Raw genomic sequence first — 65918 nt, forward strand, 5'->3', positions numbered from 1 at the left:
TGAAAGATTATTAATTTTAGTTGTACATATTCTTTGAGAATGATACATATTAAAATTAAAATGTGATTTCGTTTAAGGAGTTCGATTCTCAGTATCAAAATAATTCACTATCAAAAACTTGTTTATATTGATAGAGGATTAATAAAGGAATTAAAAGAGTAAACAAAAAATACAGGTGAATGTGCTTCTTTACGAGATATAAGCCATTAAAATTTTGGCGGAAAATTATTCTCTCTTAATTTTCCATAGCTTTATCATTGACAAGTTTAAGTTCTCAAAAAGTATAAGAATAATTTATAATTTATAATTAAAATTTGAAAACACTTTTATAGATGGCTTATAACTATACATATAAAAGATGTATAAAAATAAAAATGAGGGTCAACGGGCAAACTTTTTGAAGGCATTCAAATGAATAAATTACTCTGTCATTACATTTTCTAATCTGACTTGACCAAGGTCTGATAAGTGAAAGATAATAGTATTTCATATTAACTAAAGTTATAATAGTGGGTTTTTTCTTCTAATTTTAAAGGCCCATGTCAGGTGACAATGAACCAACACACTAGTTGACTTTCTATGTATACAAATAAACGAATGTTCATGAAGAGAATATCAGATTTATATAAAACTGCTATCCACACTTATATAAACCTTATTATCATAATATAATTACAAAACAGCTATTGCTGTATATACTTTATAAAACAGTAACTCAGAGACAAAAAAAAAACCAAATCAACACGGTTGTTAAATAAACGTTAATGAAACAGCAACGCAAAGACATTAAACAAACGAAACCAAGACGACAACAGACAGGTGTGAAAGCAATACGTCGAGATATAAGAGTTGGAATTGCTGTCCTGATATGCTGTACATCTATTATAAATTATACGCTCTGACTGTGTACTCCTTTTATCGTATTTGTCATTTTCTATTGTGTACAATGTATTTGTATCATTTTATTCAACCATGCAACTTTTTTGTACGTGACTATTTTGCGGTAGTACCTTATTACCTTCACTTACTCAAAAAGTGAAATTGTGTTCCAGTTTCAAATCGAGCGATACTGCTAAACCTTAAGCAACGTCGTAACTACAATCCCCGTCATGAATGTGACATACCGAATTGAACTATTTCCCGGGTTTGTAATAACATGAGCAACCCGACGGTTGTCACTATGGAAGTAGGATCTGCTTACCCTTCCGGAGCACATTAAATCACCCCATTTGTTTTGGGGGTGGGGTGTCGTATTGCTTAGTCTCTAGATTTACATACCTCTTCCACATGTTTCATTCGTCGTGTTGCTAATATAAGTTCACACCTGCCGATAAGTCAAATTCGTATACCAAATTTTTGATGGAGGTGGGGGTAGCTACAACGGCGTAGCAACCCTCTATCATTGAATTCATAATAGAAAATACATGGCATGGAACATAGTTTCAATTTTGAGTTGTATAAAGCGCAAGCACACTTTGCTGGAATGTTGCTTTATAGAAATAGAAAGTTCAAAATGGAGAGCTTATATTACATCTATTGTCATAGCGGGTTTTTTCAACCGACCCTCCATATCAAGTTATATGTAAGACAAAGTTATTACCCAGACTAAACTGCATCTGTTGTATCCGTCATCTAAATATTATTGAGAGAGATGATTTCGACATACATATATTCACCTCATTTTGAATTATTTAGGGAGAGGATATAATCTTTAAAGCAGAAAGTGAACTAAAATATGCAATCTGCTCAAGTCATTCTATTGTTCAACACAATTGATGATGATTGCATTGGAATAATTCCCTCCGTCAAAAACAGTTAAACATTGACGTTGAAAAACTTCGTTTCTGTATCTTTAAGCCGATAAATTAACCCGAAATAATACTTCTTCGATTTTGTGGTCATAAAAAATAGTCTCCCACATCATTACACAACATATATCCCAACTTTCCACTTCTTGGTAAGACGAGGAAGCGAAAATTTCATTACTGCACCGTTAGATACAAATCATTCTATCCCTTTTCTGCAGCAGATGTAAGTGTGTATAGCGCCTTCAAAACTGCTCCAAATATGGCATCCTAAGTCTGAGGCCATTTTGTGGAGGTTGATTGTGGACTGTGTATCACCTGAATTTTCGCTATCCTGGTATTGTGGCTAGAGTCAACGGGTCGATTCAGTACACGGAACACGATGATATAGCAATCATTTCCACTCATCGGGCGGTAATTATTTATGACAGTCTGTTAGTATCTCATTCACTGTCTTGCACTTGTGCAGTATCTAACGTTACGATGAATTAACTTTTCAAACTGGGCCCTTCGTTTGCCATAATTTATTAGTTGAATTAATTTCATGAAATAATGCTAGCAACAGAGAGCTTAATCAAATGATAGGCTTTGAAAGTATGAAGTTTATCTATAAAACATATAATTTGAATTGAAATTTGGAATTGAGTTTTTTTCTTTTCATGTATCAAAGCTTCTTATAATATTGGGCAGGTCTGGGACACGCTGCGGTAAATCAACAGACAAAATACATACCTGAACATTCATTTCGTAAATTATTTTGCCGCTTCTAGAAAATCTGATCTTAATAAAGTCAACATTCTCTGTGTCCAAAACAACCTTCATTATCGGATTAACGGGACTCGTGAGTAGCTCTAGTAACATTTCCTTGTCGTCAACTGATGGTGTCCATCCAACTGTTTCCAAAGCATTATCAGCTTCTTCTTGATTAGATGAAGACCTGACTTCTTCAAAACGCAATTCACTTATTACCGCATCAATCGGACATTCTTCAGACGCTATGAATAAAAATAGATACTGAGTAAGTACAGATTTCAAATAAATGATATTACTCAATATAAACATCCTCTGTCATGATCTCTGCCTATTGCATTAAAACATGACGAAGAGGACCGTTGATTTCATTACATTTTGCCAGTCGAATACATATGCTTTGTAAAAATTGATGTTGTAAAAAACTCAGAAAAAATTCCATTTTGAATCTGTATATACTTTGATATGAATTTTTGGTACAATTCATTGATTTCAATTTAAAGAAACATAATAAATCCAGTAATCGGTTTTCAAAAAAAATAATATTTATTTGGTCATTTCACAACATATTTGACTTGTGAAACATCAGTTCAAATTTAAACAAATAAATATAACGTTGGTTTAAAACAAATTCCCTACCAGGAAATAATATTTATATTTGAGCCAACTTTAAAAATCAAAACTGTACAAAAAACGTCAGGAAATTGTTTTGTTGATAATTAATTTTAGATTTTCTGACTATTGATATACCTGTTGTTGTAGAAGCGGGTTCTGTGGTTATTGGAATCAAAGGTGGACTTGTTCCTGGGGCTACAGCTTGAGTGCCATTAGTTGGGGCTGACGCAGTAGAAGATGTTCTAGAGGTAGACACAGGAGACGATATAGCTGTTGTGGCCGGTTGTCCTGTGGTCACCGCTACATAAAAAAAACAGGCTTAGTACATATATTTTAACACATGCATATATAACTAAAAACAAATTTGAGTTCATCCTTAATACAGATGTCGATTTGTCCAACACTAATGAAGCTGAAATATTATATATGTAAAAGGGAAACATCTGGTATTTTCCGGCACTGTCATAATTCCAAATGACACGGAAGTTGTATTATTAGTAATATAAGTTTAATCACATTGGATCAATTTGAAACAACCGAGTTCTTTTTATTTCAGTAGCCTTCATCATAACAGCTCAAACCTGAACATTGTCAATCCATGTTGACAAACAATCACAAATTAAGACAATATGTAAATTGGTATAGTTAAAATATAAAAGATTGAAGGATTAATTATATCAATATCTTTCATTAATACATACGAATGAATGAAATATGGAATTTATAAGATTGAATGCATTTGTATCTAGTGGTTATAATTTTATCGGGTTTACCAGAGCAGTTTATCAAACTTAGTTGTGTTGATTTTATTGTAATAAAAGCACAACAACAGTAGTTACCTTTAATACAAGCCTCCACGACAACATTTTTAACAACCGGAGTTTCATTAGGATTTTTGTTTGGTGTGATAGCCAATTTTATTTCGTCAGCCAACACAGGTTTTTCAAATTCCACTTCTGCTACACCATTTGCTTTTACCTATTGAAATACATAGCCAAATAAAATGTATTAATGATCCGTTTATGAAATACTATATTGAATAGTCTAGTGTTATTTATTGGTACATGCCCCATAAATGATTGAAATAACATATACAGTGTTGATTGTTGACAGATCACTTAAGGCTAAATGCAACTTTTTATTCAAACATATAATTGTTTCTGGGATGATTGGAAAGTTTTATGAATTTTCCTAATTGTTGACCTTGTGCATTATTGATTGACTTCATCGTCTAGAATAAATGTTTAAAAAAACATGAAATCGTTTTTATGTCATTTTTACCTTTAGTCGATTTTACTAGCCAAAATTTTACAATAATCCTTCTTTAACAACAAATTTCGTAAATTCTTTTAATGCATGTTTTACTTCTAATTGTAAACAACGTACGAACAAAAAATCCAAGAAAACAACATCACCTAGAAGGTAAAAGAGGGACGAACGATACCAAAGGGACAGTCAAACTCATAAATCTAAAACAAACTGACAACGCCATAACTTTTTCCAGTTCAATTTGATCAAATATTGAACCATTAATACGATGAAAATACAGTGCTAGTTATTTAGAAAGTCCATACACAAAAATCAAACACTTATGTATATGTTCTTACACTAAGAAGACTAATGGTCTAACCAACGACACCAGAGTATGATGTAACGTAATTTGTCAACATTAATTGGTTGTACTAGAATATCAGAACTGCTTTTCGTGCTCTTTTTAGATAATGAATTGGAGTTGTCTTCTTTTTCATTTTTCATTGATATTACAATAATATGATAATTATTTATGTTCATACCTTTACAGTTTTCTCCGCAACTAAAACGCCGTCTTTATAAAGTTTGAAAACAACACTGTCAACAAATTCTGTTTCAACAGCAATATTCATTATCGGAGAACTGTCAGTTGGTTTTAACTCTAAAACAGGATTATCGTCACCAGGTGACGGTGTCCACCCTGTAGGTTTCAAAGCGTCTTCAGCACCATCTGGAGACGTTGGTGAAGTCACACTATCCAAAGTTATTGGGCCCTTTGTCGAATCATCCGGACAAATTTCCAACCCTAAAAAAACACATAGCATTAGTATAAATCCGAATATGAGGAATTCATATGATGGATGACTGTTTGTTACTATTAATATTGACATATTCCTTTCGTGTCAACAGCAAGATAGTGATCATCTTGTAATCTTTATCTAGCTTCCTGCACTATCATAAGGGCTTTTCGTTCAAAAGTTTGACCTGTTAGCAAACGAAAGGTTTGACAGACCACTAGTGGTATTGGAATGTTGAGACCCTGAATATTTGCCCAATTGAGGAGATGTGGATCATTGAAGTTAATGAGAAATATATACTCCTTATGAAAGCGCTACCAGAATTTACACCAAAATAAAACGACGATGTTTAGGGCTTAAAGAGCGAGGGAAACAAAATACTTGTCATCTGAAACAACTTTTCAAATTTCATTCAATATATCAAACGCTGTTTCACGAAACGAAAAAGTTGTACCAGGACATAATTAATGAAGAGATATGAGCGAACTTTTAAACTCATACCTGTACAAATAAAGTCTGGAAATTGTTTTGTTGATAATTGATTTCAGATTTTCTGACTACTAATATACCTGTAGTTGTAGAAGCGGGTCCTGTGGTTGTTAGAATCAAAGGTGGACTTGTTCCTGGGGCTCCAGCTTGAGTGCCAGTAGTTGGGGCTGACGCTGTAGAAGGTGTTACAGAGGTAAACACAGTAGACGATGTAGGTGTTGTGGCCGGTTGTCCTGTGGTCACAGCTAAAGAAAAAAATCACAGGCTTAGTACATATATTTTAACACATGCATATATAACTAAAAACAAATTTGAGTTCATCCTTAATACAGATGTCGATTTGTCCAACACTAATGAAGCTGAAATATTATATATGTAAAAGGGAAACATCTGGTATTTTCCGGCACTGTCATAATTCCAAATGACACGGAAGTTGTATTATTAGTAATATAAGTTTAATCACATTGGATCAATTTGAAACAACCGAGTTCTTTTTATTTCAGTAGCCTTCATCATAACAGCTCAAACCTGAACATTGTCAATCCATGTTGACAAACAATCACAAATTAAGACAATATGTAAATTGGTATAGTTAAAATATAAAAGATTGAAGGATTAATTATATCAATATCTTTCATTAATACATACGAATGAATGAAATATGGAATTTATAAGATTGAATGCATTTGTATCTAGTGGTTATAATTTTATCGGGTTTACCAGAGCAGTTTATCAAACTTAGTTGTGTTGATTTTATTGTAATAAAAGCACAACAACAGTAGTTACCTTTAATACAAGCCTCCACGACAACATTTTTAACAACCGGAGTTTCATTAGGATTTTTGTTTGGTGTGATAGCCAATTTTATTTCGTCAGCCAACACAGGTTTTTCAAATTCCACTTCTGCTACACCATTTGCTTTTACCTATTGAAATACATAGCCAAATAAAATGTATTAATGATCCGTTTATGAAATACTATATTGAATAGTCTAGTGTCATTTATTGGTACATGCCCCATAAATGATTGAAATAACATATACAGTGTTGATTGTTGACAGATCACTTAAGGCTAAATGCAACTTTTTATTCAAACATATAATTGTTTCTGGGATGATTGGAAAGTTTTATGAATTTTCCTAATTGTTGACCTTGTGCATTATTGATTGACTTCATCGTCTAGAATAAATGTTTAAAAAAACATGAAATCGTTTTTATGTCATTTTTACCTTTAGTCGATTTTACTAGCCAAAATTTTACATTAATCCTTCTTTAACAACAAATTTCGTAAATTCTTTTAATGCATGTTTTACTTCTAATTGTAAACAACGTACGAACAAAAAATCCAAGAAAACAACATCACCTAGAAGGTAAAAGAGGGACGAACGATACCAAAGGGACAGTCAAACTCATAAATCTAAAACAAACTGACAACGCCATAACTTTTTCCAGTTCAATTTGATCAAATATTGAACCATTAATACGATGAAAATACAGTGCTAGTTATTTAGAAAGTCCATACACAAAAATCAAACACTTATGTATATGTTCTTACACTAAGAAGACTAATGGTCTAACCAACGACACCAGAGTATGATGTAACGTAATTTGTCAACATTAATTGGTTGTACTAGAATATCAGAACTGCTTTTCGTGCTCTTTTTAGATAATGAATTGGAGTTGTCTTCTTTTTCATTTTTCATTGATATTACAATAATATGATAATTATTTATGTTCATACCTTTACAGTTTTCTCCGCAACTAAAACGCCGTCTTTATAAAGTTTGAAAACAACACTGTCAACAAATTCTGTTTCAACAGCAATATTCATTATCGGAGAACTGTCAGTTGGTTTTAACTCTAAAACAGGATTATCGTCACCAGGTGACGGTGTCCACCCTGTAGGTTTCAAAGCGTCTTCAGCACCATCTGGAGACGTTGGTGAAGTCACACTATCCAAAGTTATTGGGCCTTTTGTCGAATCATCCGGACAAATTTCCAACCCTAAAAAAACACATAGCATTAGTATAAATCCGAATATGAGGAATTCATATGATGGATGACTGTTTGTTACTATTAATATTGACATATTCCTTTCGTGTCAACAGCAAGATAGTGATCATCTTGTAATCTTTATCTAGCTTCCTGCAATATCATAAGGGCTTTTCGTTCAAAAGTTTGACCTGTTAGCAAACGAAAGGTTTGACAGACCACTAGTGGTATTGGAATGTTGAGACCCTGAATATTTGCCCAATTGAGGAGATGTGGATCATTGAAGTTAATGAGAAATATATACTCCTTATGAAAGCGCTACCAGAATTTACACCAAAATAAAACGACGATGTTTAGGGCTTAAAGAGCGAGGGAAACAAAATACTTGTCATCTGAAACAACTTTTCAAATTTCATTCAATATATCAAACGCTGTTTCACGAAACGAAAAAGTTGTACCAGGACATAATTAATGAAGAGATATGAGCGAACTTTTAAACTCATACCTGTACAAATAAAGTCAGGAAATTGTTTTGTTGATAATTGATTTCAGATTTTCTGACTACTAATATACCTGTAGTTGTAGAAGCGGGTCCTGTGGTTGTTGGAATCAAAGGTGGACTTGTTCCTGGGGCTCCAGCTTGAGTGCCAGTAGTTGGGGCTGACGCTGTAGAAGGTGTTACAGAGGTAAACACAGTAGACGATGTAGGTGTTGTGGCCGGTTGTCCTGTGGTCACAGCTAAAGAAAAAAATCACAGGCTTAGTACATATATTTTAACACATGCATATATAACTAAAAACAAATTTGAGTTCATCCTTAATACAGATGTCGATTTGTCCAACACTAATGAAGCTGAAATATTATATATGTAAAAGGGAAACATCTGGTATTTTCCGGCACTGTCATAATTCCAAATGACACGGAAGTTGTATTATTAGTAATATAAGTTTAATCACATTGGATCAATTTGAAACAACCGAGTTCTTTTTATTTCAGTAGCCTTCATCATAACAGCTCAAACCTGAACATTGTCAATCCATGTTGACAAACAATCACAAATTAAGACAATATGTAAATTGGTATAGTTAAAATATAAAAGATTGAAGGATTAATTATATCAATATCTTTCATTAATACATACGAATGAATGAAATATGGAATTTATAAGATTGAATGCATTTGTATGTAGTGGTTATAATTTTATCGGGTTTACCAGAGCAGTTTATCAAACTTAGTTGTGTTGATTTTATTGTAATAAAAGCACAACAACAGTAGTTACCTTTAATACAAGCCTCCACGACAACATTTTTAACAACCGGAGTTTCATTAGGATTTTTGTTTGGTGTGATAGCCAATTTTATTTCGTCAGCCAACACAGGTTTTTCAAATTCCACTTCTGCTACACCATTTGCTTTTACCTATTGAAATACATAGCCAAATAAAATGTATTAATGATCCGTTTATGAAATACTATATTGAATAGTCTAGTGTCATTTATTGGTACATGCCCCATAAATGATTGAAATAACATATACAGTGTTGATTGTTGACAGATCACTTAAGGCTAAATGCAACTTTTTATTCAAACATATAATTGTTTCTGGGATGATTGGAAAGTTTTATGAATTTTCCTAATTGTTGACCTTGTGCATTATTGATTGACTTCATCGTCTAGAATAAATGTTTAAAAAAACATGAAATCGTTTTTATGTCATTTTTACCTTTAGTCGATTTTATTAGCCAAAATTTTACAATAATCCTTCTTTAACAACAAATTTCGTAAATTCTTTTAATGCATGTTTTACTTCTAATTGTAAACAACGTACGAACAAAAAATCCAAGAAAACAACATCACCTAGAAGGTAAAAGAGGGACGAACGATACCAAAGGGACAGTCAAACTCATAAATCTAAAACAAACTGACAACGCCATAACTTTTTCCAGTTCAATTTGATCAAATATTGAACCATTAATACGATGAAAATACAGTGCTAGTTATTTAGAAAGTCCATACACAAAAATCAAACACTTATGTATATGTTCTTACACTAAGAAGACTAATGGTCTAACCAACGACACCAGAGTATGATGTAACGTAATTTGTCAACATTAATTGGTTGTACTAGAATATCAGAACTGCTTTTCGTGCTCTTTTTAGATAATGAATTGGAGTTGTCTTCTTTTTCATTTTTCATTGATATTACAATAATATGATAATTATTTATGTTCATACCTTTACAGTTTTCTCCGCAACTAAAACGCCGTCTTTATAAAGTTTGAAAACAACACTGTCAACAAATTCTGTTTCAACAGCAATATTCATTATCGGAGAACTGTCAGTTGGTTTTAACTCTAAAACAGGATTATCGTCACCAGGTGACGGTGTCCACCCTGTAGGTTTCAAAGCGTCTTCAGCACCATCTGGAGACGTTGGTGAAGTCACACTATCCAAAGTTATTGGGCCCTTTGTCGAATCATCCGGACAAATTTCCAACCCTAAAAAAACACATAGCATTAGTATAAATCCGAATATGAGGAATTCATATGATGGATGACTGTTTGTTACTATTAATATTGACATATTCCTTTCGTGTCAACAGCAAGATAGTGATCATCTTGTAATCTTTATCTAGCTTCCTGCAATATCATAAGGGCTTTTCGTTCAAAAGTTTGACCTGTTAGCAAACGAAAGGTTTGACAGACCAATAGTGGTATTGGAATGTTGAGACCCTGAATATTTGCCCAATTGAGGAGATGTGGATCATTGAAGTTAATGAGAAATATATACTCCTTATGAAAGCGCTACCAGAATTTACACCAAAATAAAACGACGATGTTTAGGGCTTAAAGAGCGAGGGAAACAAAATACTTGTCATCTGAAACAACTTTTCAAATTTCATTCAATATATCAAACGCTGTTTCACGAAACGAAAAAGTTGTACCAGGACATAATTAATGAAGAGATATGAGCGAACTTTTAAACTCATACCTGTACAAATAAAGTCTGGAAATTGTTTTGTTGATAATTGATTTCAGATTTTCTGACTACTAATATACCTGTAGTTGTAGAAGCGGGTCCTGTGGTTGTTGGAATCAAAGGTGGACTTGTTCCTGGGGCTCCAGCTTGAGTGCCAGTAGTTGGGGCTGACGCTGTAGAAGGTGTTACAGAGGTAAACACAGTAGACGATGTAGGTGTTGTGGCCGGTTGTCCTGTGGTCACAGCTAAAGAAAAAAATCACAGGCTTAGTACATATATTTTAACACATGCATATATAACTAAAAACAAATTTGAGTTCATCCTTAATACAGATGTCGATTTGTCCAACACTAATGAAGCTGAAATATTATATATGTAAAAGGGAAACATCTGGTATTTTCCGGCACTGTCATAATTCCAAATGACACGGAAGTTGTATTATAAGTAATATAAGTTTAATCACATTGGATCAATTTGAAACAACCGAGTTTTTTTTATTTCAGTAGCCTTCATCATAACAGCTCAAACCTGAACATTGTCAATCCATGTTGACAAACAATCACAAATTAAGACAATATGTAAATTGGTATAGTTAAAATATAAAAGATTGAAGGATTAATTATATCAATATCTTTCATTAATACATACGAATGAATGAAATATGGAATTTATAAGATTGAATGCATTTGTATCTAGTGGTTATAATTTTATCGGGTTTACCAGAGCAGTTTATCAAACTTAGTTGTGTTGATTTTATTGTAATAAAAGCACAACAACAGTAGTTACCTTTAATACAAGCCTCCACGACAACATTTTTAACAACCGGAGTTTCATTAGGATTTTTGTTTGGTGTGATAGCCAATTTTATTTCGTCAGCCAACACAGGTTTTTCAAATTCCACTTCTGCTACACCATTTGCTTTTACCTATTGAAATACATAGCCAAATAAAATGTATTAATGATCCGTTTATGAAATACTATATTGAATAGTCTAGTGTCATTTATTGGTACATGCCCCATAAATGATTGAAATAACATATACAGTGTTGATTGTTGACAGATCACTTAAGGCTAAATGCAACTTTTTATTCAAACATATAATTGTTTCTGGGATGATTGGAAAGTTTTATGAATTTTCCTAATTGTTGACCTTGTGCATTATTGATTGACTTCATCGTCTAGAATAAATGTTTAAAAAAACATGAAATCGTTTTTATGTCATTTTTACCTTTAGTCGATTTTACTAGCCAAAATTTTACAATAATCCTTCTTTAACAACAAATTTCGTAAATTCTTTTAATGCATGTTTTACTTCTAATTGTAAACAACGTACGAACAAAAAATCCAAGAAAACAACATCACCTAGAAGGTAAAAGAGGGACGAACGATACCAAAGGGACAGTCAAACTCATAAATCTAAAACAAACTGACAACGCCATAACTTTTTCCAGTTCAATTTGATCAAATATTGAACCATTAATACGATGAAAATACAGTGCTAGTTATTTAGAAAGTCCATACACAAAAATCAAACACTTATGTATATGTTCTTACACTAAGAAGACTAATGGTCTAACCAACGACACCAGAGTATGATGTAACGTAATTTGTCAACATTAATTGGTTGTACTAGAATATCAGAACTGCTTTTCGTGCTCTTTTTAGATAATGAATTGGAGTTGTCTTCTTTTTCATTTTTCATTGATATTACAATAATATGATAATTATTTATGTTCATACCTTTACAGTTTTCTCCGCAACTAAAACGCCGTCTTTATAAAGTTTGAAAACAACACTGTCAACAAATTCTGTTTCAACAGCAATATTCATTATCGGAGAACTGTCAGTTGGTTTTAACTCTAAAACAGGATTATCGTCACCAGGTGACGGTGTCCACCCTGTAGGTTTCAAAGCGTCTTCAGCACCATCTGGAGACGTTGGTGAAGTCACACTATCCAAAGTTATTGGGCCCTTTGTCGAATCATCCGGACAAATTTCCAACCCTAAAAAACACATAGCATTAGTATAAATCCGAATATGAGGAATTCATATGATGGATGACTGTTTGTTACTATTAATATTGACATATTCCTTTCGTGTCAACAGCAAGATAGTGATCATCTTGTAATCTTTATCTAGCTTCCTGCACTATCATAAGGGCTTTTCGTTCAAAAGTTTGACCTGTTAGCAAAAAAAAGGTTTGACAGACCACTAGTGGTATTGGAATGTTGAGACCCTGAATATTTGCCCAATTGAGGAGATGTGGATCATTGAAGTTAATGAGAAATATATACTCCTTATGAAAGCGCTACCAGAATTTACACCAAAATAAAACGACGATGTTTAGGGCTTAAAGAGCGAGGGAAACAAAATACTTGTCATCTGAAACAACTTTTCAAATTTCATTCAATATATCAAACGCTGTTTCACGAAACGAAAAAGTTGTACCAGGACATAATTAATGAAGAGATATGAGCGAACTTTTAAACTCATACCTGTACAAATAAAGTCTGGAAATTGTTTTGTTGATAATTGATTTCAGATTTTCTGACTACTAATATACCTGTAGTTGTAGAAGCGGGTCCTGTGGTTGTTGGAATCAAAGGTGGACTTGTTCCTGGGGCTCCAGCTTGAGTGCCAGTAGTTGGGGCTGACGCTGTAGAAGGTGTTACAGAGGTAAACACAGTAGACGATGTAGGTGTTGTGGCCGGTTGTCCTGTGGTCACAGCTAAAGAAAAAAATCACAGGCTTAGTACATATATTTTAACACATGCATATATAACTAAAAACAAATTTGAGTTCATCCTTAATACAGATGTCGATTTGTCCAACACTAATGAAGCTGAAATATTATATATGTAAAAGGGAAACATCTGGTATTTTCCGGCACTGTCATAATTCCAAATGACACGGAAGTTGTATTATAAGTAATATAAGTTTAATCACATTGGATCAATTTGAAACAACCGAGTTCTTTTTATTTCAGTAGCCTTCATCATAACAGCTCAAACCTGAACATTGTCAATCCATGTTGACAAACAATCACAAATTAAGACAATATGTAAATTGGTATAGTTAAAATATAAAAGATTGAAGGATTAATTATATCAATATCTTTCATTAATACATACGAATGAATGAAATATGGAATTTATAAGATTGAATGCATTTGTATCTAGTGGTTATAATTTTATCGGGTTTACCAGAGCAGTTTATCAAACTTAGTTGTGTTGATTTTATTGTAATAAAAGCACAACAACAGTAGTTACCTTTAATACAAGCCTCCACGACAACATTTTTAACAACCGGAGTTTCATTAGGATTTTTGTTTGGTGTGATAGCCAATTTTATTTCGTCAGCCAACACAGGTTTTTCAAATTCCACTTCTGCTACACCATTTGCTTTTACCTATTGAAATACATAGCCAAATAAAATGTATTAATGATCCGTTTATGAAATACTATATTGAATAGTCTAGTGTCATTTATTGGTACATGCCCCATAAATGATTGAAATAACATATACAGTGTTGATTGTTGACAGATCACTTAAGGCTAAATGCAACTTTTTATTCAAACATATAATTGTTTCTGGGATGATTGGAAAGTTTTATGAATTTTCCTAATTGTTGACCTTGTGCATTATTGATTGACTTCATCGTCTAGAATAAATGTTTAAAAAAACATGAAATCGTTTTTATGTCATTTTTACCTTTAGTCGATTTTACTAGCCAAAATTTTACAATAATCCTTCTTTAACAACAAATTTCGTAAATTCTTTTAATGCATGTTTTACTTCTAATTGTAAACAACGTACGAACAAAAAATCCAAGAAAACAACATCACCTAGAAGGTAAAAGAGGGACGAACGATACCAAAGGGACAGTCAAACTCATAAATCTAAAACAAACTGACAACGCCATAACTTTTTCCAGTTCAATTTGATCAAATATTGAACCATTAATACGATGAAAATACAGTGCTAGTTATTTAGAAAGTCCATACACAAAAATCAAACACTTATGTATATGTTCTTACACTAAGAAGACTAATGGTCTAACCAACGACACCAGAGTATGATGTAACGTAATTTGTCAACATTAATTGGTTGTACTAGAATATCAGAACTGCTTTTCGTGCTCTTTTTAGATAATGAATTGGAGTTGTCTTCTTTTTCATTTTTCATTGATATTACAATAATATGATAATTATTTATGTTCATACCTTTACAGTTTTCTCCGCAACTAAAACGCCGTCTTTATAAAGTTTGAAAACAACACTGTCAACAAATTCTGTTTCAACAGCAATATTCATTATCGGAGAACTGTCATTTGGTTTTAACTCTAAAACAGGATTATCGTCACCAGGTGACGGTGTCCACCCTGTAGGTTTCAAAGCGTCTTCAGCACCATCTGGAGACGTTGGTGAAGTCACACTATCCAAAGTTATTGGGCCCTTTGTCGAATCATCCGGACAAATTTCCAACCCTAAAAAAACACATAGCATTAGTATAAATCCGAATATGAGGAATTCATATGATGGATGACTGTTTGTTACTATTAATATTGACATATTCCTTTCGTGTCAACAGCAAGATAGTGATCATCTTGTAATCTTTATCTAGCTTCCTGCACTATCATAAGGGCTTTTCGTTCAAAAGTTTGACCTGTTAGCAAACGAAAGGTTTGACAGACCACTAGTGGTATTGGAATGTTGAGACCCTGAATATTTGCCCAATTGAGGAGATGTGGATCATTGAAGTTAATGAGAAATATATACTCCTTATGAAAGCGCTACCAGAATTTACACCAAAATAAAACGACGATGTTTAGGGCTTAAAGAGCGAGGGAAACAAAATACTTGTCATCTGAAACAACTTTTCAAATTTCATTCAATATATCAAACGCTGTTTCACGAAACGAAAAAGTTGTACCAGGACATAATTAATGAAGAGATATGAGCGAACTTTTAAACTCATACCTGTACAAATAAAGTCTGGAAATTGTTTTGTTGATAATTGATTTCAGATTTTCTGACTACTAATATACCTGTAGTTGTAGAAGCGGGTCCTGTGGTTGTTGGAATCAAAGGTGGACTTGTTCCTGGGGCTCCAGCTTGAGAGCCAGTAGTTGGGGCTGACGCTGTAGAAGGTGTTACAGAGGTAAACACAGTAGACGATGTAGGTGTTGTGGCCGGTTGTCCTGTGGTCACAGCTAAAGAAAAAAATCACAGGCTTAGTACATATATTTTAACACATGCATATATAACTAAAAACAAATTTGAGTTCATCCTTAATACAGATGTCGATTTGTCCAACACTAATGAAGCTGAAATATTATATATGTAAAAGGGAAACATCTGGTATTTTCCGGCACTGTCATAATTCCAAATGACACGGAAGTTGTATTATTAGTAATATAAGTTTAATCACATTGGATCAATTTGAAACAACCGAGTTCTTTTTATTTCAGTAGCCTTCATCATAACAGCTCAAACCTGAACATTGTCAATCCATGTTGACAAACAATCACAAATTAAGACAATATGTAAATTGGTATAGTTAAAATATAAAAGATTGAAGGATTAATTATATCAATATCTTTCATTAATACATACGAATGAATGAAATATGGAATTTATAAGATTGAATGCATTTGTATCTAGTGGTTATAATTTTATCGGGTTTACCAGAGCAGTTTATCAAACTTAGTTGTGTTGATTTTATTGTAATAAAAGCACAACAACAGTAGTTACCTTTAATACAAGCCTCCACGACAACATTTTTAACAACCGGAGTTTCATTAGGATTTTTGTTTGGTGTGATAGCCAATTTTATTTCGTCAGCCAACACAGGTTTTTCAAATTCCACTTCTGCTACACCATTTGCTTTTACCTATTGAAATACATAGCCAAATAAAATGTATTAATGATCCGTTTATGAAATACTATATTGAATAGTCTAGTGTCATTTATTGGTACATGCCCCATAAATGATTGAAATAACATATACAGTGTTGATTGTTGACAGATCACTTAAGGCTAAATGCAACTTTTTATTCAAACATATAATTGTTTCTGGGATGATTGGAAAGTTTTATGAATTTTCCTAATTGTTGACCTTGTGCATTATTGATTGACTTCATCGTCTAGAATAAATGTTTAAAAAAACATGAAATCGTTTTTATGTCATTTTTACCTTTAGTCGATTTTACTAGCCAAAATTTTACAATAATCCTTCTTTAACAACAAATTTCGTAAATTCTTTTAATGCATGTTTTACTTCTAATTGTAAACAACGTAGGAACAAAAAATCCAAGAAAACAACATCACCTAGAAGGTAAAAGAGGGACGAACGATACCAAAGGGACAGTCAAACTCATAAATCTAAAACAAACTGACAACGCCATAACTTTTTCCAGTTCAATTTGATCAAATATTGAACCATTAATACGATGAAAATACAGTGCTAGTTATTTAGAAAGTCCATACACAAAAATCAAACACTTATGTATATGTTCTTACACTAAGAAGACTAATGGTCTAACCAACGACACCAGAGTATGATGTAACGTAATTTGTCAACATTAATTGGTTGTCCTAGAATATCAGAACTGCTTTTCGTGCTCTTTTTAGATAATGAATTGGAGTTGTCTTCTTTTTCATTTTTCATTGATATTACAATAATATGATAATTATTTATGTTCATACCTTTACAGTTTTCTCCGCAACTAAAACGCCGTCTTTATAAAGTTTGAAAACAACACTGTCAACAAATTCTGTTTCAACAGCAATATTCATTATCGGAGAACTGTCATTTGGTTTTAACTCTAAAACAGGATTATCGTCACCAGGTGACGGTGTCCACCCTGTAGGTTTCAAAGCGTCTTCAGCACCATCTGGAGACGTTGGTGAAGTCACACTATCCAAAGTTATTGGGCCCTTTGTCGAATCATCCGGACAAATTTCCAACCCTAAAAAAACACATAGCATTAGTATAAATCCGAATATGAGGAATTCATATGATGGATGACTGTTTGTTACTATTAATATTGACATATTCCTTTCGTGTCAACAGCAAGATAGTGATCATCTTGTAATCTTTATCTAGCTTCCTGCACTATCATAAGGGCTTTTCGTTCAAAAGTTTGACCTGTTAGCAAACGAAAGGTTTGACAGACCACTAGTGGTATTGGAATGTTGAGACCCTGAATATTTGCCCAATTGAGGAGATGTGGATCATTGAAGTTAATGAGAAATATATACTCCTTATGAAAGCGCTACCAGAATTTACACCAAAATAAAACGACGATGTTTAGGGCTTAAAGAGCGAGGGAAACAAAATACTTGTCATCTGAAACAACTTTTCAAATTTCATTCAATATATCAAACGCTGTTTCACGAAACGAAAAAGTTGTACCAGGACATAATTAATGAAGAGATATGAGCGAACTTTTAAACTCATACCTGTACAAATAAAGTCTGGAAATTGTTTTGTTGATAATTGATTTCAGATTTTCTGACTACTAATATACCTGTAGTTGTAGAAGCGGGTCCTGTGGTTGTTGGAATCAAAGGTGGACTTGTTCCTGGGGCTCCAGCTTGAGAGCCAGTAGTTGGGGCTGACGCTGTAGAAGGTGTTACAGAGGTAAACACAGTAGACGATGTAGGTGTTGTGGCCGGTTGTCCTGTGGTCACAGCTAAAGAAAAAAATCACAGGCTTAGTACATATATTTTAACACATGCATATATAACTAAAAACAAATTTGAGTTCATCCTTAATACAGATGTCGATTTGTCCAACACTAATGAAGCTGAAATATTATATATGTAAAAGGGAAACATCTGGTATTTTCCGGCACTGTCATAATTCCAAATGACACGGAAGTTGTATTATTAGTAATATAAGTTTAATCACATTGGATCAATTTGAAACAACCGAGTTCTTTTTATTTCAGTAGCCTTCATCATAACAGCTCAAACCTGAACATTGTCAATCCATGTTGACAAACAATCACAAATTAAGACAATATGTAAATTGGTATAGTTAAAATATAAAAGATTGAAGGATTAATTATATCAATATCTTTCATTAATACATACGAATGAATGAAATATGGAATTTATAAGATTGAATGCATTTGTATCTAGTGGTTATAATTTTATCGGGTTTACCAGAGCAGTTTATCAAACTTAGTTGTGTTGATTTTATTGTAATAAAAGCACAACAACAGTAGTTACCTTTAATACAAGCCTCCACGACAACATTTTTAACAACCGGAGTTTCATTAGGATTTTTGTTTGGTGTGATAGCCAATTTTATTTCGTCAGCCAACACAGGTTTTTCAAATTCCACTTCTGCTACACCATTTGCTTTTACCTATTGAAATACATAGCCAAATAAAATGTATTAATGATCCGTTTATGAAATACTATATTGAATAGTCTAGTGTCATTTATTGGTACATGCCCCATAAATGATTGAAATAACATATACAGTGTTGATTGTTGACAGATCACTTAAGGCTAAATGCAACTTTTTATTCAAACATATAATTGTTTCTGGGATGATTGGAAAGTTTTATGAATTTTCCTAATTGTTGACCTTGTGCATTATTGATTGACTTCATCGTCTAGAATAAATGTTTAAAAAAACATGAAATCGTTTTTATGTCATTTTTACCTTTAGTCGATTTTACTAGCCAAAATTTTACAATAATCCTTCTTTAACAACAAATTTCGTAAATTCTTTTAATGCATGTTTTACTTCTAATTGTAAACAACGTAGGAACAAAAAATCCAAGAAAACAACATCACCTAGAAGGTAAAAGAGGGACGAACGATACCAAAGGGACAGTCAAACTCATAAATCTAAAACAAACTGACAACGCCATAACTTTTTCCAGTTCAATTTGATCAAATATTGAACCATTAATACGATGAAAATACAGTGCTAGTTATTTAGAAAGTCCATACACAAAAATCAAACACTTATGTATATGTTCTTACACTAAGAAGACTAATGGTCTAACCAACGACACCAGAGTATGATGTAACGTAATTTGTCAACATTAATTGGTTGTCCTAGAATATCAGAACTGCTTTTCGTGCTCTTTTTAGATAATGAATTGGAGTTGTCTTCTTTTTCATTTTTCATTGATATTACAATAATATGATAATTATTTATGTTCATACCTTTACAGTTTTCTCCGCAACTAAAACGCCGTCTTTATAAAGTTTGAAAACAACACTGTCAACAAATTCTGTTTCAACAGCAATATTCATTATCGGAGAACTGTCATTTGGTTTTAACTCTAAAACAGGATTATCGTCACCAGGTGACGGTGTCCACCCTGTAGGTTTCAAAGCGTCTTCAGCACCATCTGGAGACGTTGGTGAAGTCACACTATCCAAAGTTATTGGGCCCTTTGTCGAATCATCCGGACAAATTTCCAACCCTAAAAAAACACATAGCATTAGTATAAATCCGAATATGAGGAATTCATATGATGGATGACTGTTTGTTACTATTAATATTGACATATTCCTTTCGTGTCAACAGCAAGATAGTGATCATCTTGTAATCTTTATCTAGCTTCCTGCAATATCATAAGGGCTTTTCGTTCAAAAGTTTGACCTGTTAGCAAACGAAAGGTTTGACAGACCACTAGTGGTATTGGAATGTTGAGACCCTGAATATTTGCCCAATTGAGGAGATGTGGATCATTGAAGTTAATGAGAAATATATACTCCTTATGAAAGCGCTACCAGAATTTACACCAAAATAAAACGACGATGTTTAGGGCTTAAAGAGCGAGGGAAACAAAATACTTGTCATCTGAAACAACTTTTCAAATTTCATTCAATATATCAAACGCTGTTTCACGAAACGAAAAAGTTGTACCAGGACATAATTAATGAAGAGATATGAGCGAACTTTTAAACTCATACCTGTACAAATAAAGTCTGGAAATTGTTTTGTTGATAATTGATTTCAGATTTTCTGACTACTAATATACCTGTAGTTGTAAAAGCGGGTCCTGTGGTTGTTGGAATCAAAGGTGGACTTGTTCCTGGGGCTCCAGCTTGAGTGCCAGTAGTTGGGGCTGACGCTGTAGAAGGTGTTACAGAGGTAAACACAGTAGACGATGTAGGTGTTGTGGCCGGTTGTCCTGTGGTCACAGCTAAAGAAAAAAATCACAGGCTTAGTACATATATTTTAACACATGCATATATAACTAAAAACAAATTTGAGTTCATCCTTAATACAGATGTCGATTTGTCCAACACTAATGAAGCTGAAATATTATATATGTAAAAGGGAAACATCTGGTATTTTCCGGCACTGTCATAATTCCAAATGACACGGAAGTTGTATTATTAGTAATATAAGTTTAATCACATTGGATCAATTTGAAACAACCGAGTTCTTTTTATTTCAGTAGCCTTCATCATAACAGCTCAAACCTGAACATTGTCAATCCATGTTGACAAACAATCACAAATTAAGACAATATGTAAATTGGTATAGTTAAAATATAAAAGATTGAAGGATTAATTATATCAATATCTTTCATTAATACATACGAATGAATGAAATATGGAATTTATAAGATTGAATGCATTTGTATGTAGTGGTTATAATTTTATCGGGTTTACCAGAGCAGTTTATCAAACTTAGTTGTGTTGATTTTATTGTAATAAAAGCACAACAACAGTAGTTACCTTTAATACAAGCCTCCACGACAACATTTTTAACAACCGGAGTTTCATTAGGATTTTTGTTTGGTGTGATAGCCAATTTTATTTCGTCAGCCAACACAGGTTTTTCAAATTCCACTTCTGCTACACCATTTGCTTTTACCTATTGAAATACATAGCCAAATAAAATGTATTAATGATCCGTTTATGAAATACTATATTGAATAGTCTAGTGTCATTTATTGGTACATGCCCCATAAATGATTGAAATAACATATACAGTGTTGATTGTTGACAGATCACTTAAGGCTAAATGCAACTTTTTATTCAAACATATAATTGTTTCTGGGATGATTGGAAAGTTTTATGAATTTTCCTAATTGTTGACCTTGTGCATTATTGATTGACTTCATCGTCTAGAATAAATGTTTAAAAAAACATGAAATCGTTTTTATGTCATTTTTACCTTTAGTCGATTTTATTAGCCAAAATTTTACAATAATCCTTCTTTAACAACAAATTTCGTAAATTCTTTTAATGCATGTTTTACTTCTAATTGTAAACAACGTACGAACAAAAAATCCAAGAAAACAACATCACCTAGAAGGTAAAAGAGGGACGAACGATACCAAAGGGACAGTCAAACTCATAAATCTAAAACAAACTGACAACGCCATAACTTTTTCCAGTTCAATTTGATCAAATATTGAACCATTAATACGATGAAAATACAGTGCTAGTTATTTAGAAAGTCCATACACAAAAATCAAACACTTATGTATATGTTCTTACACTAAGAAGACTAATGGTCTAACCAACGACACCAGAGTATGATGTAACGTAATTTGTCAACATTAATTGGTTGTACTAGAATATCAGAACTGCTTTTCGTGCTCTTTTTAGATAATGAATTGGAGTTGTCTTCTTTTTCATTTTTCATTGATATTACAATAATATGATAATTATTTATGTTCATACCTTTACAGTTTTCTCCGCAACTAAAACGCCGTCTTTATAAAGTTTGAAAACAACACTGTCAACAAATTCTGTTTCAACAGCAATATTCATTATCGGAGAACTGTCAGTTGGTTTTAACTCTAAAACAGGATTATCGTCACCAGGTGACGGTGTCCACCCTGTAGGTTTCAAAGCGTCTTCAGCACCATCTGGAGACGTTGGTGAAGTCACACTATCCAAAGTTATTGGGCCCTTTGTCGAATCATCCGGACAAATTTCCAACCCTAAAAAAACACATAGCATTAGTATAAATCCGAATATGAGGAATTCATATGATGGATGACTGTTTGTTACTATTAATATTGACATATTCCTTTCGTGTCAACAGCAAGATAGTGATCATCTTGTAATCTTTATCTAGCTTCCTGCAATATCATAAGGGCTTTTCGTTCAAAAGTTTGACCTGTTAGCAAACGAAAGGTTTGACAGACCACTAGTGGTATTGGAATGTTGAGACCCTGAATATTTGCCCAATTGAGGAGATGTGGATCATTGAAGTTAATGAGAAATATATACTCCTTATGAAAGCGCTACCAGAATTTACACCAAAATAAAACGACGATGTTTAGGGCTTAAAGAGCGAGGGAAACAAAATACTTGTCATCTGAAACAACTTTTCAAATTTCATTCAATATATCAAACGCTGTTTCACGAAACGAAAAAGTTGTACCAGGACATAATTAATGAAGAGATATGAGCGAACTTTTAAACTCATACCTGTACAAATAAAGTCAGGAAATTGTTTTGTTGATAATTGATTTCAGATTTTCTGACTACTAATATACCTGTAGTTGTAGAAGCGGGTCCTGTGGTTGTTGGAATCAAAGGTGGACTTGTTCCTGGGGCTCCAGCTTGAGTGCCAGTAGTTGGGGCTGACGCTGTAGAAGGTGTTACAGAGGTAAACACAGTAGACGATGTAGGTGTTGTGGCCGGTTGTCCTGTGGTCACAGCTAAAGAAAAAAATCACAGGCTTAGTACATATATTTTAACACATGCATATATAACTAAAAACAAATTTGAGTTCATCCTTAATACAGATGTCGATTTGTCCAACACTAATGAAGCTGAAATATTATATATGTAAAAGGGAAACATCTGGTATTTTCCGGCACTGTCATAATTCCAAATGACACGGAAGTTGTATTATTAGTAATATAAGTTTAATCACATTGGATCAATTTGAAACAACCGAGTTCTTTTTATTTCAGTAGCCTTCATCATAACAGCTCAAACCTGAACATTGTCAATCCATGTTGACAAACAGTCACAAATTAAGACAATATGTAAATTGGTATAGTTAAAATATAAAAGATTGAAGGATTAATTATATCAATATCTTTCATTAATACATACGAATGAATGAAATATGGAATTTATAAGATTGAATGCATTTGTATCTAGTGGTTATAATTTTATCGGGTTTACCAGAGCAGTTTATCAAACTTAGTTGTGTTGATTTTATTGTAATAAAAGCACAACAACAGTAGTTACCTTTAATACAAGCCTCCACGACAACATTTTTAACAACCGGAGTTTCATTAGGATTTTTGTTTGGTGTGATAGCCAATTTTATTTCGTCAGCCAACACAGGTTTTTCAAATTCCACTTCTGCTACACCATTTGCTTTTACCTATTGAAATACATAGCCAAATAAAATGTATTAATGATCCGTTTATGAAATACTATATTGAATAGTCTAGTGTCATTTATTGGTACATGCCCCATAAATGATTGAAATAACATATACAGTGTTGATTGTTGACAGATCACTTAAGGCTAAATGCAACTTTTTATTCAAACATATAATTGTTTCTGGGATGATTGGAAAGTTTTATGAATTTTCCTAATTGTTGACCTTGTGCATTATTGATTGACTTCATCGTCTAGAATAAATGTTTAAAAAAACATGAAATCGTTTTTATGTCATTTTTACCTTTAGTCGATTTTACTAGCCAAAATTTTACAATAATCCTTCTTTAACAACAAATTTCGTAAATTCTTTTAATGCATGTTTTACTTCTAATTGTAAACAACGTACGAACAAAAAATCCAAGAAAACAACATCACCTAGAAGGTAAAAGAGGGACGAACGATACCAAAGGGACAGTCAAACTCATAAATCTAAAACAAACTGACAACGCCATAACTTTTTCCAGTTCAATTTGATCAAATATTGAACCATTAATACGATGAAAATACAGTGCTAGTTATTTAGAAAGTCCATACACAAAAATCAAACACTTATGTATATGTTCTTACACTAAGAAGACTAATGGTCTAACCAACGACACCAGAGTATGATGTAACGTAATTTGTCAACATTAATTGGTTGTACTAGAATATCAGAACTGCTTTTCGTGCTCTTTTTATAGATAATGAATTGGAGTTGTCTTCTTTTTCATTTTTCATTGATATTACAATAATATGATAATTATTTATGTTCATACCTTTACAGTTTTCTCCGCAACTAAAACGCCGTCTTTATAAAGTTTGAAAACAACACTGTCAACAAATTCTGTTTCAACAGCAATATTCATTATCGGAGAACTTTCATTTGGTTTTAACTCTAAAACAGGATTATCGTCACCAGGTGACGGTGTCCACCCTGTAGGTTTCAAAGCGTCTTCAGCACCATCTGGAGACGTTGGTGAAGTCACACTATCCAAAGTTATTGGGCCCTTTGTCGAATCATCCGGACAAATTTCCAACCCTAAAAAAACACATAGCATTAGTATAAATCCGAATATGAGGAATTCATATGATGGATGACTGTTTGTTACTATTAATATTGACATATTCCTTTCGTGTCAACAGCAAGATAGTGATCATCTTGTAATCTTTATCTAGCTTCCTGCAATATCATAAGGGCTTTTCGTTCAAAAGTTTGACCTGTTAGCAAACGAAAGGTTTGACAGACCACTAGTGGTATTGGAATGTTGAGACCCTGAATATTTGCCCAATTGAGGAGATGTGGATCATTGAAGTTAATGAGAAATATATACTCCTTATGAAAGCGCTACCAGAATTTACACCAAAATAAAACGACGATGTTTAGGGCTTAAAGAGCGAGGGAAACAAAATACTTGTCATCTGAAACAACTTTTCAAATTTCATTCAATATATCAAACGCTGTTTCACGAAACGAAAAAGTTGTACCAGGACATAATTAATGAAGAGATATGAGCGAACTTTTAAACTCATACCTGTACAAATAAAGTCTGGAAATTGTTTTGTTGATAATTGATTTCAGATTTTCTGACTACTAATATACCTGTAGTTGTAGAAGCGGGTCCTGTGGTTGTTGGAATCAAAGGTGGACTTGTTCCTGGGGCTCCAGCTTGAGTGCCAGTAGTTGGGGCTGACGCTGTAGAAGGTGTTACAGAGGTAAACACAGTAGACGATGTAGGTGTTGTGGCCGGTTGTCCTGTGGTCACAGCTAAAGAAAAAAATCACAGGCTTAGTACATATATTTTAACACATGCATATATAACTAAAAACAAATTTGAGTTCATCCTTAATACAGATGTCGATTTGTCCAACACTAATGAAGCTGAAATATTATATATGTAAAAGGGAAACATCTGGTATTTTCCGGCACTGTCATAATTCCAAATGACACGGAAGTTGTATTATTAGTAATATAAGTTTAATCACATTGGATCAATTTGAAACAACCGAGTTCTTTTTATTTCAGTAGCCTTCATCATAACAGCTCAAACCTGAACATTGTCAATCCATGTTGACAAACAATCACAAATTAAGACAATATGTAAATTGGTATAGTTAAAATATAAAAGATTGAAGGATTAATTATATCAATATCTTTCATTAATACATACGAATGAATGAAATATGGAATTTATAAGATTGAATGCATTTGTATGTAGTGGTTATAATTTTATCGGGTTTACCAGAGCAGTTTATCAAACTTAGTTGTGTTGATTTTATTGTAATAAAAGCACAACAACAGTAGTTACCTTTAATACAAGCCTCCACGACAACATTTTTAACAACCGGAGTTTCATTAGGATTTTTGTTTGGTGTGATAGCCAATTTTATTTCGTCAGCCAACACAGGTTTTTCAAATTCCACTTCTGCTACACCATTTGCTTTTACCTATTGAAATACATAGCCAAATAAAATGTATTAATGATCCGTTTATGAAATACTATATTGAATAGTCTAGTGTCATTTATTGGTACATGCCCCATAAATGATTGAAATAACATATACAGTGTTGATTGTTGACAGATCACTTAAGGCTAAATGCAACTTTTTATTCAAACATATAATTGTTTCTGGGATGATTGGAAAGTTTTATGAATTTTCCTAATTGTTGACCTTGTGCATTATTGATTGACTTCATCGTCTAGAATAAATGTTTAAAAAAACATGAAATCGTTTTTATGTCATTTTTACCTTTAGTCGATTTTACTAGCCAAAATTTTACAATAATCCTTCTTTAACAACAAATTTCGTAAATTCTTTTAATGCATGTTTTACTTCTAATTGTAAACAACGTAGGAACAAAAAATCCAAGAAAACAACATCACCTAGAAGGTAAAAGAGGGACGAACGATACCAAAGGGACAGTCAAACTCATAAATCTAAAACAAACTGACAACGCCATAACTTTTTCCAGTTCAATTTGATCAAATATTGAACCATTAATACGATGAAAATACAGTGCTAGTTATTTAGAAAGTCCATACACAAAAATCAAACACTTATGTATATGTTCTTACACTAAGAAGACTAATGGTCTAACCAACGACACCAGAGTATGATGTAACGTAATTTGTCAACATTAATTGGTTGTACTAGAATATCAGAACTGCTTTTCGTGCTCTTTTTAGATAATGAATTGGAGTTGTCTTCTTTTTCATTTTTCATTGATATTACAATAATATGATAATTATTTATGTTCATACCTTTACAGTTTTCTCCGCAACTAAAACGCCGTCTTTATAAAGTTTGAAAACAACACTGTCAACAAATTCTGTTTCAACAGCAATATTCATTATCGGAGAACTGTCAGTTGGTTTTAACTCTAAAACAGGATTATCGTCACCAGGTGACGGTGTCCACCCTGTAGGTTTCAAAGCGTCTTCAGCACCATCTGGAGACGTTGGTGAAGTCACACTATCCAAAGTTATTGGGCCCTTTGTCGAATCATCCGGACAAATTTCCAACCCTAAAAAAACACATAGCATTAGTATAAATCCGAATATGAGGAATTCATATGATGGATGACTGTTTGTTACTATTAATATTGACATATTCCTTTCGTGTCAACAGCAAGATAGTGATCATCTTGTAATCTTTATCTAGCTTCCTGCAATATCATAAGGGCTTTTCGTTCAAAAGTTTGACCTGTTAGCAAACGAAAGGTTTGACAGACCACTAGTGGTATTGGAATGTTGAGACCCTGAATATTTGCCCAATTGAGGAGATGTGGATCATTGAAGTTAATGAGAAATATATACTCCTTATGAAAGCGCTACCAGAATTTACACCAAAATAAAACGACGATGTTTAGGGCTTAAAGAGCGAGGGAAACAAAATACTTGTCATCTGAAACAACTTTTCAAATTTCATTCAATATATCAAACGCTGTTTCACGAAACGAAAAAGTTGTACCAGGACATAATTAATGAAGAGATATGAGCGAACTTTTAAACTCATACCTGTACAAATAAAGTCTGGAAATTGTTTTGTTGATAATTGATTTCAGATTTTCTGACTACTAATATACCTGTAGTTGTAGAAGCGGGTCCTGTGGTTGTTGGAATCAAAGGTGGACTTGTTCCTGGGGCTCCAGCTTGAGTGCCAGTAGTTGGGGCTGACGCTGTAGAAGGTGTTACAGAGGTAAACACAGTAGACGATGTAGGTGTTGTGGCCGGTTGTCCTGTGGTCACAGCTAAAGAAAAAAATCACAGGCTTAGTACATATATTTTAACACATGCATATATAACTAAAAACAAATTTGAGTTCATCCTTAATACAGATGTCGATTTGTCCAACACTAATGAAGCTGAAATATTATATATGTAAAAGGGAAACATCTGGTATTTTCCGGCACTGTCATAATTCCAAATGACACGGAAGTTGTATTATTAGTAATATAAGTTTAATCACATTGGATCAATTTGAAACAACCGAGTTCTTTTTATTTCAGTAGCCTTCATCATAACAGCTCAAACCTGAACATTGTCAATCCATGTTGACAAACAATCACAAATTAAGACAATATGTAAATTGGTATAGTTAAAATATAAAAGATTGAAGGATTAATTATATCAATATCTTTCATTAATACATACGAATGAATGAAATATGGAATTTATAAGATTGAATGCATTTGTATGTAGTGGTTATAATTTTATCGGGTTTACCAGAGCAGTTTATCAAACTTAGTTGTGTTGATTTTATTGTAATAAAAGCACAACAACAGTAGTTACCTTTAATACAAGCCTCCACGACAACATTTTTAACAACCGGAGTTTCATTAGGATTTTTGTTTGGTGTGATAGCCAATTTTATTTCGTCAGCCAACACAGGTTTTTCAAATTCCACTTCTGCTACACCATTTGCTTTTACCTATTGAAATACATAGCCAAATAAAATGTATTAATGATCCGTTTATGAAATACTATATTGAATAGTCTAGTGTCATTTATTGGTACATGCCCCATAAATGATTGAAATAACATATACAGTGTTGATTGTTGACAGATCACTTAAGGCTAAATGCAACTTTTTATTCAAACATATAATTGTTTCTGGGATGATTGGAAAGTTTTATGAATTTTCCTAATTGTTGACCTTGTGCATTATTGATTGACTTCATCGTCTAGAATAAATGTTTAAAAAAACATGAAATCGTTTTTATGTCATTTTTACCTTTAGTCGATTTTACTAGCCAAAATTTTACAATAATCCTTCTTTAACAACAAATTTCGTAAATTCTTTTAATGCATGTTTTACTTCTAATTGTAAACAACGTACGAACAAAAAATCCAAGAAAACAACATCACCTAGAAGGTAAAAGAGGGACGAACGATACCAAAGGGACAGTCAAACTCATAAATCTAAAACAAACTGACAACGCCATAACTTTTTCCAGTTCAATTTGATCAAATATTGAACCATTAATACGATGAAAATACAGTGCTAGTTATTTAGAAAGTCCATACACAAAAATCAATCACTTATGTATATGTTCTTACACTAAGAAGACTAATGGTCTAACCAACGACACCAGAGTATGATGTAACGTAATTTGTCAACATTAATTGGTTGTACTAGAATATCAGAACTGCTTTTCGTGCTCTTTTTAGATAATGAATTGGAGTTGTCTTCTTTTTCATTTTTCATTGATATTTCAATAATATGATAATTATTTATGTTCATACCTTTACAGTTTTCTCCGCAACTAAAACGCCGTCTTTATAAAGTTTGAAAACAACACTGTCAACAAATTCTGTTTCAACAGCAATATTCATTATCGGAGAACTGTCAGTTGGTTTTAACTCTAAAACAGGATTATCGTCACCAGGTGACGGTGTCCACCCTGTAGGTTTCAAAGCGTCTTCAGCACCATCTGGAGACGTTGGTGAAGTCACACTATCCAAAGTTATTGGGCCCTTTGTCGAATCATCCGGACAAATTTCCAACCCTAAAAAAACACATAGCATTAGTATAAATCCGAATATGAGGAATTCATATGATGGATGACTGTTTGTTACTATTAATATTGACATATTCCTTTCGTGTCAACAGCAAGATAGTGATCATCTTGTAATCTTTATCTAGCTTCCTGCAATATCATAAGGGCTTTTCGTTCAAAAGTTTGACCTGTTAGCAAACGAAAGGTTTGACAGACCACTAGTGGTATTGGAATGTTGAGACCCTGAATATTTGCCCAATTGAGGAGATGTGGATCATTGAAGTTAATGAGAAATATATACTCCTTATGAAAGCGCTACCAGAATTTACACCAAAATAAAACGACGATGTTTAGGGCTTAAAGAGCGAGGGAAACAAAATACTTGTCATCTGAAACAACTTTTCAAATTTCATTCAATATATCAAACGCTGTTTCACGAAACGAAAAAGTTGTACCAGGACATAATTAATGAAGAGATATGAGCGAACTTTTAAACTCATACCTGTACAAATAAAGTCTGGAAATTGTTTTGTTGATAATTGATTTCAGATTTTCTGACTACTAATATACCTGTAGTTGTAGAAGCGGGTCCTGTGGTTGTTGGAATCAAAGGTGGACTTGTTCCTGGGGCTCCAGCTTGAGTGCCAGTAGTTGGGGCTGACGCTGTAGAAGGTGTTACAGAGGTAAACACAGTAGACGATGTAGGTGTTGTGGCCGGTTGTCCTGTGGTCACAGCTAAAGAAAAAAATCACAGGCTTAGTACATATATTTTAACACATGCATATATAACTAAAAACAAATTTGAGTTCATCCTTAATACAGATGTCGATTTGTCCAACACTAATGAAGCTGAAATATTATATATGTAAAAGGGAAACATCTGGTATTTTCCGGCACTGTCATAATTCCAAATGACACGGAAGTTGTATTATTAGTAATATAAGTTTAATCACATTGGATCAATTTGAAACAACCGAGTTCTTTTTATTTCAGTAGCCTTCATCATAACAGCTCAAACCTGAACATTGTCAATCCATGTTGACAAACAATCACAAATTAAGACAATATGTAAATTGGTATAGTTAAAATATAAAAGATTGAAGGATTAATTATATCAATATCTTTCATTAATACATACGAATGAATGAAATATGGAATTTATAAGATTGAATGCATTTGTATGTAGTGGTTATAATTTTATCGGGTTTACCAGAGCAGTTTATCAAACTTAGTTGTGTTGATTTTATTGTAATAAAAGCACAACAACAGTAGTTACCTTTAATACAAGCCTCCACGACAACATTTTTAACAACCGGAGTTTCATTAGGATTTTTGTTTGGTGTGATAGCCAATTTTATTTCGTCAGCCAACACAGGTTTTTCAAATTCCACTTCTGCTACACCATTTGCTTTTACCTATTGAAATACATAGCCAAATAAAATGTATTAATGATCCGTTTATGAAATACTATATTGAATAGTCTAGTGTCATTTATTGGTACATGCCCCATAAATGATTGAAATAACATATACAGTGTTGATTGTTGACAGATCACTTAAGGCTAAATGCAACTTTTTATTCAAACATATAATTGTTTCTGGGATGATTGGAAAGTTTTATGAATTTTCCTAATTGTTGACCTTGTGCATTATTGATTGACTTCATCGTCTAGAATAAATGTTTAAAAAAACATGAAATCGTTCTTATGTCATTTTTACCTTTAGTCGATTTTACTAGCCAAAATTTTACAATAATCCTTCTTTAACAACAAATTTCGTAAATTCCTTTAATGCATGTTTTACTTCTAATTGTAAACAACGTACGAACAAAAAATCCAAGAAAACAACATCACCTAGAAGGTAAAAGAGGGACAAACGATACCAAAGGGACAGTCAAACTCATAAATCTAAAACAAACTGACAACGCCATAACTTTTTCCAGTTCAATTTGATCAAATATTGAACCATTAATACGATGAAAATACAGTGCTAGTTATTTAGAAAGTCCATACACAAAAATCAAACACTTATGTATATGTTCTTACACTAAGAAGACTAATGGTCTAACCAACGACACCAGAGTATGATGTAACGTAATTTGTCAACATTAATTGGTTGTACTAGAATATCAGAACTGCTTTTCGTGCTCTTTTTAGATAATGAATTGGAGTTGTCTTCTTTTTCATTTTTCATTGATATTACAATAATATGATAATTATTTATGTTCATACCTTTACAGTTTTCTCCGCAACTAAAACGCCGTCTTTATAAAGTTTGAAAACAACACTGTCAACAAATTCTGTTTCAACAGCAATATTCATTATCGGAGAACTGTCAGTTGGTTTTAACTCTAAAACAGGATTATCGTCACCAGGTGACGGTGTCCACCCTGTAGGTTTCAAAGCGTCTTCAGCACCATCTGGAGACGTTGGTGAAGTCACACTATCCAAAGTTATTGGGCCCTTTGTCGAATCATCCGGACAAATTTCCAACCCTAAAAAAACACATAGCATTAGTATAAATCCGAATATGAGGAATTCATATGATGGATGACTGTTTGTTACTATTAATATTGACATATTCCTTTCGTGTCAACAGCAAGATAGTGATCATCTTGTAATCTTTATCTAGCTTCCTGCAATATCATAAGGGCTTTTCGTTCAAAAGTTTGACCTGTTAGCAAACGAAAGGTTTGACAGACCACTAGTGGTATTGGAATGTTGAGACCCTGAATATTTGCCCAATTGAGGAGATGTGGATCATTGAAGTTAATGAGAAATATATACTCCTTATGAAAGCGCTACCAGAATTTACACCAAAATAAAACGACGATGTTTAGGGCTTAAAGAGCGAGGGAAACAAAATACTTGTCATCTGAAACAACTTTTCAAATTTCATTCAATATATCAAACGCTGTTTCACGAAACGAAAAAGTTGTACCAGGACATAATTAATGAAGAGATATGAGCGAACTTTTAAACTCATACCTGTACAAATAAAGTCTGGAAATTGTTTTGTTGATAATTGATTTCAGATTTTCTGACTACTAATATACCTGTAGTTGTCGAAGCGGGTCCTGTGGTTGTTGGAATCAAAGGTGGACTTGTTCCTGGGGCTCCAGCTTGAGTGCCAGTAGTTGGGGCTGACGCTGTAGAAGGTGTTACAGAGGTAAACACAGTAGACGATGTAGGTGTTGTGGCCGGTTGTCCTGTGGTCACAGCTAAAGAAAAAAATCACAGGCTTAGTACATATATTTTAACACATGCATATATAACTAAAAACAAATTTGAGTTCATCCTTAATACAGATGTCGATTTGTCCAACACTAATGAAGCTGAAATATTATATATGTAAAAGGGAAACATCTGGTATTTTCCGGCACTGTCATAATTCCAAATGACACGGAAGTTGTATTATTAGTAATATAAGTTTAATCACATTGGATCAATTTGAAACAACCGAGTTCTTTTTATTTCAGTAGCCTTCATCATAACAGCTCAAACCTGAACATTGTCAATCCATGTTGACAAACAATCACAAATTAAGACAATATGTAAATTGGTATAGTTAAAATATAAAAGATTGAAGGATTAATTATATCAATATCTTTCATTAATACATACGAATGAATGAAATATGGAATTTATAAGATTGAATGCATTTGTATGTAGTGGTTATAATTTTATCGGGTTTACCAGAGCAGTTTATCAAACTTAGTTGTGTTGATTTTATTGTAATAAAAGCACAACAACAGTAGTTACCTTTAATACAAGCCTCCACGACAACATTTTTAACAACCGGAGTTTCATTAGGATTTTTGTTTGGTGTGATAGCCAATTTTATTTCGTCAGCCAACACAGGTTTTTCAAATTCCACTTCTGCTACACCATTTGCTTTTACCTATTGAAATACATTGCCAAATAAAATGTATTAATGATCCGTTTATGAAATTCTATATTGAATAGTCTAGTGTCATTTATTGGTACATGCCCCATAAATGATTGAAATAACATATACAGTGTTGATTGTTGACAGATCACTTAAGGCTAAATGCAACTTTTTATTCAAACATATAATTGTTTCTGGGATGATTGGAAAGTTTTATGAATTTTCCTAATTGTTGACCTTGTGCATTATTGATTGACTTCATCGTCTAGAATAAATGTTTAAAAAAACATGAAATCGTTTTTATGTCATTTTTACCTTTAGTCGATTTTACTAGCCAAAATTTTACAATAATCCTTCTTTAACAACAAATTTCGTAAATTCTTTTAATGCATGTTTTACTTCTAATTGTAAACAACGTACGAACAAAAAATCCAAGAAAACAACATCACCTAGAAGGTAAAAGAGGGACGAACGATACCAAAGGGACAGTCAAACTCATAAATCTAAAACAAACTGACAACGCCATAACTTTTTCCAGTTCAATTTGATCAAATATTGAACCATTAATACGATGAAAATACAGTGCTAGTTATTTAGAAAGTCCATACACAAAAATCAAACACTTATGTATATGTTCTTACACTAAGAAGACTAATGGTCTAACCAACGACACCAGAGTATGATGTAACGTAATTTGTCAACATTAATTGGTTGTACTAGAATATCAGAACTGCTTTTCGTGCTCTTTTTAGATAATGAATTGGAGTTGTCTTCTTTTTCATTTTTCATTGATATTACAATAATATGATAATTATTTATGTTCATACCTTTACAGTTTTCTCCGCAACTAAAACGCCGTCTTTATAAAGTTTGAAAACAACACTGTCAACAAATTCTGTTTCAACAGCAATATTCATTATCGGAGAACTGTCAGTTGGTTTTAACTCTAAAACAGGATTATCGTCACCAGGTGACGGTGTCCACCCTGTAGGTTTCAAAGCGTCTTCAGCACCATCTGGAGACGTTGGTGAAGTCACACTATCCAAAGTTATTGGGCCCTTTGTCGAATCATCCGGACAAATTTCCAACCCTAAAAAAACACATAGCATTAGTATAAATCCGAATATGAGGAATTCATATGATGGATGACTGTTTGTTACTATTAATATTGACATATTCCTTTCGTGTCAACAGCAAGATAGTGATCATCTTGTAATCTTTATCTAGCTTCCTGCAATATCATAAGGGCTTTTCGTTCAAAAGTTTGACCTGTTAGCAAACGAAAGGTTTGACAGACCACTAGTGGTATTGGAATGTTGAGACCCTGAATATTTGCCCAATTGAGGAGATGTGGATCATTGAAGTTAATGAGAAATATATACTCCTTATGAAAGCGCTACCAGAATTTACACCAAAATAAAACGACGATGTTTAGAGCTTAAAGAGCGAGGGAAACAAAATACTTGTCATCTGAAACAACTTTTCAAATTTCATTCAATATATCAAACGCTGTTTCACGAAACGAAAAAGTTGTACCAGGACATAATTAATGAAGAGATATGAGCGAACTTTTAAACTCATACCTGTACAAATAAAGTCAGGAAATTGTTTTGTTGATAATTGATTTCAGATTTTCTGACTACTAATATACCTGTAGTTGTAGAAGCGGGTCCTGTGGTTGTTGGAATCAAAGGTGGACTTGTTCCTGGGGCTCCAGCTTGAGTGCCAGTAGTTGGGGCTGACGCTGTAGAAGGTGTTACAGAGGTAAACACAGTAGACGATGTAGGTGTTGTGGCCGGTTGTCCTGTGGTCACAGCTAAAGAAAAAAATCACAGGCTTAGTACATATATTTTAACACATGCATATATAACTAAAAACAAATTTGAGTTCATCCTTAATACAGATGTCGATTTGTCCAACACTAATGAAGCTGAAATATTATATATGTAAAAGGGAAACATCTGGTATTTTCCGGCACTGTCATAATTCCAAATGACACGGAAGTTGTATTATTAGTAATATAAGTTTAATCACATTGGATCAATTTGAAACAACCGAGTTCTTTTTATTTCAGTAGCCTTCATCATAACAGCTCAAACCTGAACATTGTCAATCCATGTTGACAAACAATCACAAATTAAGACAATATGTAAATTGGTATAGTTAAAATATAAAAGATTGAAGGATTAATTATATCAATATCTTTCATTAATACATATGAATGAATGAAATATGGAATTTATAAGATTGAATGCATTTGTATGTAGTGGTTATAATTTTATCGGGTTTACCAGAGCAGTTTATCAAACTTAGTTGTGTTGATTTTATTGTAATAAAAGCACAACAACAGTAGTTACCTTTAATACAAGCCTCCACGACAACATTTTTAACAACCGGAGTTTCATTAGGATTTTTGTTTGGTGTGATAGCCAATTTTATTTCGTCAGCCAACACAGGTTTTTCAAATTCCACTTCTGCTACACCATTTGCTTTTACCTATTGAAATACATAGCCAAATAAAATGTATTAATGATCCGTTTATGAAATACTATATTGAATAGTCTAGTGTCATTTATTGGTACATGCCCCATAAATGATTGAAATAACATATACAGTGTTGATTGTTGACAGATCAGTTAAGGCTAAATGCAACTTTTTATTCAAACATATAATTGTTTCTGGGATGATTGGAAAGTTTTATGAATTTTCCTAATTGTTGACCTTGTGCATTATTGATTGACTTCATCGTCTAGAATAAATGTTTAAAAAAACATGAAATCGTTTTTATGTCATTTTTACCTTTAGTCGATTTTACTAGCCAAAATTTTACAATAATCCTTCTTTAACAACAAATTTCGTAAATTCCTTTAATGCATGTTTTACTTCTAATTGTAAACAACGTACGAACAAAAAATCCAAGAAAACAACATCACCTAGAAGGTAAAAGAGGGACGAACGATACCAAAGGGACAGTCAAACTCATAAATCTAAAACAAACTGACAACGCCATAACTTTTTCCAGTTCAATTTGATCAAATATTGAACCATTAATACGATGAAAATACAGTGCTAGTTATTTAGAAAGTCCATACACAAAAATCAAACACTTATGTATATGTTCTTACACTAAGAAGACTAATGGTCTAACCAACGACACCAGAGTATGATGTAACGTAATTTGTCAACATTAATTGGTTGTACTAGAATATCAGAACTGCTTTTCGTGCTCTTTTTAGATAATGAATTGGAGTTGTCTTCTTTTTCATTTTTCATTGATATTACAATAATATGATAATTATTTATGTTCATACCTTTACAGTTTTCTCCGCAACTAAAACGCCGTCTTTATAAAGTTTGAAAACAACACTGTCAACAAATTCTGTTTCAACAGCAATATTCATTATCGGAGAACTGTCATTTGGTTTTAACTCTAAAACAGGATTATCGTCACCAGGTGACGGTGTCCACCCTGTAGGTTTCAAAGCGTCTTCAGCACCATCTGGAGACGTTGGTGAAGTCACACTATCCAAAGTTATTGGGCCCTTTGTCGAATCATCCGGACAAATTTCCAACCCTAAAAAAACACATAGCATTAGTATAAATCCGAATATGAGGAATTCATATGATGGATGACTGTTTGTTACTATTAATATTGACATATTCCTTTCGTGTCAACAGCAAGATAGTGATCATCTTGTAATCTTTATCTAGCTTCCTGCAATATCATAAGGGCTTTTCGTTCAAAAGTTTGACCTGTTAGCAAACGAAAGGTTTGACAGACCACTAGTGGTATTGGAATGTTGAGACCCTGAATATTTGCCCAATTGAGGAGATGTGGATCATTGAAGTTAATGAGAAATATATACTCCTTATGAAAGCGCTACCAGAATTTACACCAAAATAAAACGACGATGTTTAGGGCTTAAAGAGCGAGGGAAACAAAATACTTGTCATCTGAAACAACTTTTCAAATTTCATTCAATATATCAAACGCTGTTTCACGAAACGAAAAAGTTGTACCAGGACATAATTAATGAAGAGATATGAGCGAACTTTTAAACTCATACCTGTACAAATAAAGTCTGGAAATTGTTTTGTTGATAATTGATTTCAGATTTTCTGACTACTAATATACCTGTAGTTGTAGAAGCGGGTCCTATGGTTGTTGGAATCAAAGGTGGACTTGTTCCTGGGGCTCCAGCTTGAGTGCCAGTAGTTGGGGCTGACGCTGTAGAAGGTGTTACAGAGGTAAACACAGTAGACGATGTAGGTGTTGTGGCCGGTTGTCCTGTGGTCACAGCTAAAGAAAAAAATCACAGGCTTAGTACATATATTTTAACACATGCATATATAACTAAAAACAAATTTGAGTTCATCCTTAATACAGATGTCGATTTGTCCAACACTAATGAAGCTGAAATATTATATATGTAAAAGGGAAACATCTGGTATTTTCCGGCACTGTCATAATTCCAAATGACACGGAAGTTGTATTATTAGTAATATAAGTTTAATCACATTGGATCAATTTGAAACAACCGAGTTCTTTTCATTTCAGTAGCCTTCATCATAACAGCTCAAACCTGAACATTGTCAATCCATGTTGACAAACAATCACAAATTAAGACAATATGTAAATTGGTATAGTTAAAATATAAAAGATTGAAGGATTAATTATATCAATATCTTTCATTAATACATACGAATGAATGAAATATGGAATTTATAAGATTGAATGCATTTGTATGTAGTGGTTATAATTTTATCGGGTTTACCAGAGCAGTTTATCCAACTTAGTTGTGTTGATTTTATTGTTATAAAAGCACAACAACAGTAGTTACCTTTAATACAAGCCTCCACGACAACATTTTTAACAACCGGAGTTTCATTAGGATTTTTGTTTGGTGTGATAGCCAATTTTATTTCGTCAGCCAACACAGGTTTTTCAAATTCCACTTCTGCTACACCATTTGCTTTTACCTATTGAAATACATAGCCAAATAAAATGTATTAATGATCCGTTTATGAAATACTATATTGAATAGTCTAGTGTCATTTATTGGTACATGCCCCATAAATGATTGAAATAACATATACAGTGTTGATTGTTGACAGATCACTTAAGGCTAAATGCAACTTTTTATTCAAACATATAATTGTTTCTGGGATGATTGGAAAGTTTTATGAATTTTCCTAATTGTTGACCTTGTGCATTATTGATTGACTTCATCGTCTAGAATAAATGTTTAAAAAAACATGAAATCGTTTTTATGTCATTTTTACCTTTAGTCGATTTTACTAGCCAAAATTTTACAATAATCCTTCTTTAACAACAAATTTCGTAAATTCTTTTAATGCATGTTTTACTTCTAATTGTAAACAACGTACGAACAAAAAATCCAAGAAAACAACATCACCTAGAAGGTAAAAGAGGGACGAACGATACCAAAGGGACAGTCAAACTCATAAATCTAAAACAAACTGACAACGCCATAACTTTTTCCAGTTCAATTTGATCAAATATTGAACCATTAATACGATGAAAATACAGTGCTAGTTATTTAGAAAGTCCATACACAAAAATCAAACACTTATGTATATGTTCTTACACTAAGAAGACTAATGGTCTAACCAACGACACCAGAGTATGATGTAACGTAATTTGTCAACATTAATTGGTTGTACTAGAATATCAGAACTGCTTTTCGTGCTCTTTTTAGATAATGAATTGGAGTTGTCTTCTTTTTCATTTTTCATTGATATTACAATAATATGATAATTATTTATGTTCATACCTTTACAGTTTTCTCCGCAACTAAAACGCCGTCTTTATAAAGTTTGAAAACAACACTGTCAACAAATTCTGTTTCAACAGCAATATTCATTATCGGAGAACTGTCAGTTGGTTTTAACTCTAAAACAGGATTATCGTCACCAGGTGACGGTGTCCACCCTGTAGGTTTCAAAGCGTCTTTAGCACCATCTGGAGACGTTGGTGAAGTCACACTATCCAAAGTTATTGGGCCCTTTGTCGAATCATCCGGACAAATTTCCAACCCTAAAAAAAACACATAGCATTAGTATAAATCCGAATATGAGGAATTCATATGATGGATGACTGTTTGTTACTATTAATATTGACATATTCCTTTCGTGTCAACAGCAAGATAGTGATCATCTTGTAATCTTTATCTAGCTTCCTGCAATATCATAAGGGCTTTTCGTTCAAAAGTTTGACCTGTTAGCAAACGAAAGGTTTGACAGACCACTAGTGGTATTGGAATGTTGAGACCCTGAATATTTGCCCAATTGAGGAGATGTGGATCATTGAAGTTAATGAGAAATATATACTCCTTATGAAAGCGCTACCAGAATTTACACCAAAATAAAACGACGATGTTTAGGGCTTAAAGAGCGAGGGAAACAAAATACTTGTCATCTGAAACAACTTTTCAAATTTCATTCAATATATCAAACGCTGTTTCACGAAACGAAAAAGTTGTACCAGGACATAATTAATGAAGAGATATGAGCGAACTTTTAAACTCATACCTGTACAAATAAAGTCTGGAAATTGTTTTGTTGATAATTGATTTCAGATTTTCTGACTACTAATATACCTGTAGTTGTAGAAGCGGGTCCTGTGGTTGTTGGAATCAAAGGTGGACTTGTTCCTGGGGCTCCAGCTTGAGTGCCAGTAGTTGGGGCTGACGCTGTAGAAGGTGTTACAGAGGTAAACACAGTAGACGATGTAGGTGTTGTGGCCGGTTGTCCTGTGGTCACAGCTAAAGAAAAAAATCACAGGCTTAGTACATATATTTTAACACATGCATATATAACAAAAAACAAATTTGAGTTCATCCTTAATACAGATGTCGATTTGTCCAACACTAATGAAGCTGAAATATTATATATGTAAAAGGGAAACATCTGGTATTTTCCGGCACTGTCATAATTCCAAATGACACGGAAGTTGTATTATTAGTAATATAAGTTTAATCACATTGGATCAATTTGAAACAACCGAGTTCTTTTCATTTCAGTAGCCTTCATCATAACAGCTCAAACCTGAACATTGTCAATCCATGTTGACAAACAATCACAAATTAAGACAATATGTAAATTGGTATAGTTAAAATATAAAAGATTGAAGGATTAATTATATCAATATCTTTCATTAATACATACGAATGAATGAAATATGGAATTTATAAGATTGAATGCATTTGTATGTAGTGGTTATAATTTTATCGGGTTTACCAGAGCAGTTTATCAAACTTAGTTGTGTTGATTTTATTGTAATAAAAGCACAACAACAGTAGTTACCTTTAATACAAGCCTCCACGACAACATTTTTAACAACCGGAGTTTCACTAGGATTTTTGTTTGGTGTGATAGCCAATTTTATTTCGTCAGCCAACACAGGTTTTTCAAATTCCACTTCTGCTACACCATTTGCTTTTACCTATTGAAATACATAGCCAAATAAAATGTATTAATGATCCGTTTATGAAATACTATATTGAATAGTCTAGTGTCATTTATTGGTACATGCCCCATAAATGATTGAAATAACATATACAGTGTTGATTGTTGACAGATCACTTAAGGCTAAATGCAACTTTTTTTCAAACATATAATTGTTTCTGGGATGATTGGAAAGTTTTATGAATTTTCCTAATTGTTGACCTTGTGCATTATTGATTGACTTCATCGTCTAGAATAAATGTTTAAAAAAACATGAAATCGTTTTTATGTCATTTTTACCTTTAGTCGATTTTACTAGCCAAAATTTTACAATAATCCTTCTTTAACAACAAATTTCGTAAATTCCTTTAATGCATGTTTTACTTCTAATTGTAAACAACGTACGAACAAAAAATCCAAGAAAACAACATCACCTAGAAGGTAAAAGAGGGACGAACGATACCAAAGGGACAGTCAAACTCATAAATCTAAAACAAACTGACAACGCCATAACTTTTTCCAGTTCAATTTGATCAAATATTGAACCATTAATACGATGAAAATACAGTGCTAGTTATTTAGAAAGTCCATACACAAAAATCAAACACTTATGTATATGTTCTTACACTAAGAAGACTAATGGTCTAACCAACGACACCAGAGTATGATGTAACGTAATTTGTCAACATTAATTGGTTGTACTAGAATATCAGAACTGCTTTTCGTGCTCTTTTTAGATAATAAATTGGAGTTGTCTTCTTTTTCATTTTTCATTGATATTACAATAATATGATAATTATTTATGTTCATACCTTTACAGTTTTCTCCGCAACTAAAACGCCGTCTTTATAAAGTTTGAAAACAACACTGTCAACAAATTCTGTTTCAACAGCAATATTCATTATCGGAGAACTGTCAGTTGGTTTTAACTCTAAAACAGGATTATCGTCACCAGGTGACGGTGTCCACCCTGTAGGTTTCAAAGCGTCTTCAGCACCATCTGGAGACGTTGGTGAAGTCACACTATCCAAAGTTATTGGGCCCTTTGTCGAATCATCCGGACAAATTTCCAACCCTAAAAAAACACATAGCATTAGTATAAATCCGAATATGAGGAATTCATATGATGGATGACTGTTTGTTACTATTAATATTGACATATTCCTTTCGTGTCAACAGCAAGATAGTGATCATCTTGTAATCTTTATCTAGCTTCCTGCAATATCATAAGGGCTTTTCGTTCAAAAGTTTGACCTGTTAGCAAACGAAAGGTTTGACAGACCACTAGTGGTATTGGAATGTTGAGACCCTGAATATTTGCCCAATTGAGGAGATGTGGATCATTGAAGTTAATGAGAAATATATACTCCTTATGAAAGCGCTACCAGAATTTACACCAAAATAAAACGACGATGTTTAGGGCTTAAAGAGCGAGGGAAACAAAATACTTGTCATCTGAAACAACTTTTGAAATTTCATTCAATATATCAAACGCTGTTTCACGAAACGAAAAAGTTGTACCAGGACATAATTAATGAAGAGATATGAGCGAACTTTTAAACTCATACCTGTACAAATAAAGTCTGGAAATTGTTTTGTTGATAATTGATTTCAGATTTTCTGACTACTAATATACCTGTAGTTGTAGAAGCGGGTCCTGTGGTTGTTGGAATCAAAGGTGGACTTGTTCCTGGGGCTCCAGCTTGAGTGCCAGTAGTTGGGGCTGACGCTGTAGAAGGTGTTACAGAGGTAAACACAGTAGACGATGTAGGTGTTGTGGCCGGTTGTCCTGTGGTCAAAGCTAAAGAAAAAAATCACAGGCTTAGTACATATATTTTAACACATGCATATATAACTAAAAACAAATTTGAGTTCATCCTTAATACAGATGTCGATTTGTCCAACACTAATAAAGCTGAAATATTATATATGTAAAAGGGAAACATCTGGTATTTTCCGGCACTGTCATAATTGATCATAATTCCAAATGACACGGAAGTTGTATTATTAGTAATATAAGTTTAATCACATTTGATCAATTTGAAACAACCGAGTTCTTTTTATTTCAGTAGCCTTCATCATAACAGCTCAAACCTGAACATTGTCAATCCATGTTGACAAACAATCACAAATTAAGACAATATGTAAATTGGTATAGTTAAAATATAAAAGAATGAAGGATTAATTATATCAATATCTTTCATTAATACATATGAATAAATGAAATATGGAATTTATAAGATTGAATGCATTTGTATATAGTGGTTATAATTTTATCGGGTTTACCAGAGCAATTTTTCAAACTTAGTTGTGTTGAAGCACAACAACAGTAGTTACCTTTAATACAAGCCTCCACGACAACATTTTTAACAACCGGAGTTTCATTAGGATTTTTGTTTGGTATGATAGCCAATTTTATTTCGTCAGCCAACACAGGTTTTTCAAATTCCACTTCTGCTACACCAGTTGATTTTACCTATTGAAATACATAGCCAAATAAAATGTATTAATGATCCGTTTATGAAATACTATATTGAATAGTCTAGTGTCATTTATTCGTACATGCCCCATAAATGATTGAAATAACATATACAGTGTTGATTGTTGACAGATCACTTAAGGCTAAATGCAACTTTTTATTCAAACATATAATTGTTTCTGGGATGATTGGAAAGGTTTATGAATTTTCCTAATTGTTGACCTTGTGCATTATTGATTGACTTCATCGTCTAGAATAAATGTTTAAAAAAACATGAAATCGTTTTTATGTCATTTTTACCTTTAGTCGATTTTACTAGCCAAAATTTTACAATAATCCTTCTTTAACAACAAATTTCGTAAATTCTTTTAATGCATGTTTTACTTCTAATTGTAAACAACGTACGAACAAAAAATCCAAGAAAACAACATCACCTAGAAGGTAAAAGAGGGACGAACGATACCAAAGGGACAGTCAAACTCATAAATCTAAAACAAACTGACAACGCCATAACTTTTTCCAGTTCAATTTGATCAAATATTGAACCATTAATACGATGAAAATACAGTGCTAGTTATTTAGAAAGTCCATACACAAAAATCAAACACTTATGTATATGTTCTTACACTAAGAAGACTAATGGTCTAACCAACGACACCAGAGTATGATGTAACGTAATTTGTCAACATTAATTGGTTGTACTAGAATATCAGAACTGCTTTTCGTGCTCTTTTTAGATAATGAATTGGAGTTGTCTTCTTTTTCATTTTTCATTGATATTACAATAATATGATAATTATTTATGTTCATACCTTTACAGTTTTCTCCGCAACTAAAACGCCGTCTTTATAAAGTTTGAAAACAACACTGTCAACAAATTCTGTTTCAACAGCAATATTCATTATCGGAGAACTGTCAGTTGGTTTTAACTCTAAAACAGGATTATCGTCACCAGGTGACGGTGTCCACCCTGTAGGTTTCAAAGCGTCTTCAGCACCATCTGGAGACGTTGGTGAAGTCACACTATCCAAAGTTATTGGGCCCTTTGTCGAATCATCCGGACAAATTTCCAACCCTAAAAAAACACATAGCATTAGTATAAATCCGAATATGAGGAATTCATATGATGGATGACTGTTTGTTACTATTAATATTGACATATTCCTTTCGTGTCAACAGCAAGATAGTGATCATCTTGTAATCTTTATCTAGCTTCCTGCAATATCATAAGGGATTTTCGTTCAAAAGTTTGACCTGTTAGCAAACGAAAGGTTTGACAGACCACTAGTGGTATTGGAATGTTGAGACCCTGAATATTTGCCCAATTGAGGAGATGTGGATCATTGAAGTTAATGAGAAATATATACTCCTTATGAAAGCGCTACCAGAATTTACACCAAAATAAAACGACGATGTTTAGGGCTTAAAGAGCGAGGGAAACAAAATACTTGTCATCTGAAACAACTTTTCAAATTTCATTCAATATATCAAACGCTGTTTCACGAAACGAAAAAGTTGTACCAGGACATAATTAATGAAGAGATATGAGCGAACTTTTAAACTCATACCTGTACAAATAAAGTCTGGAAATTGTTTTGTTGATAATTGATTTCAGATTTTCTGACTACTAATATACCTGTAGTTGTAGAAGCGGGTCCTGTGGTTGTTGGAATCAAAGGTGGACTTGTTCCTGGGGCTCCAGCTTGAGTGCCAGTAGTTGGGGCTGACGCTGTAGAAGTTGTTACAGAGGTAAACACAGTAGACGATGTAGGTGTTGTGGCCGGTTGTCCTGTGGTCACAGCTAAAGAAAAAAATCACAGGCTTAGTACATATATTTTAACACATGCATATATAACTAAAAACAAATTTGAGTTCATCCTTAATACAGATGTCGATTTGTCCAACACTAATGAAGCTGAAATATTATATATGTAAAAGGGCAACATCTGGTATTTTCCGGCACTGTCATAATTGATCATAATTCCAAATGACACGGAAGTTGTATTATTAGTAATATAAGTTTAATCACATTTGATCAATTTGAAACAACCGAGTTCTTTTTATTTCAGTAGCCTTCATCATAACAGCTCAAACCTGAACATTGTCAATCCATGTTGACAAACAATCACAAATTAAGACAATATGTAAATTGTTATAGTTAAAATATAAAAGATTGAAGGATTAATTATATCAATATCTTTCATTAATACATATGAATGAATGAAATATGGAATTTATAAGATTGAATGCATTTGTATATAGTGGTTATAATTTTATCGGGTTTACCAGAGCAATTTTTCAAACTTAGTTGTGTTGAAGCACAACAACAGTAGTTACCTTTAATACAAGCCTCCACGACAACATTTTTAACAACCGGAGTTTCATTAGGATTTTTGTTTGGTATGATAGCCAATTTTATTTCGTCAGCCAACACAGGTTTTACAAATTCCACTTCTGCTACACCAGTTGATTTTACCTATTGAAATACATAGCCAAATAAAATGTATTAATGATCCGTTTATGAAATACTATATTGAATAGTCTAGTGTCATTTATTGGTACATGCCCCATAAATGATTGAAATAACATATACAGTGTTGATTGTTGACAGATCAGTTAAGGCTAAATGCAACTTTTTATTTAAACATATAATTGTTTCTGGGATGATTGGAAAGTTTTATGAATTTTCCTAATTGTTGACCTTGTGCATTATTGATTGACTTCATCGTGTAGAATAAATGTTTAAAAAAACATGAAATCGTTTTATGTCATTTTTACCTTTAGTCGATTTTACTAGCCAAAATTTTACAATAATCCTTCTTTAACAACAAATTTCGTAAATTCTTTTTATGCATGTTTTACTTCTAATTGTAAACAACGTACGAACAAAAAATCCAAGAAAACAACATCACCTAGAAGGTAAAAGAGGGACGAAAGATATCAAAGGGACAGTCAAACTCATAAATCTAAAACAAACTGACAAAGCCATAACTTTTCCCAGTTCGATTTGATCAAATATTGAACCATTAATACGATGAAAATACAGTGCTAGTTATTTAGAAAGTCCATACACAAAAATCAAACACTTATGTATATGTTCTTACTCTAAGAAGACTAATGGTCTAACCAACGACACCAGAGTATGATGTAACGTAATTTGTCAACATTAATTGGTTGTACTAGAATATCAGAACTGCTTTTCGTGCTCTTTTTAGATAATGAATTGGAGTTGTCTTCTTTTTCATTGTTTCATTGATATTACCATAATATAATAATTATTTATGTTCATACCTTTACAGTTTTCTCCGCAACTAAAACGCCTTCTTTATAAAGTTTGAAAACAACACTGTCAACAAATTCTGTTTCAACAGCAATATTCATTATCGGAGTACTGTCAGTTGGTTTTAACTCTAAAACAGGATTATCGTCACCAGGTGACGGTGTCCACCCTGTAGGTTTCAAAGCGTTTTCAGCACCATCTGGAGACTTTGGTGAAGTCACACTATTCAAAGTTAATGGGCCCTTTGGCGAATCATCCGGACAAGTTTCTAAACCTACAAGTTCAAATAGCAATAGCATAAATAGGAATACAAGGAATATAGTCCAGTCAATCCAGTATAAATTTGACCCGAACCTTGAAGTAATTGCAAAAGAAGATTTTAAAGTTTTAATCTTAAGCATTATACCCAAAATGTACACAGAAAAAGTCCCATAAATTTTAAGTCAATTAAAAAATCCTATGAAGATTTGCATTGTAAAGGGAGATAACTTTGCTAAAAGGCAGAAAGTAATAAAAATTGAAAGAAAATTATAACTTCACCTCTTCTATTCATCAGAATTTATTTAAGAATTGAATGCTCCTCTTTGTAAATTTATTGGGGTGTAAAAGCGTTGACCGAAGTACATTTTGTAAGAAGCGCGAAAGCGCTTCATTCTAAAAATGTACGCACGGTCAACGCTTTTAGAACCCTATAAAGTTACAAAAAGAAGCATTCAATACTTATAATAACATTGTTTAGCTAGGATTATAAAAACACGATTTTCATGAAGTTTTAAATTTTTAAATTCACCTGTTCGAAATGCGCATCTGGTGCAAGAAAACTGGTACTGTTAATTGTATTACTACCACTGGGTCGATGCCTCTGCTGGTGGACTATTAGTCCCCGAGGGTATCACCAGCCCAGTAGCCAGTACTTCGGTACTGGCATGAAAATACGGATTTGTTGTGTTATTAAAATTTGCTGTTACAAAATATTAGAAATTATTATAAATTAAGGAATGTATCTCCCTCATGCAAAGCTCTGATTCCTTTCACGGATTTGGCTATACTTTTTTGACCTTTTGGATTATAGCTCTTCATCTTTTATATAAGCTTTGGATTTGAAACATTTTGGCCACGAGCATCACTGAAGAGACATGTATTGTCGAAATGCGCATCTGGTGCAAGAAAACTGGTACCGTTAATTTTATTATTGTGGGACCTCGTGTCATCAGGAATGAAATGTTATTGTCTCATGAATCAGAATAACGTATTATAATGAAACATACATCTAATGTAATTATTGATTCTTGATACTTAAGCAGTCTTTAGAGTATAAAAGACGACTCTCAATGTGTTTTCATATGTTTTATCAATCTACAAATCTTTATTTCATAATTCATTAATCGACCATTAATTGAATTTTACAACATGACAAGGTATAGAATCTCAAATTAAATAAAAAATAATTAAACATTATGTTCAATTTTGTGGTTTAATGTTTCTTTAAAGACGTAAGATGCTGAAAAAATATAGTTAATAAATTTAAACAAAAGTACATTTTCCCATTATCTTTTCAAAATGGTTACAAAGCCACAAATTTGCAATTTTTGTAATGAAAAATTCACACAAAAAATAAAAAATACACAGAACACTTCTGTTTTGTACATTTCATAAGCAGAAGATTGTAAAGTTTAGTCAAATACGAACTTACAACCCAATCAAAGTATCATACTTTACATAAAAGAGGGACGAACGATACCAAGAGGACAGTCAAACTCATAAATCTAAAACAAACTGACAACGTCATGACTGAAAATGAAAACAACAAACAGACAAACAATAGTACATATGACACAACGTAGAAAACTAAAGAATAAACAACACGAACCCCACCAAAAACTAGGGGTAATCTCAGGTGCTCCTGAAGGGTAACAACTTTTAAGAAAATCAAAATAAACTCATTTTTGCGGAGTTATCTCCCCTTCCAATGTTAATTTCTGTAGGAAGTTAAAAATGCTGATTTTGAGTTTTCCTCAAGTTAGATTTAATGTGTATATAAAGTTCTATATGCAATAATAAAAACATTATCTGTTGCAATTTGTTTGGGGGTAAATCTTAGTTACACTGGATTAATACATACGATGAATGGATGTGTGTTACCATTTATAATGAAATCTTAATTCCCTTCCAACAGTAAGGAAGTGTTCGTTTTGTTACTCTTATACATCTCACTGCAAGATTAGAAGGGCTATTCGTTCAAAAGTTTGACTTGTTAGCAAACAAAACATGTGAAAAACACTAGTGGCATTCGGATGTTGAGTACCTTCTTATTTGTCCGATGGAGATGAGTGATGTCAAAAGTTTAACCCAAACAATTTAAATGATGGAAAAGATACTACTTTAACTTTTTATTCGGTCGATTTTTGTATTCAACGATTTTATTTTAAAGTATAGTACAATGTAAAAAGTCTTCATTTCTATTCAATCAATCAATCGTCCAGTTTAAAAAAGAAATCAAACTTTCAAAATAAATTAGCCTATAACAGTTTACATTTCAATCAATATCTAGAAATGTGATATCTAAACTATATTTGAGGAATTGAATATAATATCTTGTCAATTCAGAAATCAAACATCTCGATAATACCTTTTTTTAGAGAATCTCTTGTTTGTAGCAGGGTAATTGGTTGGTACACATACGATGCCCTCCTTACATCAAGACATTTGAATTAACAATTATTTCTTATGAAACAAAAGAGGGACGAAAGATACCAAAGGGACAGTCAAACTCGTAAATCTAAAACAAACTGACAACGCCATGGCTAAAAATGAAAAAGACAAACAGAAAAACAATTTGTTTGGAATGCAAACAAGTATAGAAAAGTTAAATATGTGAATAATATTGCAAGACGAAATAGTCTTAGATTAAAATTGAGAATGGAAATTAGATTGAATGTACTCTAAATGATCTTTGGATTGTGTCAGTATTCCCATCTGATTAACAACTACTCTATTAAAGTTAGTTCTACAATAAATTCCGGCTTTGATTGCTCAATAAATAAAAGTTAATTATTAAGAATGAAGTTTCGGGAAATACTTAGGAGACCTAGTCCTATAACGTTTTGTGTTAGAACACGCAAGCAAATTAGGTATCCAAAACAGCGAAGGAAGATTACGTTACTCATCTTATAATTATACAGTGTGTACAACCTCTACATTCCTGACCGTTATCAATCATGATAAAGAAGGAATGAAAATACATTGTTTCTACAATTAATAGAGAATTTTTAAAAAGTTGACAACTGTCATAATGCAACCAATCTATCTTTCACTGTTTCTCAACACGAGAATACCTAGACATAATATAATGCAATGTTTATAACGAATCTTCTAACTCAAAACTGTACTTATAACGTGAGTAATTTGCTGATATTCTGACACTATTAATATACCTGTAGTTGTAGAAGCGGGTCCTGTGGTTGTTGGAATCAAAGGTGGGCTTGTTCCTGGGGCACCAGCTTGAGTGCCTGTAGTTTGGGTTGACGCTGTTGAAGTTTTTTCAGAGGTAATACTTGGAGATTGTGTAGGTGTTGTGGCTGGTTGGCCAGCTACAAAAACACCCCAAGCTTTATAAATTCATAACAGCAAACATATAGCAAGATAAAACATTTCTTTTTGTACATAAAAGCGAAAATTATGTAACGCCACATCTGTCTTATGTTGAATTTTAATATTACGCTATGTTGTTTTATTATCACTTGATAATATAATGTACTTACATAATATGGTTTTAATTTAACTCAATAAAGAATAGTCATATTAAACTTCAGATTAAAAATGCATATGTTTTTTTTTAAACTAAATGGCTGGGTTTTATTATAAAACTTATATAAACTTTATTCTCCAGATAATTCTATAATTTGTTTTAATTTGAAAGTACTTATTTTTTTATTGCTTGCTACCAGCAATCAATTCGCCGACCTCTTTTCCGTTTGCCGCGTGACCTTTCCCGTAAAAATCCGGTGATCGCAATACGCAAGTGCAAATTATAAAACTTATGTATATAACTTTTTTCTCAAGAAAAATTCTATATTTTATTTAAATTTACAAGTTCACTTTTTTTTAATTGATTGCTACCAGCAAACGATTCGCCGACATGTTTACCGTATTCCGCGTGACCGTAAAAATCCGGTGATCGCAATACGCAAGTGTGAATGGAAAACCAAACGTAAACATCGCCCTGCCTTTAAGAAAAACTTGTTCTTATTGTACCTATTATACGGGTTCTTACCTGAATATCAATGCTTCTTTGTTGTTTACAAACGGGTAACAATCTTTAAATTTCGGCTTCAAAACACGACCATTAGTAAGCTGCCATATTTTTACAACAATACTGACCGATATGAATATTTTTTGACAATTGTACGAAATTTATACAAAAAAATTAGTAAAATCGTGCACAAAAGACCAAGTTTATGATATATGTAGGCATTCGTTCAAGAATTGGATTAACATTATTTTTCACTAGGCACTCGTTTCAATTGACTTTAATAATATTTCAAAATTACACGATTTGAACAGCGGTCTACTTCTGTTGCCTTTTTTTTCGTTTTGAATTGATATGCTTGGTCATTACTTAATATGGTTTGGTCATAACTCATGTTATTTCTTCATTTTGTAATGTATTTGTTTCATTAGGCAATGTGGTTTTAACATAACTTGATGTGTATGTGCCTTAGCGTATTGTAGTTATATCATCACATGTGATTTCGTAATAATGGTTTGTCATTTGTTAACATGGTTTTAACATTAGGTAATAATGTTACAAAATTAACGATTGTACACTAAATAGTTATGACTATTCCATATAGAGTTATATAAAAACATCATAACGTAATGTCAAAACAATAGTATGTGAAGACAAAATATCATCAAGTTATAAGAAAACAACATAACCTTATATGAGAGTTCCACTTACGACAGCTGTGACGTTCCATAGAAAAGGAACAAAATGTTTATTTTCTGAACAGACGAAAATAGGAAGTACGGAAAAATCTATTTTTAATGTTAAACAGAAAATAAGATAAGACATCAAATTAAGCTACAATTAAATACTAATTACATTGTCTGCAAACTCTAATGGGTACGATACAGGACAAACAGTTATATATTACTTATATTACCTATTGTTTTTATATGTTAAAAACAAACAAAAACAGAAGCACATTTACTTCAATGTAAAACAAAGAGACCATTTTATTCATTGAAACTGTTGACCAACAGAAAACGAAGATATTGGTTTCAACAAATGTTTTATTTCAAATATCTGTATATAATTAGTGTTTTAAAAACATTGTAGTTAATAATTAGGTTGATGAAGATCAAATTCGTACACACGAATCGTAGGTCTTTTGAAGACATTATTTTCAACAACAACAAAATTTGACCACAAAACAGGATATACTAAGTATATCAGAAAATACTATTTTTATTTTTTTTACCCTTCCAAAATATTTTAGTGCGATGCAGAGTGCTCTTACAAATTGTGTTAAGTGTTGTAACTCTTTCATTTCTTCTGAATACATAGATGGTTAATGCACTATACAAACGTGACCACAACGGTATTTGACACATGTTCTATCGCTGATGATTTCAATGTATCGTCCGAACGTTTCGAGTTCAACACTGTGGAAACTTTCAAAATTGTATACAAAGACCAAATACATCAGAATATACAATTCGGATCACAATTTGCAGTGATATAAACATTTGTTGTTATAGGCCATTTGGATTATTTCACGCCAAAATAGCTTATATAATGCTGCTGAACATTTTAACTTTTCTGACCCGTCTTAATAAGGCATATCATAATGTTGTGTGTTAGGCCACACTTGAAAATATTTTGGTTTGCTCAAACCTTTCCAAAAGGTAGAGACTGTGGGTAGGTAGAAATCATGAAGGTATGCATTTTTGGTGTTTTTAAGTGGTTTTTGGTTGGGAAAGAAAAATTGTAATGTCAGGTGTTTTTAAGTCTTCGTGCCTATCTGATTAAAAAAAATCACATCAGGGAAATAAAATATTTTGAATAGGCAGTTGTTTTCTGGGTAGATAGGATTACGACAAGCAAACATATTCTTTTTTATGGCATAATTTGACATTTTTACTGCGTTGTGACTTCCTTATCATTGAAAATCAAACCTATTGGTTGAAGTTCGTTATTACGTACGCATATTGAGAAACTTAGATAGAAGATACTTACGTAGACACCCAAACACTTCAAATCCAATTATAGGAGAGTCTTCCCAAATGATTGGTTGCAATCGTATTGCATATCCCATAGTTATGTTGAAACTCACAATCTCTATTGTAGTGACATCTGTGTTTGCTTTGAATGTCTGTCAAAAGAGAAAATAAAAATCTGATTATTTTTTCACATAAAAGCAAAAGTCTAAAAAGCGGAAGCACAACAGCATCACTTATATAAATGATGAAAATCCATACTTAATCGACTTGTGATTTTTTTATACAAAAATCCTGTCAACTAGACCACAGTGCATCGCAAAATAACATGCTTATGGCTTAATGTAATACAAAACACTCACTTAAATTCGATAATTTCAAAAACCATTGTAATTTATTTTTATTTTGCAATTTTACAAGGATGTTTCGTTTTATAACAAATCTGTGATAGTTTACAGCATTAACATTTATGTTGAGTTCTACCTTCGTTAAAGTGACAATAAAAATATATCCATCCAAATATTAGATTAATAAAAAAACAATGCTTTTCTGTTGGTGCATGTTTTGTCCCCGAGGGTATCATTAGCCCAATAGTCAGCATTTCGGTAGTGACATGCGTATCAATTATATGGTCATTTTTAAACCTTTAATATTTGTAAAAAAAGGAATAAATCGAAATACTTAAGATTGACTTATCCCATGCATAGATTACCTTAGCCGTATTTGGCACAACTTTTTGGAATGTATGGTTTTCAATGCTTAACAACGTTATACTTGTTTGGGATTCTAACTCTTTTGAAATGAATATCACTGATGAGTCTTATGGAAACGAAACGCGTGTCTGGCGTATCAAATAATAAGCCTGTTTTTTTATATGTTATCATTTATTCATATTAGCGTTTTGTTATTATACTGATATACCAAATAGTGTATTGCCACATTGATTTATCTGTCTTTTGTTGATAAATAGAAGCGTTGAATATAGTTCTGAATATGTTTTAAGCTTATGAAAACGAAACTCGCGTCTGGCGTACTTAATTATAATCCTGGTACCTTTGATAATTATTGAGGGTGAAATTTAAAAAATCAACTACTACTATATAAAATTGATACTACAATTCTGAAGAGCATCAGATAAGGATAAAAGGTTATGGAACTCCTTTTCGAGATAGTTTGTTTTAAATGGCGGGAAATGCTGACTCGAATAATACCTTATATTTGCATTACTATAGGTTTCTTTACTCAAATAAAAAAAAAGGATTTGCTTATTTTTTTGTAAAATGAACTTTTATGAGCTATTGAAGTATTGTATGAAAAGGAAAATGGAAGCTATGAGGGAAGATGTTTTACCATGTATCGTAGGAATACAACCATAGAGTATTATAATAATATTTCACGAAAATTACTAAACCTCACCTAGGTACCTACTTAAGTTTTCAACATTTAAGAATCCATATAGATTTTATTTATCTTAAATAAAGCTGCATTTGTCAAAATAAGTTTTGAGTTTAATCGTTTCAAGTGGAAGGTTTGGAAATTAGAATACTTACACCGACCTCCTTCCAGCTATCTTTATTATTTATTTCTTTGAGGATTTCTACTCTAACTTCTTTTACATATCCTGTTCTTCCATTAATGATTCCACCTTTCATTTCAATTTTTGTGAAGAAGCCTAGTCGTTGAAAATCAACTTTAATAAATGATCCAGTAAACTTGTCAGACTCGGGCAGCCATGGATTTTCAAGCCCTCCTTTGCCACTGTTTGTGGTAGATGAGGAGTAAGACACGGTTCCATCAATACTATCATCACTCATTCCAAGTGATTTGTCACACATTCCTTAAAATATCATATGATTATATTCAAATAAATACGTCATCTCAAAACAAGTTTTTTTTCACTGATAAATGCATAATATATCAAATCTAAGTTTATCATTGATTCATTTTGAGTTGGATGGTACTTTAGTTCATTTATTTCAGTATGTGTCAACGTTAAACAGTGAAGAAACTAATTTCTAAATCACTTTGTATCGTTGTGTAAACATTTTCTACATTTACACAATCTATCTATTACAAGATTTGTTTTACTTGCCCTGGCGGAGTTTTACCCGTTGGCTCATTCCAGTCCATCTATATGCTGGTCTTTCGGGATGAACCCATTAAGTCCAGTTATGGTCATGTTTTAATATTTAAACACTATATGTGTATTATCGAGATATATGCAGCAGTTGATTTTCATGTAAAGTAGTTTAAAACATTAAAAACTTGTCACATTTTGGAAATTGTGGATAGAAAAGTAAAACTGTTACGACCTCGGATGCAAAATATGCATATGTCGTTATTTCATATCCTTTTGAAATACATTATGTCTCCCTTATATTCCGAATGCGTTCTCTTTTTAAGGGAAAGGAGAACGGTGCACGGCAAATATAATTGATCAAATAAAAGCAAGGAAAAATAGGGTCTAAATATTATATTTTTAATGTTTTGAAATTCATACATCACGTTTAAAATAAATCTCACAATCAGAAAAGTTTCAAACAGAATAATACAATAGCCGATACTTTTAAATACTCTGCTTTAGAACATAAAAATGCTATAAACCTTAAACGAAATAATTATGTTTTATTGAATTTGATTCATGAGAGAAATTCAAATGAGTACTAGTATATTTACAAACATTTTTTATCAATAATTGGTATCAACGTTTAAAATGTAATACAAATGACAAAACAAGTAATTTGATAGTTTATTAAAATTTTACTTAACAAATAGAGTACTGAAAATTCGGTGTTTCCGTATATACTTGAAACTACCCTACCACTTTAAGAGAAAATCTCTTGATAATGGAAATTATAGACGTGTCCAATGGTTGCCAATATTGAATGTTCGGCGTTACGGTATAATCTTAAATCTGCCTACTACTTGAAATGAAAAAATCTCCTATAATGCAAATTATGCAAGTACAAGTCTGTAGTACGCATGGTTAAATAATTTATCTTTAAGTAAAACATGTCAGCGCCCAGATAAATGAGTTGTATTGATCTAATCGTACGTATGACGATTTTGTTATCAAGGTTATACCGACTTGTTGGAATGAAACGTCCGTAGAAGGATATAGCTATTGCAAATATAATTCAAATACTGCACGGTTACGGGAAAATATTTTCAGAACAAAAAGTGCGACTTTTAGGGAAATGACTAAATATGATCAACATAGAAATACGTTTTTTGTGATTTATTGGAACAACAACTATTATTTTCACTAAATTAGCTAAAAACTAGAGAAAGTCGGTTTTTAAGGTCACTAATGCCATATTTCTTATTCATGTTTTTTCATTTTTTTGTTGAAAAAAAAACCTTTTTTGTGGAAAAACACGACGACCTATTTAAGGCACTGCGTTTTAATAGGTAAAATACACGGAGTTTGTGCTTCTTTTGTTCTTAAAAATTGTATGGTACCCAGATTAAATGAACGCTCGTGAAAACTAAACTATTACACTTGCGAGAACATTTAGCAGTAAATCGAAATGATAGCTTGTAATACACTCGGGAAAAAACATCTTAGCCGTACACTGCACCTACCGTAGAATGTCTTTTCTATATATGATAGTATATATATTTAACAACTAGTTTGCATTAGTCAGTCTTATAATTAGTTATATAGTTACCTGGTGGTGGAGGTTCAGAAGGGTTAGCTATTACCACATTTTCTAAAATAAAAGAAATAACGAAAACCGTTATGCATTTCATGTTTTTGTCAAGTGTTAATTTTTTTATACAATGTTCATAAAGATAACGTAAAATATTTCTAAAAAAAAACATAAATCATTAAGTAGTATTTGTATTTTCGTCTTTGATGGAAACAAATAGTTGGCAAGCATATTTTTGGTTATCTATTTAAGAATGAGGCTCTGGAAAATATGTTTGCTGCATTTGTTTCCATTTAGAATCAAATACAAGACTATAAACAATTAAAGGTATACAAAAAAAATGGAATATTAACCTAAGAAACATGTTGTATATGATATTTATTTTGTGAGGCTCTGGACAACATGTTTCTAAGCTATTTCCATTTATAACATAAGTTCAATGATATCTGTGTTAAATACTATACTTACTGGTCATCGGCCGCAAAACAAAATACTTACTTTCCAAGCAGCTTTAATAAAATTTAAATGACATGACATGAAATTCCAGCAATTGAGAATTAAATCATACTTACGTGACATAATGTACCTTGTAATACATACGTATCTGATTTCTGCTAATAATTTATTTAGTTGTCGCTCTATTCCATAGTAAAATACACTTTCAACTGTAGTATAAACTCCCCATTGTAGAAAACACTTTACACAGCAGCTTGATTTCTCCTATTTTTTAAACAAGTATATTAGCCATTTCCACCGTCATATATATAACAACCTTCAATAAAAGAGTTCACAAAGATAAAAATCATTATTAAAAACTTACCTCAAATACAATGTTATCCCACCATTCTTTTGTCAAACGATTGATTCAGCATCTTCCTTTTATGAGTAGGAATCACTAATGACTATCCTGACATCAGCTTCCATTTGAATATCGTGAATTTGGTGTTAACCTCGTTACATGGTAAACGGTCAAAGCTGAAATATAAGAGTTATTAGGAAATACAAGTTCTTACCCTCTGTGGTAATCTGTGATCTTTTCTTCCTTTTCTCCGAAACCATCCTCTCCTTCAAAAATTGTCATCTTCAATTTGTTTGAAACAATCAATCTGAAAATGAAATTCAACAGCGGCTAAATAACAACGCTTACCATATACCTGTGTTGATGGTACCTATTGTTTACCTGTACTTCTCAGCACAACTAAAATTTTCAACCTGATTGGTCGACAGTTTAGTTCGTTTTCCTTTTCTCACTATCTTTACCAAATCCAAGTTTGCCACGACCGTAACCTGGATGAACGATGTGATCATTTTTTATCATTTCCTGGATTTTCCCGTTGTTTATTATCTCCCTTATTCCAGTTGCCTTGTTCCATAAGGCGATAGGTGATATAGCTTCTCGGCAGTATAGATTTCTTTGCATTAACCGACGAGGTGAGGAATGCCTAAATCACCTGAAATAAAAGAGAGAATAATAACAGAATACTGTTAATAAAAATAGTATTGTTAAGCCTTATAATGCATATACAATAAAGCAAGACATGAAAATTTCATCTTTGCTTAAAATCTGTAAAACTTCATCAAAGAGTTCATACATATGTAACGTTTGACTTAACGTTTCATATTAAACGAAAACCTCGTATTGAGGTATTCAAAATAAAGAGATGTAGTATAATTTCTGTTGAGACAACCATATGCCAGAGATCAGAGAATAAGAGATATTCGCCCTATTACACATAACGTCAAGAAATCTACGCAAGACACTGACATAACAAACAATCGAGCTATACAAAAAGACAATAAACGGCCTGATCAACGATAAAACAATTATCGGGGGGGGATTATAAAAAGCAACCAGACCAAACCCTCAACTACAAACCCCTGACTTGAACAGTGATGTTGGTTTTAAGCAGGTTTGTGAGCCTTTTTTGTTTCAATATGTAGACATGAGCTTGATATAGGAAAACGCACGGTTACACGTCTAATTTTGGACTTCTAAATACGACTGATTGTGGTTTCATCGTATAAAGTAAAATCACAAAAATACTAACATCGGAGGAAAATTTAAAACGAAAAGTCCCTCATCAAATGGAAAAATCAACTAATAAAGCACATCAAACAACTGTCATATTTTTGACTTGGTACAGGCATTTTCAAATGTAGAAAAGTGTGGATTGAACCTGGTTTTATAGCGCTTGTATGACAGTTGCATCAAATTCCATTATAAACACCTCGCTATAAGGTAAGCAACACCTGATAATTTTCCAGAATCGCTTTTTACTGAATTCATAACTAAACGATATATCGATACAATGATCTGAATTTGTGATTTTATAAGATAACATTTAGAATGACAATTGAAAAGTGAAAGTTTGGACGAAATTCATGGCTGAATTTTTGACTATTTCATTTTAGGCAAATGGTTGTAAAATGGCAAAATAAAATACAAGATAGAGTTTCAACTTATACTGAAGTTTTTGAAAAATTTGCTTTGCACTATACACAAAAGTCTTTTCAAAACTCGAGAGTGACCATTTGTGAATACATTTAAGTACAATTGTGATCAGTATTGAGTGAATCCTCGTGGATTCCGGAAAATTTCATCCAAACGTCGTCTCATGCTTTGACCTAAACGTCGTAATGTTTAGCAAGAATTCTTTGCCATTCTTCAATCAAGGCTGCTCGTAATTCGTGTTAATTCTTACTAGCTGGAACCCTATTGTTGATTTTTCGACCAATATCATCCCAGACATACTCAATGAGGTTCATATACGTTGACATGGGTGGCCAGGCAATGGTGTCAATTTCTTTCTGACGTAAATAATCCGAAATAATGCGTGCCCTGTGTGGCTTAGCATTGTCGTAAATGAAAGGTGGTCTAGTTGTAAGATTGTGATTGTCACAATTTGGCACATAATATCCCGGATGATGTTATTGCGATTTATCGGACCCGACCTAGTCTCATCCAGAACATAAAGGTCCAGTTTGAAGTCGAATGAAAAGTATCCCTTAACTGTAAACCTCCAACAAGAAACGCTGTAGTTCTAAAGATGTGATGTTTCCTGTATGCTGTATTTCGAGAACAGACGTAGTAGGTAAAATTGTCAAAATAGTTATACAGCAGTCATCACTGTGTAATAATCTCAATTAAAACAAAAACAGACAAATATTTAACAAAGAAACACAGAAAGCATCTATCAAACTTAACAAGTGTGTCGGTCCTTAACTTGATTATGCATCTTTACTAACATGTATAGCTATTAAATTTTAAAAACTATTAAACATATTTGCGGATGACTAGATGGACTCCTGTGTGTATTTTCAACGTAACTGTTAGCCTGGTACATAACAAGGCCCTGAAGTTTTTAATTTATAACTATTAAATTATGCTTTGGCGCATCTGCATACATCACGATGGGGAAAATACTCATCTTTATTCTTGAGATATAGGAAGATGTGGTGTAATTTTGTACGAATTAGAAGAAATAACTAATCACAAAATGAATATTACAGAGATCACAACAGGGAAATCTTCTGTAGTCATTATTACAAATTTAAAAAACACCTGGTGGTGAAGCTCATATGAACAAATATTCCAACAAACAAGAAGCTTTAACACTCGAAAATATTGAAAAAATAAGTTGATTATTGGAGTTTTTAACGACGTTGACTGGCTACACATCCATCGCAAGGTCGGCTAAAATAAGCTTGCAAATTTTGAACGGAAATTGATTATAAAAAAAGTTAAAATGAGATTTTTTTTAAAAGAGGATCGAAGATACATGTTGTTTTTTTTATTTTCGATGTTTAGCACAAAAACAGTAAATCGGGTTTCTTTTTTTACATTGTTATTTACAAGTGAATAATTTACACAATCAACTGTATAATATGTGTACGTATATGATTATGAAAATTAAGTATAATTGTATAAATAGGTATCCGATATTTTAGAACCATGCATCTCAAGTTTTTCTTTTACCAATCATCAATTTGGAACAATGTCTTGTTTAAAGTAATTATTATACGCAGCATCATTCCAGAATAATTCTCTTTTCACTTTCTGTTTTGATTATGTTTGATACATTTGTATAATGTATACTTCATATGCAACTATTACAGTCATAATCACGTTCGATAACTCTGCATGTGACTGGTTCAATTAGGATTTTTTTACTGGTTACCTGATGAATTATTTAAATAAAATTGAAAAATATATTTAGTTCACCTCGGGTTATGTCCAATCGATGTCTTCTGTTATGAATATAAAATAATATTGCAAAGAATTTCATTGATAATCGGATAACACTAACCGGCATAGGTATTGTCAAAACATGCATCTACATGGGTATTGTCAAACTTACATCGTGATTAGGTGCCATGTTTGTTTTCTTTGATCACGTTGATGTTATGACTTAATTAATATCTCCTTAATATTGCTATGTCTAAGGCTATTCTTATAGTTACAATACCGTGTCATATATAATTGCAATATAAACAGAGAAAATAAATTGAATTATGTGCATTAACAAAATAAGTGTCGAACATCCTCTACGTTTGAAAATTATTTGTTCGCCATTTTTCAAAATTTTATAAAAATAACAACAGCATGTTTAAGCTTGATAAAAAGGAACCAATGTTCGATTACATGCTGCTTTAAGGTAAGACAGTGAATGAAAACGCAAGCATACAACAGTTATTTAATTTTCATAGTAAAAATCGTACAAATAATATTTTTACCATGTCTCCCCACGCTGTCAATCTGGTCGCCATCTTGAAAAATAATAGCAGATTTTCTGAAAATAGCTTATTTTCAAATCAATTTGGAAGGGACATAATAGAAAATTAAACTATTCTATATACGATATTTCAAATATTTATGAATATAATAATAAGCACAAAGACCCACAATTATTCCATCTGTTTTGTTTAAATCGCAATTTAAGGTTAAAGACGACAGAAAATCCAATATTTATCGTAGTTGTATGATTTAACAGTGTGAACTATCGAGGCAACAAGACAAATTTTCAAAAGCATTTGGAAGGGAGAAGATCAAAATTTAAACTATTCCAAAAGGAATATTTATATTTCTAAATATATGAGGAATTACTACAAAGACCCACACTTATATCATGAACTTAAAGTTATGTATTTCATCGATTCCAGAAAGCCCCTATGCATTTCTATACAATTTACTTGTGCTTGATACGGGTGATGTGTGACGTCACAAAAGTCACGTGATGACTTCTATAGTTGGATATGTACAACAAATTGTCACATTTCTCAAAAAGTACACAAAAATTTAATTGAGTACAACGACTCAAAAGTACAAATAAGAGTAAACATCTATAAAAATGTTACGAAAAACATTTCTAATCGAAAGAAAAAAATCTAAAGACAGTATTACTATATAATTGTTATCTTAATAATATTCTGTATGACAAGTATTTTTTTTATTGTAGAGTAAAATAAATTCGTGGAAAATTGGCGCTCGCTCTATGTCGTTTTTAAAATCTACAACGTCAATTATTGTCCAAGACATAATATGGCATTTCAGGAACTTCCTTACAAAATTGCATGACAAATTAAACAATTGTATTATGTCTAATTTATTCAAATTAAACTGTCAAATTGAGTTTCATGTTAAACTTTCAGAACATGCTCAAGAATTAAACTAAAACTTTCCAAAACTTAACTAGGATTGAACTATACAAAATTTTTTCACCAGATAGATATAAAGCATAAAAACATCTAACAAAACCACAGAAACGACGTAGCGGTATTAATACATCTCTTACAACAAACAATACACAGAGAACATATATGAGAGTATCCGCAGTACCTGACAGCTAAGTTGTGTGAAAATAATGAAGAAGTTGGCATCCGCTATATAGTCCACAATGATGTATAATTGATGTTAACAAAGGTCAACCCTTTTAAGATCAACAAACTGAAAAGGCCAAGAGGTTGTTTTGACTAAACGAAGAAAATAACATACACAGCAAGAATATCTAATAATGAATTACATCTAAATCTGAATCAATATAAAAGATTTTAGACATCTTATCAGAATCTGTCGGAACCTAGAGCGTCAACTTAATTCAATATAAATATATATTAGATAAAACAAGAATCGTTAAGGCAAGGAAAATGTTATGGTTTATAAAGATCATTCAAAATATACCTAAAAGCTACGTAAATAAAATATATATGATATCATATATATGTATTCACAACTTACCACTGATACTTTTCAACGTTAACAAATTACTTTTCCAAAATATTGAAAACTCCTGCTTTTAATTTATAAAACAATACAGATAAACCGTGTATAATCTCAACAAATTACGAACAATAAGTATAATTAGTTGTATTATCTATAGGTGTAAATCTTCTTACCTTCAGTAAATGAATGTTCTAACACTTATATCAAGGAGTAGGGAGAAATGACCGCTTATAATATAAATCTTAATATATACTCAGACACCAAATGCACGTGGTAACGTAAAATTATAATATATATATGCATAACGTTATTATGATTGGTTAGCCTTTTATTATGACTTTTGATTCTTATGTTGGTTTGGACTATCCAATCCCGTTTATAGAAATGTGTCTTCTTCGCAAATCATAATTGAATTATACCGTTTGAAAAGCTCACAGTGTTAATTAAAATTCTTTTATGTACGAGTAATGAAAAATAGTTTTATCAACATATGTCACCTCATCCACTTTCTTTCGATGTTATTCAAAAGAAAATAATGTTCTAAGGAAAATGTGTTTTTTTCTAAATAAGATATGTTTTTCAAAAAAAAACATATAATTCAATATTTTGCATTAATTTTCAGCAAAAATAATATTGTAAAAATCTTGTTGAATAAAGTGACGCTTTTCAATTATTTTCATGTTTAAAGATAAGTATATGTGGTATGATTGCAAATTATATAACTATATACCTAGGCAAAAAGGACATTAACTACAGGACACCTTAAAGTTTATGACCGTCTCCTATTTATTGGTTCATTGCAGTTTAAGTCATATGAAAAGAATGACCGGTGAAAAATAATGTTATTCCAATTCTTGAACCAATGCATTTATACATCATAAACTTCTATTCACGGTTTTATCATTTTTCGAATAAATTTCGTATAATGGTCAATTTTATTTTCGATAGGTCAGTGTTGTGAACATATGGCAGGTAATCAAAGTTCGTGTTTAGAAGCCGAAGTTTAACAATTGCCACCCGTTTGTCAACAATCAACAAACAAGCATGGATATTGAGAACGTCTTAAACATGTACAATCAGATAATAGCTTATTTCAGTGACAGATCCATGCGTATTGCGATCACAGGATTTTTACCATGAGGGTCGCGCTAAGGTCACTTTGCAAACGGAAAATATGTCCGGCGTAGCAAGCAATTAAAAAAAACTTCTTCTGAATTTGAGCAAATTAAAGATTTTTTTTCAGAAAAAAGTATTTGTCCATAAGTTTAGTGTAAACAATATTTTATTATGGTAAATAAAAGTAAAAATTATAAACACTTTCACAATAAGGATCCAGAAACAAGCAATAATTGCTTATATTAATCTGTTTCCTTGGTAAATTAAATACATTATACACAAATAAATCAAAACTACATGCTCTGTTACATAATAAAAATATTGATATTGTCAGTTGAGTTACATAATGAACTGAAAAGTAAAAAAATTGCAAACGCTTACAGGTTTATTGTGTGAGTCATTACTTTGTAAACCTTTTAGTTTTGATAATGAACCTGTGTACCATGAGAAATAAACTAATGTTTTCTTCATTCGAAATTGTATCTGAGCCATTTAATAGAAATTCGGTGTCCATTAGTACCGTTAGTTTTAGGCTTCCAAATGATATTATCAGTTCTTGTATTATGTCCGAGTATAGTGGGCAAAATAATAAAAAATGTGAGCTATTTTCCACAGCGACATTTAGGGGAAGAAACTAAGTTTCTTGGAAACAAGTGACAGTTTAAAGAACTACTATTCATTCTAAGTCGCCCGTGAAGAATTTGGCCTTTCCGACATCCAGCATAAAAGTATAAAGGGACGCGATCGTTCTGATTACAAATTTGTTTCTTAAATAGAGAAATAGATTCACAATATCTAACCCTTAACGGTAAATGATTACATAATTTGATGGATGACGGAGGATAATAATCAGAATAAAGTTTTGTACGTGATTTAACCTGTAATAGATTATTACTTTGTCTTGTACTGTTGTCGTGTCGACCACAGACATAGCAAGGCAATAGCTCTTGCAAATAATTTGGGGTTTTATTATTTACAATTTTATGAAGCAATATTAATTATATATGAATATTGTTAAAAATTGACTGTAAAGGGTAATAACTCCTTAAGGGGTCAATTGACCGTTTTGTTAATGTTGACTTATTTTTAGGTCTAACTTTGCTGCACATTTTTGCTCCTTACAGTTTATCTCTATCTATAATAGTATTCAAGATAATAACCAACAGCTGCATAACTTTATTAAAATTACCAATTCAGGGGCAGCAACCCAACAACAGGTTGCCTGAATGGTTATTTAGAATCTGACCTAATGAACAATTTTAGCCTATCAGATTTGCTCTAAATGCTTTAGTTTCAAAGATATTTAAGCCAAAAACTGCATTTTGCCATATGTACTATTTTTAGCTATGTCGGCCATCTTGGTTCGCAAGCCGGGTCATTGGACGCAATATAATACTAGAAACCCTAATGAAGATTGTGGACAAGTTTGGTTAAATTTGTCCTAGTAGTTTCAGAGGAAAAGATTACCAAAATTTACGAAAAATTGTTAGAAATTGACTATTATGGCAAAAACTCTTTAAGGGGTCAACTGATTAT

At 32.4% G+C, this 65918-nt stretch overlaps 1 protein-coding gene across 1 annotated transcript; it reads right to left on the reverse strand.

Annotated features, from left to right (window-relative positions):
• Positions 1-2462: 2462 nt before the first annotated feature.
• LOC134705647 (mucin-2-like) lies at positions 2463-58127 on the reverse strand. Its single transcript, XM_063564367.1, has 61 exons — positions 58060-58127; positions 57545-57555; positions 57065-57106; positions 54944-55230; positions 53413-53548; positions 50606-50761; positions 47183-47445; positions 46229-46367; positions 45528-45692; positions 44704-44966; positions 43750-43888; positions 43049-43213; positions 42225-42487; positions 41272-41410; positions 40566-40730; positions 39741-40003; positions 38787-38925; positions 38081-38245; positions 37257-37519; positions 36303-36441; positions 35597-35761; positions 34773-35035; positions 33819-33957; positions 33113-33277; positions 32289-32551; positions 31335-31473; positions 30629-30793; positions 29805-30067; positions 28851-28989; positions 28145-28309; positions 27321-27583; positions 26367-26505; positions 25661-25825; positions 24837-25099; positions 23881-24019; positions 23175-23339; positions 22351-22613; positions 21397-21535; positions 20691-20855; positions 19867-20129; positions 18913-19051; positions 18207-18371; positions 17383-17645; positions 16429-16567; positions 15723-15887; positions 14899-15161; positions 13945-14083; positions 13239-13403; positions 12416-12678; positions 11462-11600; positions 10756-10920; positions 9932-10194; positions 8978-9116; positions 8272-8436; positions 7448-7710; positions 6494-6632; positions 5788-5952; positions 4964-5226; positions 4010-4148; positions 3306-3470; positions 2463-2800 (listed from the first exon to the last, which is right to left on the reverse strand). Exons 1-61 carry the CDS (start codon positions 58125-58127, stop codon positions 2463-2465), a joined length of 11244 nt encoding a protein of 3747 aa, XP_063420437.1.
• Positions 58128-65918: the final 7791 nt, after the last annotated feature.

Source organism: Mytilus trossulus, chromosome 2 (genome assembly GCF_036588685.1).
Source record: "Mytilus trossulus isolate FHL-02 chromosome 2, PNRI_Mtr1.1.1.hap1, whole genome shotgun sequence".
NCBI classification, from domain to species: domain Eukaryota; kingdom Metazoa; phylum Mollusca; class Bivalvia; order Mytilida; family Mytilidae; genus Mytilus; species Mytilus trossulus.

What these genes read in the sequence shown, in the direction of transcription:
- LOC134705647 (XM_063564367.1), bottom strand. Translation starts at nt 58,127, where the DNA reads ATGACAATTTTTGAAGGAGAGGATGGTTTCGGAGAAAAGGAAGAAAAG. An exon ending in ACCCGCTTCTACAACTACAG is followed by an intron (nt 44,967 to 45,527) that starts GTATATTAGTAG and finishes GTGTTTTTTTAG; the next exon opens with GGTTGGAAATTTGTCCGGAT. An exon ending in TTGCGGAGAAAACTGTAAAG is followed by an intron (nt 41,411 to 42,224) that starts GTATGAACATAA and finishes GTATTTCAATAG; the next exon opens with GTAAAAGCAAATGGTGTAGC.